General features: G+C 37.7%; 1 protein-coding gene across 1 annotated transcript; it reads right to left on the bottom strand.

The window, feature by feature from the left end:
- Window positions 1–23,819: 23,819 nt before the first annotated feature.
- LOC127646986 (RING1 and YY1-binding protein B-like) lies at window positions 23,820–63,234 on the bottom strand. The gene is made up of 5 exons (XM_052131013.1): window positions 63,052–63,234; window positions 62,327–62,452; window positions 29,988–30,251; window positions 28,429–28,524; window positions 23,820–27,020 (listed from the first exon to the last, which is right to left on the bottom strand). The coding sequence occupies exons 1-5, from the start codon at window positions 63,075–63,077 to the stop codon at window positions 26,771–26,773; spliced, it is 762 nt and encodes a 253-aa protein (XP_051986973.1). The 5' UTR covers window positions 63,078–63,234; the 3' UTR covers window positions 23,820–26,770.
- Window positions 63,235–72,089: the final 8,855 nt, after the last annotated feature.

Genomic DNA, 72,089 nt, shown 5'->3' with positions numbered 1-72,089 from the left:
TAAGCTAAGATGACATGTAAAATGTTACATTTAACCAACATTAACATTTTTAATGCTACTGTCATCACAATGGTGAATGGTGACTGAGACTGTCAGACTCTAACATTCTGCCTAACAGCTACTTTTGTATTCCACAGAAGAAACTAAGATAAATAAATGATGACAGAATTTTCATTTCATTTCAGTTTCAACTCGGTCAATACAAGTTTTTAATATATGTCTGTATGAGCCATTACTGAAACTGCCCATTATTTTTGGAAAGGATAGAGAACTGAATTGTGTGTGCATACCATACATTTATAAAGCTTTACATATCCCTGCTCTCCATTATTACCAAATCAATTATTGTATGGTTTTATTGAACATCAATTTACTTCCGCTGCCAATTCTAGGCTTTTCATCAAACTTAAAAATATGCTATATTTTTTATTCTCATCTTTTATTAATATATATATTACATCTTGAATGGAACTCAATGAGCTGACTCTGTAGGCATATAATTTGAAAATCTAAGCTCGCACTTAAATCAAATGAAATCCTGCTGTTCCAGCAGGTTAATATTTATATTTGATTCTCCTTCCACCATCAGGGCATTAAGGTAGTGAACCTGTTACCATATTGGAATTTTTTCCATTTACACTGTAGAGCTAGACATGCCAGCTGGCATGGGCACGCTGCAGGTTGGCATAATACATTGCACTTGTAGGTACTGCTATTTCAAAAAGCCATTTTACATGGCAACAGTTCCTGCGAATGCTCATGCACACTTTATTGAGCAGCCCCGCAGACCTCAACAGAGCTCCAAATGAACCCGTCGATCTGCATGTCATTTCTAACCAACCCTGTAAAGGCCCCTCACAGCTTGGAGAGCAATAAAGCAGTGGAAATAGAATTCTCTTTCTCTCACACAACTGGCTTCTTTGGAGCAGATGCCATTTCAAGAGCACAACAAGAACAAGAGGAGGAGGGGAGAGAGTGAATTCAATGCAAAACATTCATTCATTGTGAAGTGATCTGCATGCGTGTTGTATATATAGTTCAGAGGGTAAAACTGACCATAAATGAATGGGTAACACTTTACAGTAAGGTTCCATTTGTTAACATTAGTTCATGCATTATGTATCATGAACTAACAATGAATAATATACTCTCACAGGCCATTATTATTAGTTACACCTGCACATCTACTTATTTATGCGATTATAATTAACCAATTGTGTGGCAGCAGTGTAATGTATCAAATCATGCAGATATGGAGCTCCATCGAACCATCAGAATGGGGAAAAATGTGATCTCAGTGATTTTGACCATGGCTTTGCTGGTGCCAAATGGGCTGGTTTGAGTATTTCTGTAACTGCTTATCTTCTGGGATTTTCACACACAACGAGTGTAAAAGAATGGTGTGAAAAACAAAAGAAACTTAATGAAATTTAATGATAGAGGTCAGAGGAGAATGGTCAGATTGGTCCAAGCTGACAGGATGGCATCAGTCCATATTTTCAGAAGTGATTAGGTAGTTGTGGGTTAGAAACAGATCAATATTTTATTCCTTTTTTATTATCAATCTCCAATTCTTCTTTTATTTTTGGCGCTTCGCATTCTTCATGCATATCGCCACCTACCTGGCAGGGAGAATTTATAGTAAAAAAGGACTTCAATATTGATCTATTTCTCACCGACACCTATCATATCACCTCTGAAAATATAGATTTAACCACTGGAGTCATATGGATTATTTTTATGATGCCTTTATGTGCTTTTTGGACCTTCAAAGTTCTGGCCAATATTCACTAACATTTTATGGACCTACAAAGCTGAGACATTCTTCTAAAAATCTTCATATTCAGCAGAAGAAAAACACACATCTGGTATAGCATGAGGGTGAGTAAAGATTAGATAATTAAAATTTTTGGGTAAACTATACCTTTAAATGGTAAATGGTCTGCACTTAAGGTGCGTACACACTGCCAGCGACATCGCGCGCGACAGCGACTCAATACCATTCATTTTCAATGCGAGCACAGCGACTTCCGGCGACACGAGCTGTCGCGACCGTTGGCGCTAGATGTGGGTGTGTCCAGCGACGCAACAAAGTTGAGAAAAGTTCAACTTTGGAGCGACTAACGGAAGCGACAGCCAATAGGAGAGAAGACGGGAGAGCTCACGTGATCCTTCTCTCTCTCTCTCTCAGCTCCTGCAGTAACGGAAAGATGGATGAAAGGCTAATTCTTGCTGTTAGCAATTTTCCAGTGCTCTATGATATGTCAATTCCCACGTACAAGGACATTTTTAAGAAAAATACTGTGTGGAAAGGTGTATCTGAGATCGCGGGGATTTTATGGACTCAGACAGACCGGCATTTGCATTTTCGCCGCAGATAAACAGCCGCTATGGCAAACAGCACGCCTGGTTTCTCATTCATCTTTGATATAAAGTATTTTATGTACTGATTCCATTTATATTTAGTCTTTTCCCTCCAAAATCTTTGTTTTTAGTGGCAAGAAAAGAGATTTGCTGTCAACAGCAATGGAATGGCATCCGTGAATGTCATTTATTGCTGCCTGCTTGAGGGTGTCAGCTTGAGTACGTAAGTGTTTTTTATTGTCTCCAAAACACGAGGATTTTGAATTCTTTGACATATTGTCCTCCTAGAACAGTTATGGAACAGAGTGTATCGAATCTCACCGATTTATGTCATTAAAAGTTTTAAAACTAGCAAAGTGTGCAGAGCTGGCCGTTCACACTTCCGATCCTCGCATTGCGTCACGTGACTCCCCTCTATATGTCGAAATGAACATTAACCAGGATTAATAAATGCTGTAAAATAATTGGTCATTGTTCATGTTAACTAAAGTTGTTACCTAATGTTCAATTAGTTACCCGTGAATGCAATTGTAGTTCTGGTACCACCAAGGTAAATCACAAACTTAGTTGGAGGAAACTTGTTGCTCTATCAACAGCTCATCTGCTATAAATTTCTACTTGCTCCTCAGTTTGTAACAAAAAATAAAAGCAAGGAATTTCTGAGGGTAAAAATGTAGAAATATGCAGCTCATATTTTGGGGAAAGTGCTTACTGTATATGAATTCTTCTGCACAAAAATGTGCGTTATTGAGTTGCAAAGTTTACTACTGTTCCCACTATTGGTCAAGGTGCATGAACTTCTGGTAACCAACATAATTCCTGTGGGTGGAAGGGATTCTTCTTTTAAACAATATCTAAACTTCAAAAGTGTTTACCCTGTTATTTGAACACAATAAAAGTATATTCCAAAGTATGAAATAAAGTCTGAGAGTTATTCTCCAAGCCTAGATAGAAGAATAGACAAAATCTGTAATGTAAAAGATATGTGACTCAAAGAGCCAACATACAAAGCAGAGCTATAATTCTCCAGCCATATAGTAAGCAAAACTGTCTCCTAAAGCTCTCCCTCTCCTGGAGAGCAGATGATTGGTATGCCTGTGAAATCCTAAAGACTCCCGAGAGAGGTGGTGCCTGGAGATGATAAGATCCATTCACATCAAAGGTCAGAGCTGGCCAAAGAATAATATGGTCAGCGTAGAGTGAAATCACATCACATGCCTTATTAGCATAATTTCTGAGTGTCAGTCAGCAGACCAGGGACTTTTAGATTGTATTGTCAAAGAAAATAGCACAATTTATGGGAGAGAGATAGAGACAGGTCTAACAGGTGAAGACCACCTAATTTACAACAGTGTTTGTAGGAATCAACGAAAATGTTTATTTTTGTGGCTTTTAGTCCATGTCTATTCATTTTGAGGCTACTGAGCACTTTATTAGGAACACCTACTGTATTCATGTGATTATCTAATCAGCCAATCGTGTGGCAAAAGTGCAATGAATAAAATCATGCAGATACGGGTCAGGAGCTTCAGTAAATGTTCACATCAACCAGCATGGGGGAAAAACTTTTATCTCAGTGATTTCGACCATGTTAGTGCCAGATTGGCTGGTTTGAGTATTTCTGTAACTGCTGATCTTCTGGGATTTTAACACACATTAGTTTCTAGAGTTTACTCCAGATGGTGCCAAAACATCCAGTGAGTGGCAGTTCTGCGGACGGAAATGCGTTGTTGATGAGAGAGGTCAACAGAGAATGGCCCAACTGGTTTGATCTGACAGAAAGGCTACAGTAACTCAGATAACTGCTCTGTACAATTGTAATGAGCAGAAATGCACCTCAGAATGTACAATACATGGAACCTTGAGACGGATGGGCTACAACAGCAGAAGGCCATGTCTCGCACTTTATTAGGACCATAGTGTTACTAATAAAGTGCTAAGTGAGTGTAAATGGTACTGTCCTTCTAAACATTGCAGATGTATGCCTAAAATGTATTTGCAGATGCATAAAATTTACATTAAATCATACATTTTCTTGAAAATGGACCAAAAAGTTTGATGGCTCATTTTATCTGCAGAGGCATGTGTAGCTGACGCATAACATGTCCATTACCTTTTTTTTTTAATCAACATAAAGAAGTTGGATTAAAATGTATACAAATTTATAAGGGAAAGATCACTGTGTATTTTAGTTACTGTGACTGGTCACCATTACTTTAAATTTTTTCATAGTTTTAATACCATTTAAAAAAAAAAATAAATAAATAAATAAATAAATAAACATGAAAAAGAACAAATATTCCATGTAGTCTCTCAATTAATATGATGCCATAATATTTTTTATACGCAACCACTATAAGAGAATTAGCAAAATGCTGTTTAAAAAAAAATTAGGTGGAGTATAGCATGTTAGCTTTTTTATGTGTATGGGTGGTTGATGTTAAAACATTTTTAAATATGAGTGGCAAAACATTCAGAACCAACTCGCAAATTTCCCTGTGAAACCCTGAGTTATGCTTCACTCTTTAAAAAAGCCTTATCTTCTCCTCCGTCATATAAACATAGCTTTAAAATGATAACATCTCTAATGACAACATCAAGATGACAGAATAAGTCCTGGGCCACCCTCACAGAATTCAACTGCTGCACAAACAACCCTCATATCCACAGAGGAATGAATAAATGAGTTTATGTTGCCTTACCTAGTCCTTTCTCTCTCCTGGTCTCCCACCTCCCTCCTTAACTCATGAGGCCTTCTTGACTGAGGTTCGTAGAAGTTTAGTTTGGACAGGACTCACATGGACATAGAAACTCATATGCAGTGAGCTGCCAGGCTGATTTGCATGTTTCTGTTGCCTGTGATATATAGTGTAGGGCCAGTAGGTCCATATACATGATTTAGCCACTGCACTGCCTTTTCCTACTGAGTGTGATGTTAATGATGCAGCGACAGAGACAATGAGCGGGAAGGTCTTCTCCACAAGAATAAAGTGTGATGATGCTTGCCATGCTGTATAAATGATATTATGTGTTAGGTTCAGATCGATCATGTTAACACAAATATAAAAATACTGTCATCATTTACTCACCCAAGTGATGTTCCAAAACACTGTGAACCCTAAAGTTGCTATTACTGGAAATATCATGTTCATTGAACTTATTTATTTTAAAAATTCATACTTAAAGGTGCTGTAAGTGATTTGTTTCATGGAAAGGTATGCAAAAGATGTTCCTTTTCCCTGAAAGATATTAATGAAATAAATGTCCTGAGATATCTCACCGGTCTCTGTGACAGCTGTAGACTTTGTAAACAGAAAAACAAAAATGTGTCCACGGATATGACTGCAGATATTGACGCTTTTCACCTGTCAATCATTTTGCTCGTTCTCATAGTGTTGTAGTTGCAGCCAGGGCTGGTTTTAGACATTAAATGGTCTTTTATTTTTATTTATGATGGAGTCCCCCCTCGATCCCCTCACAAAACATATTTCTAATTTGGAAACTAAAATAATAGTTCACACTGTTAACTGATGTTACAATATGTGTATTCAACTTAATGCAGGCCTGCACAGACTTATCGGTGCTTAACTCTAATTAATACATACTACATACTAAATACCTGGTTAGAGGTATTTTTTGGGGGGTTTTTTTTTTAGAATGGTCGATTTTATCTTTATTAATTATTATTGTGGTATGTCATGAAACAAAGTGGTAGCTCATTGAAATAATCACTTAGCAGATTAAACACATAATCTGCTTCAAACAGTAACATTTCTTTTGAAGATTCAATGCCATAAACCATGTTTTTAATAACATTCATTATACTGGTTTAAGTATAGACCATAGAAAATCCCTTATCTGTCAACCTCTAACATGAATAGCTTATGAGAGGAATGCACTGCATGGTGTTTCTCTAAACATTCTGAATTCAGAATTCAAAGCTCTCCAATCTTTAAACTAATTTTCTATAAGTCAAGCATCTACAGCAGATACTCACAGAATTGCAGGAAAACAGAATAATATCTTGCTTTTTATTTGATTGCCTCTCAGTTTCTGCTGCTCTTTTTTTTTTTGCATGCAGCACAAATTAATGTGTTTCGCAGCTCTTGAGCGCCGCACATGCAGCGCAGAGGGAACATTACAGTACCTCAACCCTGAAAATGCATCCATGACCATGCGCTAAAGTTTGAGCCCTCGAGATTTCGTGATAACTGGAGGCCCAAGGCAATTGCGTAGTCTGCCTATAGTTAGTGCGGCTCTGGTTGCAACTAATTATTGAGGCTTACTGCCACTTTTAGCCCATGTTGTTCATAAAAGTTGTCTGTTGAGGGCGCTATTTTGCTGCTGTTGTTTTAAACAACCATTTCTGCACAATGTCAGTCTCAATAAAGCTCACTTGTTATCTTTGGAGTGCAGGGTTTTGGAAAGAGGGTGTGTGGCTAATTCAACGGCTCAGTCTTGTGGAAGTAGAACAGCTGAAATCGCTTACAGCACCTTTAAGATTGTAATTGTTAATAACTTAAATAGAGACTATGGGGAATACCCATAATGATTTGCGATTTAATTATTTAATTATGTTTCCTTGATCAAAGGGAAGTTATGGGGTCATTTAAATAGTTGTAATTTAAAATTTATAGAGGTTTTTGCTCTTTTGTGGCATTATTTATGTTGTTCCCCTTCAGTCACTCACTCGACGTTGTGTCCCCTGCATAATTCCTTCTTCCCATGGGATTGAGGACGACCCAGCTGGCGATGAAGGCGATTTGGGGATGACGACGGGCTCGGTTTCGCCGGGTAAATCCCCACGAACCACCCGCCCCCCCGGCACACTTGCTTGCTTCCGTCCAAGCTCGGGATGAGTGCAGCTCGCCAGCCGACATTCTCCCTTGAGCCCCCGTAATTGGATGACGATATCGGCACTGCATCATAGACCATCACAGCGGAAACTTTGGGTCTGCTCGCCTAGTCTGAGGCTGACGCGCAGATGTCAGCTATGCTTTCCCGGGCCGCCCTGAGCGCAATGGCTGGAGTGGAATCCTCTGTCCCCCACCTAACGGCTACTCGATCTGTTCCTCGGGTCAGGGTGCCGTTCATAGCCACTGGACGCTCTTCTGCCTCCCGACGCACTATTACCTGCTCCCCCCGCTGCAAAGCCCCGCCAGGTATGCCAAAAGCGATCATCCCATCAGTGCCCCTCGAGTTTGGATTCGTGGTTTCACTTCCCAATCTGTAGCGCTGACTGGCCAGGACCATCCGACTCATGATTTAGTTCGCCCGGCTCCCGCCTCGTTTCAGCGGTGTTCGCTCCACTTCCGTGCACGGCGAGAAAGCCAGAGCCATACGAGCAGAGATCACGACCCTGCTCCTCAAGGATGCGATAGAGCCTGCCCCTCCAGCTGAGAGGGAGAAGGGTTTCTACAGCCCTTACTTCATCGTACCCAAAAAAAACGTCGGGTTGCGACCAATCTTGGACCTGCGAGTTCTCAACCGGGCCATACACAAACTCCCGTTCAAAATGCAGCGGTTCCTCTAAAACAATTAAAGAGGCTCCTGGGCATATGGCATCCTCAGCCGTGGGTTGATGCAAATGCTATTTCTAGTCATTTTACATGCACATGTTACCAAGCACGATCATATTTTTTTATCAAGAAAATTCACGTTGGATCATAATGTGTTTTTTTCTAGTAAGACCTTTGATATAAGAGCAAAAATCATCATATTCTTGTTAATAATTTTTGTATTGTTTTTCTGTAAACATATTTAAAAATCCTTAAAACAAGATCAATTTGATTAATCTTGTTTAGAAACATCTTATTCTAAAATAAGATATTTATGTTTTTCAGAGAGTGTATTTTGTCTTACTGTACTGGCAGAGCTTTTAGAGACAAAACAGTTGAAAAAAATCTATCAGTGCTGAAGATCTAATCCAAAGTATTTAGAATATGTTACTGACCTTGAGTAATCTAACGGAATACGTTACAAATGACATTTTACAGCATGTAATCTGTAGTGGAACACATTTCAAAGTAACCCTCCCAACCCTTTATATACACCAAGTTAATTTAACTTAATTACATACGTTTTGGAGATGGCGTTACTCAATTAAATTGAGGGAACGAGTTTACGCAATCAACTGAGTAGAGTCAACTTATTACTGTATGACTTTTCTTTCTTTCTGTCATGGAACACAAGAATAGATTATGAAGAATGGTGACACTGCTATTTACATACAATTATAAAGGATAAAATGACAGGTATGTTATTTAAAAGTTCATGACTAATTCGTTTTCTAAAATTGTATTTAGATTACTTTACTGATTACTTCATTGAAAAAGTTCTGTGTTGTACTATTTGCTCATTTCTGAAACACTTTTACCGAAAAGTTTTTGTTCTTCAGCTTCAAAATAATGTCTATATTTCTACCTTGTTAATTGTCACACAAGTCATGCACTCAACACCACACGTTTCCACCTTATAATAACTTGTAGTGATTCTTCAGCTGTCACAGATACACAAACTGATGTAAATATTAACATAAATCATGCGTTAAATGTATTCAAAATTAATATTATTTTAGAAACATAAGTAATGTACTTAAAGTAATTAACGTGATTAAAATAAAAGTCAAAAACGAATCTGATTGCACGAATGTAAAATGTAATGTGCTACACTACTTTATGACTAAAAAGTAATTTTATTACAACAACTATTTACTTTGTAATCAGATTACGCCCAACACTGCTGACCAGAGAATGTCAAGCTTCAAAAAAGATGAAAAAAACACCATAAAAGAAGTTCATATGACTCATACACTATATTGCATATCTTTTAAGGCCATATAGCTTTGTGAGTCATTATTCACTGAAAATCTGCTCTCCGCCACAGCTGTCAAATCTTTTGCGTTTGCATGAATTCAAACTGGTTGAGCCAAGATGTGTCACGCCAGGGTTGAAGTCAATGATGCCAAACTCCATTCTGTCTTGTGTGATTTATTACTGATTGCAGATGCTCAGTTTTTCACAATTCTGACTGGGTTTCATTGGTAAAATGGGAAAAATGTGTGCTTCTGTTAAATAATAAATGTAAATATATTTTGACCTGTCGCTCCTTTTCTTTAAAAATGTTAATCAGGCTTACAGTGAGGCACTTACAATGGAAGATAATGGGGCCAATCCGTAAACGTTAAAATTCTGACTGTTTCAATAGAATAGCCACAAGACAACAATATGCATGTTAACATGATTTTAGTGCAATAAAATCGCTTACTAACCTTTTCTGTGTAAATTTATAACCAATTTTACCTAAAAACCTAAAATGACTGTAACATTTTTTATTTAAACAACTTTACAGCTCAAATAATACATGAGTTTTAACCGAATAATTAATGTAAGTGCTTTTATAAAATTATAAGGTTCACATTCACATTGCTCTGCGATGGACTGGCGACCTGTCCAGGGTGTCCCCCGCCTTTCGCCCAATGTTAGCTGGGATAGGCTCCAGCCCCCCGCGACCCTGTACACAGGATAAGCGGTTGACGATGGATGGATGGATGGACATTCACATTGCTGCCTTTAAACCCTCCAAAAAATGTTTCCATTCGCTTCCATTGTAAGTGCCTCACTGTAACCTCAATGTTTGCCTTTTTTTTTTTAAGAAAAAAAGGGACAAGTCAAAATTATTTTTGTGGTAATAAACATTATGCCACAAATGGTGTTGTTTGAGCTTAACTTGCATTGAACACAGAACATTCCTTTAAATATCTGCTTATTTTCAATAATCTATCATTTACAAATACATGAAGTCACAAGTGGTTAATGAGGACAAACTGGTCATTACAAGGGCATTATGCTATAAATGTGGTTTATGTGGACATTTCTAGTGTCCCCATTATTGGAATGGCTTAAAAAACATACTTGAAAACATAGTTGAAAATGTAAAAATGCAGAACGTTTTTTGTGAGATTAGATTTAGGGGTAGGGTTTCATACATTATAAAAATCATTATGTCTATGGAGAGTCCTCATAAGGATAGCCGCACCAAATCTAAGTTATTAGCACTCAGACAAATGGAGGTTACATTCGGTGCAATTTATTCTCATTAATTATTTAACGGCCGGGGCCTCACATTATGCAGTTCAGATACTTAATAAGAGCAGATCATAGAGAGGGTCAGGCATGATTACACATTGCACTAGCTGCCTATGAGAAAGCATTTGATCATTGGTAAAAACTTCAGACGATAATGCGCTTGTACTAAATGTCATTGCAGAATTAAGATAATTAACATCAATTTATCAATTAGCCTGCCAGTCATGCAAGAGGTTTCTATTATTGAGGCTAAATCAGACTATGATATGCTTTTGTTGCATTAATTAATCAATTGACCAGAGTGGACGTTTCTATGGTTGTTTCAGAAAAACTGTTTTCTTTTTCTTTGATTTGTCTTTTTATCAAGCATATCATTAATCTTCCAAGAATGTTCTTGAACAAACTGCCAAATTGGATACAGAAACAGTTCAGAATATTAAAATGGAGTAATGAGAACTAAAAAAAAATCATAGGACACAACCACTAAATCTTCATTTACATGTTGTGACAGGCAGGGATTTTAATATACACATCCACATCACTTTTAATGCAGATCATTTCAGTAGAAAGGCTGTAAAAATAGCTTTTTGGTTTCTAAGCCTCCAGAGGTTCTTGTCTGGAGTGCAGATAGTCAAGCAGAATGTCTTCCTTTGAAGAGAACACAAAGACAAGCCCACAGGAGCTGTAGCAAAGTGAGACAAATGAAGATATGACCAGCAGTCAGGTTATTACTCTAGACCTGCAGATATGTCTGTCTCGCACGACACAAAGGCACCTGGGTTATCAATTATTAACGGCTCGGGTGTGAGTTCAGTAGTCACGCATGTTCTTGCTAATTATGTGTTTTAATTCATGCTATGTTTCCTCTTTCTGTCTGCGAATTCCATTGTTTGTCACTATCTTGTTCATACATAATAACTTGGTCATGCAAATTTAGTCACTCCAAGATCTCTTTTCTTTCAGTCTCTCACACACATTCTCATCATACATGTTGTTTTCCATCACTGTGTAGTGAAGCACTAAATCATAAAGGCTAACAAAGATCAAGAAATTATTATTATAATAATTATTTTTAGAAAACACACTTGACTGCTCAGAATGATAACAATGACTAGTGAGACGCCTAACTAGACAGCATTTTTTTTACATTATAAGCAGGTTTAAACCTAGTCAAAATCTAGTGTGCTGCCTACCTAGACAGAATTTTTGGGCCTTATAGTCACATCCGAACCTAGTAAATGCTTTTTGGGCATCATAAACACTTTCAAACCTAGTCAACACATATGAAGTTACCTACCTAGACAGCATTTCTGGGTATCATAGATACATTTGAATCTAGTCAACTACTAATGAGCCGCCTACCTGAACAGCATTTCAGGCATCATAGGCACATTCAAACCTAGTCATACCTTGTGAGTCACCTTGCTAGACAGCATTTTTGGGCATCATAGTGAGCCGCCTACCTAGAGACCATTTTCGGTCATCATAGGCACATTAAAACTTACAGTAGTCAACACCTAGTGAGCTGCCTTCGTAGACAGAATTTTTGGGCATCATGGACAGATTCGAAACTGAACACCTAGTGAGCTGCCTACCAAGACAATATTTCGAGCATCATAGGCACATTGGAAGCTAGTCAATATCTATTGAGTCGCCTTGCTAGACAGCATTTTTGGGCATCATGCTGAGCCACCTACTAAGACAGCCTTTTTGGGAATCATAGGCACATTCAAACCTCGTAACACCCAGTGAGCCACCTACCTAGACAGCATTTTTGCACATCATAGTTATTTTCAAATCTATAGTAGTTAACACCTAGTGAACTGCCTACCTAGACAGCATTTTTGGGCATCATAGGCACATTTGAACCTAGTCAAAACCTACTGAGCTGACTTCCTCAACAGCATTTTTTTGGGCATTATAGGAACATTCGGACCTAGTCAACACCTAGTGAGCCGCCTACCTAGACAGCATTTTTGGGCATCATAGGCACATTCGACCTTAGTCAAAACCCAGTGAGCTGACTATCTAGACAACATTTTTGGGCATCATAATCACATTCTAACCTAATCAACACCTAGTGAGCCACCTAGCCAGACAGCATTTTTGGTGCATTCGAACCTAGTCAACACCTAGTGAGCTCCCTGCCTAGACAGCATGTTCAAACTTTGTCAACGTGAATTTACAACCTAGACAGTAGTTTATCAAATATGCAAATTATGTTTAGTTAGGCACACAGACAGCATTTTTGGACATCATAGGTACATTCACACCTAGTCAAACCTAGCGACCGAAGCTTCTAAGAAGAAGACTGAGTTTCTTCTGTAAACACATCTTCACTGCTACTCTATCATTTCCAAGCTTTGCAAAACAGTTTTCTTTAAATCTATCAAACCATGTAAACTACCTTGAACAAAGAGAGGCTCAAATTCTAAGCAGGCAGGAATTCCTTTCCGCAAAATAGCGATCAATGCTGTATTGACTCACTATCATCGGAGTAAATGATTTTGCTTATTGATTCTCCTTAAAGACTGACATGTGGAAGCTGAACAACAGTGTTGTTTAACAGTTAGCCCTGTAAGAGCATTTCTCTGGATGTAAACAATCAAATATCATTGGTCATAGGTTACAAATCTAAAAACATCACGTTTTAGAAAGGTACTCCTCAACAAGCATGAATCAAGGCAGCATGTACTGTATCTTCTTATGTTTTATGTTGATTTTGGAATATATTAGGAAGAACATTATTAGAGATGCTCAAAATCAAATGGTTGAAACTGGTCTAATCTAGTGTGTGCTGGTGAATTGTAAGTGGTCGACTGGTAAAGCCCAGTGGGTCTGCCTTACTGCACATCTCCTTGGTAAAAATAAATTAAAATAAATAAATAAATCTTAAAGGAATCCAAATGGAATTTTTTACATAATTTGTTAGAAACCACAACCAATCCTAAGGTGATTGAACAAGAATTCTCTTAGAGTCGAGTAACATCCTACTGGATGATGCATTCCATTCTCATGGCAAGTGGAAACAATACTACAAAATCATATGAGCTGGCTCGAACAAAATCATATGACATTTTCTCCCATAGAGAAAAATAAACAAACCAACGATGGATGTTGATTACTATTTTTAGACAAATCTAAACTTAACCATAAAGTCTAATCTTTACCCAAACCTAAACATAACCATGAAACATGGTTTTGAACGAGACAGGTTACATCACAATAGGTAATTTTTATTGCCTAAATGAGTAGCTACAAGAGCCATACCTTCAAACCCCTTACCTGTAGTAAAATTATTGCAATGTATGGCTTCTAGTGACTTACTGCTTAATTTTAAACATTGCTTTTTAAACATTTTAAAAACAGAACTGTAAATGGCACCCTACCGTCTACACTTCTCAAAGCAAGCACATATACATTTTGTCTCCATTGACTCTCTGTTAAACACACACGCTAACCTTTTGGAAAACTGGGCCTGTTTATTTCCTCGTATAATTAGCTTGTCCCTTATCTGCAGATGTTCTCCCCTTTTCGATCATATGGAATTCCTCACTCTGTGGTCTGGAGGGAGGGAATGCTGCGGGAGAGACCCATCTGGATTGGAACAAGGTGGGGAATGGAAGAGATGAGGCCCCCTACCCATTTGGCTCTCTGGACAACCCCAGGGCTTGTCTGGAAACACATCAGTCAGGACAAAACACAGCGGGGCAAACCAGAGCCTGTCACCGGATATCCCAGGGAGAGGAGTTAAAACTACAGTTGGTTCTTCCATTTAATGATAAAGGCAGTACACTGGAAGGCATATTCTAACCAGGTCAGAACCTTGTGAGCTGGTTGCTTAGACCAGGGGTTCCCAAACTTTTCCATGACAAGGCCCCCCAAATACCACTAGGTTCTGGCCAAGGCCCCCCTTTCCCATGATGTGTTATTAAACCCATCGACAATACTACGGCAAATGTAGAAATAAATAAATAAAACATTTAGGTGAACATCCATTAACCTTTATTGGTGTTGTAATAATAACATTTGTATGTCAGATCTTCATATATGGTAAAGTAATTTCAACATGTTCAAATCTGGTACAGTAATTTCAACATTCAACATTGTATCTTTGTGTGTCAGTGAACGGAAAAAGAGAGAGATCTTAACGAGAGGGTGTGTGTGTGTGTGTGTGTGTGTGTGTGTGTGTGAGAGAGAGAGAGAGAAAAGAAGAAGAGAGAGCATATAAATGGGAAGGCTGGGCCTGGTGGCAACATTCAACAACATTGTGTGTGTGTGTGTGTGTGTGTGTGTGTGTGTGTGTGTGTGTGTGTGTGTGTGTGTGTGTGTGTGTGTGTGAGAGAGAGAGAGCATATTAATGGGATGGGTGGGCCTGGTGGCTCCTACACAGTTTGTCAAGCCTGGGCTTTATGTCTGTCAGTGCAACACGCATTTCACTCTCCACATTTAGATGTGCTCTGTGTTTTGTTTCAATTACTTTTAAAGTTGAAAAACCAGACTCACACAAATAAGTGGTTGCAAAAGGAAGAAGGCATTTCAGAGCACTCTCAGCTAGGATGGGAAAGTCATTTCTTACATACATCCAGTAGTTAGAGAGCGAAAGAGCCTCAAATTTCATTTTTAAATCCCATGAAGTAGTCATCTCAATCAGCTCCTCCTGTGATTTTAAGTCCAGACAAGATCCTACATCAGGGGCAAATGGGTTCCTTACCCAGTTTAGATGGGTGCTGTCAAGGTCAGGGAAATAGTCTCTGAAATATCCCTGGAGGTGCTCCAGGTGGGATTGTATCAGTGGAGAAATGGTGTCCAACTCGCCACCAGATGACAGCAGGTCTTGGTGTAATAGTGGGAACATTTCTGTAATTCCCTCCATGAGCTTGTTTGACCACAGCGTAATTTTCAGGGAAAAAGCACACACTTTGTCTTGCATATGCACTATGTATGTGTCACGCCCTTGCATACTTTGGTTAAGCACATTCAGATGACAAAAAATGTCAGCCATATATGCAAGTTTGAGAATCCAGGCTGCATTTGTAAAACGGTCAGCCAGCTGATGTTTCTCAGACAAGAGAAACTCTGCAACCTCCCTCCGCAACTCATACACACGGTTCAAAACTGCCCCCGTGATAGCCAGCGTACGTTTGAGTGAAGCAGCAATCCATCAAAACGGACTCCCATTTCTTTACACAGAAGAGCAAACAGTCTGTGTTTCAAGGGGCGGGCTTTAATGAAGTTTACTACTTGTATTATGTCCTGTAGTACCTGATTAAGCTCATCATCCAACCGTTTAGCCACCAGTGCTTCTCGATGGAGCATACAGTGCGTGAACGCAGCATTCGGGGCCTTCTGTTTGATGAGAGCCGTCACCCCCTGTTCTTCCCAGTCATAGCCGCGGCCCGTCAGAACACACACCCACGCATCGAGACCAGTCAAGTCCATTTGAATTAATATATTCGTCCAGCACTTGAAAAATCTCTTTCCCAGTAGTTCTACTTTCAAGTGCCTTACAAAATAAAATTTCCTCAACGAACATTTCTTGGAAAATGAATCTGATGTACACAAGCAACTCGGCAGCGTTAGCCACATCCGTACTCTCATCTAGCTGCAGTACAAAATATTTGCTAGCTCTCACCTGTTCCAACAGTTGAGCAGACACATCCTCAGCCATGTCTCCAATACGTCTGCTCACAGTGTTATCAGAGAGTGGTACAGCGTCAATTTTCTTGGCAGCATCCTCACCCAGTAGCTCTTTAACAATGTCTTTGGTAGCTGGTAGTATCAAATCCTCCCCAATTGTGTGCAACCTTTTAGCTCGCGCAATGTGAAAGGAAGCCAAAAACTATGCCCTCAATGCTCTCTCAGGGACAGTAGCTTGCCGCACGAATGTTGCTGACTGCCTGGTCAAATGTTCTTCCTTTCTTTTAAAAAAGTCGACTGGTTTTCCGGCCTCTGCTGGATGCTTCTGGTTCAGGTGACGTTGAAGTTTAGATGGTTTTAAGCATTCGTTGGAGAGGATCTCGAAGCAGAGAACGCATTTGGGGCACTCATGTCCATTCTTCTGCATGACACAGGTAAATCCATACTTTATGTATGCTGCCTCATACCTACGAGTCTTACTCGGCCAGGAGTTCGTTTTCGTATTTTTTTTATCTGAGTTTTCGATAGCTGGTTCGTCAGGTTTTTTCCTTTTTAAAAATCTATCCATTTTGATAGAGCTAGCCAGCTAACTAAATAAATAGCTGAATAGCTGAGCACTGGCGGTTGTTACCAAGGTTACATTGACAGATTACATGTGGTCTACTAGCCATTCAGAAAGATTAGCATTAAAAGTTTAATGTTTAGATATGTGACAAATTATTATAATGCTATTTCATAACAATACTCATAATAATATAAATATTTTTATATATATTTTTAATATTTTTAATAAATTTGTTTTTTTCCTTCCAACTTGCTGCGGCCCCCACTTTGAAAACCACTGGCTTAGACAGCATTCTGTTGGTAGATTCCACAACTATACCTTCAAATGGGCAAAAAACATGTTTTATGGCCTTTCAAAAGTAACAGACTGATCACACTGGGAATTCGATGACAGTGGGTCGAAAGTTCTTCAGTTAAAATCAGTCTGTGCTTGCGAAAATTCAAACCGCTGATGGTATTTTTGAAAATATCGGCACAAGTGAGCTCTGGTTTTTGGGTGAAATGTCCACAGAGGAGTGCCTAAAGCGAGTTCTAAATTATGCTATACAGTGAAGAGGAATACATATTTTATTAAGTCTACCCCCAAATCCAAACCCTAAACCTAACCATCAGTGGATTAAAAGTGTAACCTCAGAGGGAAAAATGGAACCTCCTAATTGCACTCCTCATTGAATATGTAAACATGATTACTTCCTGGTTTCAAATGGAACAAGAACTCATTTATTATAATAACCCTCCGGGTTCTTTTCAATGTTTTTAAATGCTTTTGTTTTAGTGGCCTTTTGTATGAGCGACCTCAAGAAATTGAGTTTTATACATCTCTTTTCTGGACAATCTTATGGACTAGTTACTTTTGAGTTGTTTGAAATCTACGCTACACCTCACGTCTGACTGGATTACTTCAAGGAAATTAACAACTCTGCACTCACCAATGGTCTTCGCCGGGACTGCTAAGACCAGTCTTACTTGGGCTGCTTGATTCCCTGTCCATCGTCAACGTCCATTGGGGCTGGAGCATGTGGACTTTGAATTCGAGTTGTGTTGGTGGATGCATTGAGGATGTTCTGCCTTCTGTTGCCCATCTTGGCCTACTGGAGTTTTACTGTTTGTCCTAGCCAGTTTCAGCGGAGAGCTCCATGCTTGTTTGCAAGTCCATGCACTCATATTTCTTCCAACTGGTGGAAGTGATATGAAGCGGGGTGTCAATTTTGATAATCTCACATCTTTTATTTCACCGCAAAACACAGATGTCGCCACTATTAAGATGACCGTCATTAACACACAGTCAATATTGAACAAGTCTTTTATACTGAATTACTTTTTTATATCACGATCATTGGACTTTTTATTCATCACTGAGACCTGGCTGAATCCTGGCGAACAAATGGCCCTGGGGGATCTAACACCACCAGGTTGTGACTTTTTAAATTCCCCACGGACTTCAGGACAAGGAGGTGGCGTTGCCACTGTTTTTAAAAACACTTTTAAATGCAGAATGCAGCCTATTGTCATGTATTCCAGCTGGACTGTCTCATGGTGACAGCCTCTGATTCTTGGGGATTTTAATATTCATGTATGCTGTCCATCGAAACCTCTGTGTAAATTAATTTATCTCCCTCACTGAGTCTTTAAATTTTGTACTACATGTCACTGGTCCTACTCACAATATGGGGTCATACATTAGATCTGGTGTTATCATATGGTCTTTCTGTGTCTAACTTAGAGATCTTAGATATTGGCATTATTCAATAATATTTGAGTCTGTGTCTGCTTGTTCACTCCTTACTTTTTCTCAGTCCTTACGTCACTCCCGGTCCATTCACTCATCTACTGCCAATATTTTTTCAGAATTGTATCTAACCCATTTCACAGATGATGTCTTAGCTGGACTTTACACTGAATCATTGCTTAAAGCTCTTAATAAATCTTGTTCTTTTACATTTGATATTGTCGCTCCGCTCAAGCCAAGGACAATTAAGGTTGTTTCACAGCCTTGGTTAAATGACGTCACCCGCACTCTCAGACAAGAGTGCAGAAAAGCTGAGCGCAAGTGGAAACGAGACAAGCTTCAGGTCTCTTCTGATATTTTAAAAGAGTGTTTAACAAACTATCAGAGAGCTGTAAAGGAAGATAAAGCCAAGTTTTTCTCTACATGAATCTCTGATAACGCTATATCGACCAAAAGTTTTGTTCTGTTTAAACCCAACTAAAAAATGCTTTTCTGGACACCCACCAAGAGAACTGTGAAAAATATTTAAACTTCTTTACTGACAAAATTGAGCAGATTAAAGGTGCGATTGCACCTTCACAATTTGATTAACCACTAAATCCTTTCCTGTCCAGCTCCCTGACTCACTTTGAACCAGTTACATCAGAACAGTTTGCATATGTAGTCTCCAAGGTGAAGTGTTCCAGATACAAGCTGGATATTCTTTCTCATTTATTCATTTCTCCACGCCTTCTTAAAGAAGTTTTCATGACTATCAGTTTCAGTGTGACAGCTATAATTAACAGCTCATTAGCAAGTGGAGTTGTTGCAAGTAGTTTTAAACATGCAATTCTACATTCTTTGTTTAATAAAGCTTTTTTGGATCTGGCAATACACAACTATTACAGACCAATCTCCAAACTGCCTTTTGTTTCCAAGATTTTGGAGAGAGTTGTTTATTCGTAGCTCTACTCCTATCTAAATACATTTAACATTTTAGATACATTTCAGTCTGGTTTCAGACACTTTCACAGCACTGAATCTGCATTGTTGAAGGTCACTAATGATATTTTACTCTCCATGGATTCAGGTTCACCTGTCGTTTTAGTTTTATTAGATCTCAGTGTCACATTCGACACCATCGACCATAATATTCAACTCAATCATCTAGAATGTATGGTTGGCATCCAGGTGATGACCCTCCAGTGATTTTCCTCCTATCTAAAAGAAAGGCTGTTCTCTTTTAAAAATATATTTTTTTCTTCTACTTTGGCTCAATTAGAGATTGGTGTCCCTCAAGGTTTAATCTTAGGACCCTTGTTATTTTCACTACATACTGTATGCTTCCTCTGAGCTCTATTTTTAATAAGTACAGCATATCTTATCACTGTTATGCTGACAATTCCCAATTTTATTTTCCAGAGAGTGTAGACAAGAATTGTTCATCTGAGAATGCCAAAAATTGCTTCAAAGATATTGTAGCGAATCAGCTCTATGAAATATTAATAATCTATCATAACTTGTTATAATCGATTATTGATACTTGGATCAGTTAATCGGGTTAACTTGATGTAGCTACATTAACATTACAACCAAATACTCGGTTCATCCCGTGAACACTCAATATTGGTTATTAATTAATTAATTAATAGAAAGGTACATTTCCGGGGCATGGGAAATGTCTTTCTTACTAAGTATTAAGAGCAAGTAGTCAAAATCTATGATTAGTGACTTTAGATATAAGCTTGAGACACAGACAACTTTACATGTGACATGAACAAGACTTTATTAACTAGACTAAACATTTAAACTACTCTAACATACATATACATACATGCATACAGTTTACCAAGGGAAAGAGGGCTGAAGCAGAATACAGGAAGGCAAGATGTTATAGCATTGTTTGAAATTCAGCAGATCAACAGCCTGAGCAAACCATCATATTAGTTCTGACACGCCCTTTTTGGAAAGGGGTAAGGATACTTAATGTATCAAATAATGAGACTAAGTTTGATACTTGCATGTCCCATTTGAATTAAACTGTCCGATGCAATTTGTTGAGGCTCCAGTTGATCCTTGATGATGTTGTCTTGATGAGAGAGAACCAGTGGGAGTCTTTGGTGAATGGAAAGACAAGGCCGTAGCCTGGCGCATGCTTGGGAGTCCTTGGGGCCTTCTAGTTCAGCATCATTCAGCAAGAGAGTGAGAGAGCACAAGGCTCAGAGGGCAAGAGAGGCAGGAAGCAAGAGGAGCATAAGAGAGCGAAGAGAGGGCTAAGAGAGGACTAAGAAAATAAGAGATAAGAGAGAGCGAGAAATAAGAGCTAAGAGCATTTATAACCTTAGAAAACATGTCCCACCTCTCATTGGCTCGACCAATGAGAAGGGTTTGGGTTCCAGGTGGGAATTTGGTTTATTGCTCTTTGTTCTCACATTTCTCATTGCATGAGCAAGAAAGAAACTAGGAAATATACTTGTAATACTAATATGTTGTTGTTATCGACATATCATGTACACAGTCATTTTGATCTTCAAAATACCAAGTTATAGAGACCAAATATGCCACACATATGATTTCGGTTAACCATAGTATGCAAAGTCTGAAACATTAACCCATTAGAGTTTGCAAGAAACATAGATCAAGCAACATTTAAGGAAATTGTGAGATGGCACATTAGATACATGTCAATATTTTTATCACATGGATTATATATATATATAGCATATATAGGATTAAAAGGTGTCATTTCTCCTTCTCAGTAAGAAAGCAGTGAGCTTCAGCAGTCTGAGCATTCCTTTGGGGGGTCAGTAAAGTCCCCTTTCTTTGGGCAGGAGAATGATTCCTTTGTTCCGTCACAGCTCATTTGCATGTTTCTTATGACCGGGTCTGGCTTTGGTTTGAATAACTCAAAAGATGGTAATACCTAGCAGAACACCATTCTAAGGTAATCTTATATTTATATTCAACTAGGACAAGTCGTAAGGTTTAATTTGATACCAAGGAACGTGTATTTAGTACACTTAGAAAGGAATATACACTCTTCGGCTATTAAATATGAGGCCTCAGAGTTTAAAACACACAACGAAACAGTTCTAACGAGTTTGATATACCTCAGAAATACACAACATACAGGGATTACACGTATTTCATTAGCAATATGCAGTTCTGTGTTTAACTGAAAAACACACACACACACATTTTTACGTTCAAAGTTTCCCCTTCCTGTCCACCACGATAAGCACGTGGTGAGCATGCGGATGTCACATGCGGTTCTCTGTCAATAGTTCATTGTCTCTTTGTCAATACATTTATTGTGCTTGTGGAGACTAGTTGGCGCTATTTCAGTAATTAGGGGAGTTTCAACAGTAAGTTCTTGTTTGTTCGGAACCTGCCGAGTTAATGATTCCTTCATTGATTCCCCCAGTCGCTACAATATGAAACATTGGCTGGCAAACAATTTCTTACAATTAAATGAAAGCAAAACTTAAGTTCTGATTTTAGGTTCCTTTATGTCCTACTTACCTGGCCTGGTTGCCCAGTTAGGTCCTCTGTCGTCAAATGTACAAGATCATGTGAGGAGTCTTGGAGTGATTTTAGACTCATCATTGCTTTTCAAAAAGCAGATCAGTGCTGTTGTCAAGGATATCTTTTTCCACCTCAGATCTATCGCTAAAATGAAAAATTTTCTTTCCCATAAAGACTTGGAAATTGTGATCACTTAATCATTATCCTGCCTACAGCTTGTTCAAAACGCAGAAGCTAGGCTTTTAACAGGGTCAAGAAAAGGATCACATATCCCGGTTTTAGCATCTCTACACTGGCTTCCTGTGAAATTCAGAGTTGATTTTAAAATTCAGATTTTTGTCTACAAGGCACTATCTGGTCTCATGCCACAATATATCATTGACCTTCTGCACCCTTGCTCCCAACCAGAGCTCTCAGGTCTTCTGATCAACTTTTATTGAAGTTTCCTCGTTGCCACTATAGATCTGAGGGTGATCATGCCTTTTCTGTGATTGGTCCTAATCTATGGAATATGCTCCCTTTCCATGTGAGGTCAGCTTCATCATTAGCATTTTTAAATCTTCTTTAAAAACATATTTTTATTCTGTGGCTTTTGAATAGATCATTGAATAGGTTGAAGTGGATTAATACATGATGATGTATTTAAATGTTTTTATTTATTATATGTTCTATATTTAACTTTAAATCAATCTGTTTTTATATATTTTGTTTGTTTGATCTGTAAAGCACTTTGGGTCAATTCTGTTGTTTTTAAATGTGCTCTATATATAAAGATTGACTTGACTAATGTACAGATCTCTCCAGGTCATTAAGATTTGTTTGAAATACACTTGACCTGCATGCAATATCACACCATGGATAGCACTGTAGCTTGACAAAGCCTTTACAGGGTTCACTGCATAGGGGATTGTTGATGAGAGTCATTTAACTAGAGGGAGAAATTAGTTGAATCCGTCTTAGTAGGGCTACAGCTCTTGGTCTCCCCTGGGTCTCATGTCAGTGTTATACACAAGTGGTGAGAGGCCTGCTCTGACATCTCCATCCATGCCTAAACAGGTCTGTTTTCCTCAGGTTACCAGGACAACACACATCATTCGGCAGCTGCGGACAAAGCCTTTATTCTGCGTACCAAATTGTGTCCATCAAGAGTTTGTAAAGGTCATCAGAAACAAGAACATAAACAGAAGTGTGATTATACCATGGCCCAAAAAAGTATCTAGATACTTAAATGTATGCATGTCAATGCATTATATACATTAACAAAAAAATCTAACCAAGTGGCATTTATTATTAAAAGAAATATAGCACAACCATTTTTATAAGGCCAAACATTTCACAAAAGGAAATTTGTTGGGTTTTAAATGCAATATATATATATATATATATATATATATATATATATATATATATATATATATATATTCTGTTCAATATTAAGACAAGAAGTATTTGGACACTTTCAAACCTAGTGTGATGAACTAAACCTATTGTTACTTTTTCAAGTGGTTCATATAAACATTAAATAACATGGAGACCTGTGGTTGAAAGTAATTGCAAAAATGGGAAGTTATTTCTGAGAAAAGGTCTGTAAAAATGACAGGTTAGGGTCAAACTTCCACCCCCTCCAACCCTCTTGGCCATCCCAATGAAAGTGCACCTCCCTATGCTTGAAGTGGTATCTGAAGACCATGAAGGATGTCAAAAAGCTGATTTGTTTCAGATTCCACTTGGTTTGATAATTTGTTATATATTGCAATTGCATTCAGACATTAAGTGTGGCTTAATTGTGAAAATACTTTGTGTTATTTGAGATATTTTAGCTGTAGATGTGTTGACGTGGAAATGCGTGGGTAAAAACAACAACCAATGAACATTAGATAAATTGAACATTTTATTTGTGGAAAAAAAAAAACACAAGTAAAACGCATCAATAGACATTTCTACCAGAAGCCAGGGAAATGATAAAGAAGCTTCTAAAAGCAAAGTCGTGCACATGCCAGAAGTCGTGTCGAATGTTAGCATTGTCTAAAGACAAGGAGCAGTTACCAATTAAAAAATAAAACGTGAAAGGTAAGAAAAACCTCAAAATTTACATTTACAAGTAAAATTAACATGAGTGCCACACAAAATCACCAATAGCACTGTAACTAGCAAGAAATAAAATGGTAAAACAAAACATTTGATTCTTACTAACAGACTGAAAAGTTACTATGGAAAACAAAACTGCAAAACCTTTTGTACAATGCACTGACAAAACTAAAGGAGCCAGGACTATACAGATACACTGCAATTTTAGGTTTAACGCAATATCATATGTAAACAAGCATTCTATATTTGGGTTTCTGACAGACAAAGCTAAAAAATGTAACCATCTTTACACAGTAAATTAAGGTTACTGGTCATACACAAGAACAGAACTGCTTGCGCGTGAAAGGAACAAAAAAAGTTTCAGCTCCATTGTCATTCATAGCCTATTAGGTTGGCTTTTGCACCATTTTGAGTTACACATAAAACTTACGTTTAAATTCAGCAAATGTTTTTGTCTCTTCAAATTTAAATAAATTAATTTACAATACATTGTTTGTTCTCGTTTCTACAGGTTTACAAAATTTAGATAACCGTTTATGACAGCAGGTAAGGCAAGAGAAAAGATGGCTATATTCATACATTTTAAGAAATGTAGGCTATACATTGCTTTGCAAATTCTGATGAATCCATAGGGGTTAAAATGTGGTAAAATCTCAATCACTGGAATAATGCTGAAAAATGAACCCCCTGTTGATATGTCAGACATCTCCAATACCAGTTTGCGTACTAGTGGGGGGTATTAGTCATGTTTACAGCTACTAATCTGAAAACAAAATCCAAATCAATACAACTTAAACATTTTGTATCCTACAATCAATACCGGTAACATCACAGATACCTTCTCAAAATAACTGCCAATAATGCTTACAGTTTATCTACTACTGCTAATAAAACACATGAAATGTAAAATATTGTCATTAACAATAATAGCATATTCGATGCATCATATTCCTCTTCAAAGTTGACCATGGACCAAAACTTTGACAGCTGCCCGTCTCAATTTCAAAACTTAAAGATTAACACAAATTCAGGGAGGGAAAATCAGTACTAACACAAACTACAACGACAGAAGTCAGCGTTGTAGTTCTTACAATTTTGACTCGAAGGTCTAAGAATAAACAAGTGTACAAATATTCTGCATATATAGATTGGACAAGAATTACACAATTGAAATGGATTATATTAGACTTTATTAAAATGTTATATCACACATATGGTAATTTCATTTTTAATTATTCATTTGCCTAGCATGTTATCAATATCAAATTCCTTTGGTCCTTCAATAAATAAAACTCATATCATATACACATACTTTGTACAAGTTTAATACAGTTCAAAAGGGAAGATATGCTGATCTTTATTTTTTGAGGGACTGCCAGCTAGACATCTTATTTGGAGTATTTTGAATTGATATGGAGGGGGATTATTGTCTGAAATCATGCTTTTCGCTCTTTTGTGCGAAACTGAAGTAAACAAATATGGAGCGCATTATTGGTGAGAATTCCCTTGCCTTTCTCATGTTTACCACAAGCCATTGACAAGTCTCATAAATTTCTTCAATGTCCCCTATTTCTAGCAGTTATAATATTTTGAAAATTACACATGGCCCATCAACTGAATTTGAGTAGTGGAAAAATTACAAATTTGTGTGCAGATTAAAACAAGGCTGAGTAAGGCCATAACATTAAAATCGGTTTCTTTTAAATAAAAAAAAAAAAAAATCAAAATCTACAGAATGCAAAAATGTAGTTGATCAACTATAAAGGCCTTTGGACTCGAGATGTCAAACCCTTTTAGTGTTTTTACAATACATCACATGTATATGCCATAACAGACAACAAAAGTTGTCATATAAAAAAAGTTCTGAATACGTTTGTAAAACCAGCTGTTAATGCATCAAAGAAGTTCTGTTATTGACGTTTTTGAGAACAACTTCTCTGCATTTTCAAATCCAAAATGTCTTGTAGTTTGTAAATCCCAGTTGTCTTCTCTATACAGAACGGATGCAAAACACCATTCCATTTAGTTAGTCGGGGAAAAAGTATCCGCAGACGAAAACTGGATCATGGACCCCAGTGCACAAATGTTCAAATTAGTCTTGCAAAATGGAAAAATCCCTTAAACAAAGCAAAGGAAGAATGCAGACTTGAAAACCAGAGCATAAATATTTCCATTTAATTCATGAGCAGATTTAGGAGGGACTGTTTTCCATGGTGTGAACGCCAGTCTGAAGACTGAAACCATTTCACAGTTTTTGTAGTACCATTGCGGGAAGTTTCTCAGGAGTTTGGGGCAAAATCATTGACACTAAGAAGAGCCGTTGGCTTGAGCTACTTTTGCGGAGCAAAGCTTCAAAAAAACATAAAAGTAGAACAATGCAACATAATAAATAAAAGCAATAAAAGTCCAGAATCGTTAAAATGTTGGTGGTTATTGTGCACAGTGGACATTTACATATACATATGTATATTTTAAAAATAAAAAAAAAATAATAATTATTCAGCTGCACATCCACTTACAAATATAAAACAATACATACAAGAGCAGGATGTCTCCAGAAAGGGTAGGGAGCAAAACTTTGCCCAAAGGGCCAAATCTGTGGTCCAGTAATGTGTGTTTGCACCATTTACACAAATGCATTTGTATCCATGTATCTGAGTGTGTGTGTGTGTGAGTGTACAGGGGAACGTCCATCCATTTTTCAGTAACAGAAATGAAGATGAGTCGGCTCAGGGTAAAATGCAGGAGAACAGAGGAAAAGTACATCCTTGGGGTTAGACAGTGTTCGGGGTGCTCAGAATGACTCAACGTGCCTAACCGGGAGGTCTCCCTTTGGGGTTGAAGCACGGGATGAGACCTTATCCACGCTCTCGGAACCGGAGCTCTGATGCTGCTGTTCAGAGCCGGCGCTGGAGGTGACCGTAGACGAGGAGGTGGAGGAGGTGCGGGTCTTCTCCTTAAAGTCTGTTATAATCACTGTGACGTTCCCCACAGTGATAGCCAGCTGCTGGGCTGTGCTCCTGTCAATGTTCTTCAGTTTAGGCCTGAGGACATGGAAAGGAGATGTTCAGTATCAATGTTGGGTGGGTAAAACTTTGAGACAGTTCAGGAGGACACAAAAACAGGTCCTAATGCATTACATGCAATGGGCATAACATAACTAGACTGACATTCAAGGAGCTAAGGAGTAAAGCATGTGTTATTTTTTTGACCTGCTTTACATTGTCAAAAATGTAGCATATGCTTCTTTTCTATTTAATTTATGTACTGATAAACACAATTGAAAATCTCTTCCTTCCCAATAATGAGGCACACACAGAATCTGTTCACCCCAAATCTGCACAAACAAAGTGGAAAAAGTCTGCAAATTGCATCTAGTCCTGCCCATAACAAATTGGCCTACGCGGAACACGTGAGCTTCTTCCGATTACATATGGTGGGTCAAATTCATGTCTTTCACTGTTGGAAGTATTTGCATTTTTTTAATTAACTGAAGAAAAGGAAGGGCTTACAGTCAGTACATGCAAATTATTTCAGGAGGACAAACAACTTGTATACAACATCGAACAGCCTACCCACACACCTTTAAATAAAAAAAACCACAAATGTAGCTTAAGTGTTACTTGCCTTTAAAATTAATTATTTAATTTTAATAAGACAATACAGTAATGAATACTACTTTTAAAACAAATATTCCCCAAACACTTTAATAGTATGTTAAGTATGCAGTCTTTTGATATAATGAGTTAAAAAGAATGATTTGAGAAAAAATAAGGCCAGATTTCCAAACTATAAACATCCTTTTCTAAATCAAAAAGCAAGAAACCCTCAAGATTAAGATCAGCACAGATAATCAAGATTAATATTGAACAGCATAAACATCAAAGTTAGGCCTAAATCATTACAAAACTGAAATGTACACAAAAAGCTCTCCACAAATCTTTCCGAAAAAAAAAAAAAAAAAAAAAAGAGCCGCATAATTCCAGTGTTTTCTGCATGGCCCATACATAAAGCTTAATCTCATTGATTGTCATTAGCCTCAGTTATTATGCTTTCAAGACAATGTGACACAATGAGCTCTGCTGGCAGTGGCAGACAGAAACAGAATGGTGGGAAGGCAGCCAACACGGCGTATGTGTGGGAGTAAAATTGAGCTGCTCATTTGAGATCAGCCCACAACTCACTCATTCAGAGAGATAGAGATGAGACAGACAGGGAGGCATTTGTGAATCAGAGCAGCTTTTACAGAGACTTTCACTGCAGTCTGACAGCTTTTTTCACTGTCAGAGTGACTATCAACAGATTCTCAAGCTGAAAAGTCAGAACTTCAACTGTAGTTATTATTATAGTGCCATTATTCTGGCTTTTATATAGTGGCATTAAGTATCTTTATGAGAAAACACTTCCTATAGCACTAAGCACTGGCATATAATCTTGTAAAAGGTGAGATACCTGTAGATACGAGAGTTCTTGATCTTGGTTGTGGATTTGCTGGATTGAACGCTATTTCTTTCACTGAGTGGGCTTTGATGGATGTCTGACTTGGGTCTAGAAAGAGATCAGAAGCCATTTTTAGGTTATGTGATTAAAAGCAGTGCTTCTCAACTGGTTTTGCTTCAGGGCAAAGATTTTACATTGGACATGAAGTGGTGAACCAACACAATGTTAGAAAAATGTATAATTAAAGTAATAATAGTCTTCCAGCCAATAAATCACCATATAAAACATATTGTGGTCGGCACAAACTATGTTTATCCTCATATTATTTTTGTGTAGTCTGGGTTGTATTTTCTTTTACGTTGCATAGTTTTAATCATGTTTTTCTAGGAAAAGGACATGTTACACAACCTGTACATGTTGGCATCTGCTTAATTTGCCTCGCTTCTATCAAGTGACAGATGAATTTGAACTAAAATAGAAAATGGGAAAATTTTATTCCTCCCTTTATAAAAGTTGATAAGCCCCAAAATTCCCACCACAGTGACATTTCCACCACATCTTAAATCCTGTATTCATTTAAAGGAAATTCTGTGATGGAAATTAAAAGAAATGTGTTAACTCCTATCTCTTGCTTAGGCAAATTTCATAGTCACTTTTTTATGTATCCTAAATACACACAATCAAATATTTTCACATTTTTGCATCATTTGTAAAAAAATTACAGCTTGATTATAAATGACACCCAATATAAATACTCACAAAAAATACTCTGCTCTCTGCTTTGGATTGTCTTCAAACATCACTTCTCATATTTCATCACTTTTCATATACACATATATACACATATATATATATACACACACTCTATATATACACATATATATTTTAATTCATAACTTTTGAACAATTTTATTAGGGTCAAAATTGTTTGGTGAAAATGACACCACAATTGTGGGACAGATGTTGTTTAGAAAAAAAAACTATTTAGAAATAATTTTCATACAAATATTGAAATGGTGCATTTAATTTTTTCTTTGTTTAAATTATCATGTAGGCTAATATATTATAATTTTTTAATAATGTATTTTATAGTTTAATATCGAAAGGCTGGGTCTGAGACCAATCTTGACATGAGAGGCATTTGAAAAAGTACCAAAAATGTATGATAAAAGCCTACTTAAAATGTACATGTTAATTTTAATATGACCACACACACACACACACACACACACACACACACACACACACACACACACACACACACACACACTATTTATAATGTTGAATTATTTTTGTTTTAATAAAAATAAGTCCCTGGGACATGAGTACCCAAATTTTCTTCAAACACCCAATTGTAATGTATGATGGGTTTCTTCAAACACCTGACTGTAGTGTATAATGGTAAGTTGCATTTAATTATTGAAATTTTTATTTGTTTTTTCCCTGCTGTCACTGACTTTTTCAGAATAGATCTGAGACCCATTTTTGGGTCATGACCCAACAGTTGAGAACGACTGTTATAAAGCAGAAAATCTAAAAGATTAACACACTTTTATTTATGACAAACAGACCTGTTCTTTTTGCAGTTGGGTTTCTTGGTGATGGCTGGGGTTATCTCTTTCTCTCTGTCCTTCTCTTTGTCGGGCTGCTCCTTCTCGCTCTTGTCCTTGTCTGTGGGCTCACTGTCAGGTGGTTTTATGTCAGGACCCTCCCCCTCAGCCTGATCCTTCTCAGGCCTCTCTGGCTTTTCCTTCTTCTCCTTCTTTGGGGGAGGAGGGGTGGCGTACTGCTGGGCCACCTGCTGAGCTACCAGCTGGGAGTTTATCCGGGGCTTCCTGTGGGACCAACCAGAGTTGATAGTCTGTATGAGTGTGAGTGACACTAGATCTGTTCCAAGCAAAAGAATGAACTCTATACTCATCTGCTGAGCCTGGACAATACAGACAATTACAAGTTCAATATCTTAAGCTTAAAGTAATTTACTGCCCTTTAATAATGTAATTAAAACAGATTTTTAAAAGACAAAGCTTTTGAATATGCTAAAATATTCATGTGGGACAATAAATCAATCCAAACTTAAAAAATAATAATAAAAAAACAACTCAGAAGGTCAATGTGTCTGCATAAAAGGAATATACAAATATAGTTAAAACTTGAACATCCAAGTCTTCATGACATTCTGATCCTTAGATAGAGATTTTTTTTTCATATTACATATTAACATCCACCATGAAAAAATAAAAGTAATAGCACACCTCTCTTCAACAAGCCTAGCACCACTAGCTAGTATATTGTAAAGTACCTCTCCATTGCAAGTGAATGTGTAATCAACCTCCACCAATGTTTACACAAAACCAATTTAAGGCAGAGATTCTGTGGATTGTATTGAGGACATTAAGACATACCTAACCAGATAATGCCCTCCATAGGCATTTCAGTGACTAAAATCCTTTCACTGGTCCCCCAGTGATGACGGCCCACCACCAGCTGTGTGGGTCTGCTGAATGCGTAATCTCATTACTCTACTCCTTTAACAAATGACTGTGAGGATCACTGGGTAGGACATTTGCAGCATGTCATTTTCATAATGACTAATCAGATTAACTGAAAGGTTTGGCCCCATTTGTCACAAACAGGACTGAAAGCAGTGCTCAATCTGCTGGTTTGCAAAAACAAACCAGCACCGTTTCAAAACAGACTATAGCCTACACATTCAAGTGGCACTAGAAAGAAATTGTTTTCTCAAAACTGAAAATTCTGTAATTCACTTATCCTCATGTCACTAAGTAAAATGTTATTGCCCAAGGAACACAAGACATTAGCAGAACATCCAGCCTATTTTCCATACAATGAAATGTATAATAACGGTCAAATTTGTACCATAAAAGTATCATAAAATAATAAATATTTGTTCAGTCTTCAAGGGTGTCTTTGTAGTTATGTTTTAATGTGTTTTAGTTTGACAAATAAATAAATTGCTAATAATTTTTGTAGAGGTCACTTAATTGTAAAGTTTGCAAAATGTATGTGTCTTTGCATTTGATCGCTCTAGGGGTCTCGTTCATGAAACTTTTATAAATTAGTAACTTGGGGAGTAATTATTCACGTAAAACGGTCCTTCCCGAAAACTTTCCTCTGGATTAAAAAAAAACGATGTACACCCCAGATTTGTTCATTAATTGAATGTTAGTGAATTCCAAATATTTGTAAATGGGGGAGTGTGCATGTTCATTCACGTTTATCATATTCCACGCCCATGAACACGCCATTTAAGGCACCAGACTCGCAAGTAAATGCTTTTTACATCTATGCGGATTGCCACATAAATCGTTTTAATTAATAAAGTGCACGTACATCATAACTGTTTGTTTAAGCAAACACAATAGCATCAGATCAGTCAGAAAAATCAGACTTTCAGATTTGGAAGTGAAACTAAGCAAGCATCACATGTGACTAAGATGTGAATGTTTACATATAGAGTAAAACAATCACTTAAATATGTATCTGTTTCTCACCCACACCTATGTTATGTTGCCTCTGAAGACTTGGATTTAACCACTGGAGTCTTATGGACTATTTTTGTGCTGCCTTTATGCGGTTTTTGTAGCTTTAATGTTCCAACCAAAATTTAATTGCATTGTATGGACCTACAAAGCTGAGATATTCTTAAAAAAAAAATTTATAATAATTCTGTTCAGTAGAAGAATGTCGTAAACATCTGGGATGTCATTATTAAATTATGTGATTAAATGATGATCGAATTTAAATTTTTGGATGAACTAACCCATTTATATGTTTTGTGTGTTGTCTCAGAACAGCATTACTCAGACACTTCACTGTTTGTATCACTTTGTATTTTGTTTACTGACCAAATCATATGCATATAATGCATGGCAAGTGTTCATTTTGGACCCTACCATGCACGTTCAGGCTAAACAAGAGAACTTCTTTCTTCGCATGGGGCCAGAAGTGCATTTAACACCATACACTGAAGTAAAGAAGCTGGGCACAAAATATATTTGTTCTCACACACATCATGCACATATCAGGTTTGAAAGTTGACAGTATAAGTGATTTATAAAATTCATATCACATTGCAAGTTTCTTTTTTCAATGCATAGCAGGCTGTGACAAAATTAGGGTTAGAGAATCTATTGCAAACCCCCTTTCTCTTTTCTGCTTCTGTGCGCACACACGCACGCACGCACACACACACACTAACAGTGTAAAGACAGGCTGCAGCTACGCAATGGAGGATCTCTCTCTTTGGCACGGTGTTGGGTCAATTAAAAGCAGAGGGGATGTCTAAGATCTGAGGCAAAGCACCATGCAGCCTGGGCCAGCTCACGTTCCTCAAGCATCATGGCCAACATCTGGCAGCAGCTGGGGGTAACAAAGGATTCAACTGAGGGGGAGGAGAAATACAGCCCACAAGCATTTTTGGCTTTGTCTAAACATTTTGTTATGGGAGTCCTCACCTCAATATTTCAGATCAGTTGTGGTTGTGCGTGAGTGCAACTTCAAAGTAAAAGCACTTCATGTGCACTATAAGTAAATGTCATATCTACGGTGCACTGTATGTACAATTGATTTGATAATTTTTTTGAAAATGCAATTGCTAACATAAACATGCCATCCATGGATGCTGGACTATGGTGTGTACTGTTATTTCCTTCTTCCTAATATTTTAACAATTTCTTCATGTGCAAATAAATGTAAAAAATTTGATGACTAAACAGAAATCAGAAGAAACTGCCATCTACCATTTAAAATACAATATTGTTTTTACATTCTTTTTTTATGAAGTTAAAGTTTAGTGAATATAGTGCTAAATAAGATTTTATAAATTGTTAGCAATTTTATGTTTATGTTATTTACTATATTAAATTGTGTGATATATCGGCATTGTATACTGGCCACCCTGCTTTCTGGATTTCGGCATCAGCCATTAAAAAAAACATGTTGGTCAATCACTATTTGTGGTTGTTTACCTCTCTAGTTTGTAGTTAGAATTCTAAAGCCCACAAATGAAAACTTTAGCCAAAATGTACCTCAAGAATGCAAACATGAATGCTTCGATGATGCATTGCGAATGTGCAGTCCCGATGAACATCATTTACATGCATTCTTGTTGCTCTATTGTGGCGTTAACAAACATCAGTACTTAAGGGCTTGATAGATTTACTTTCAAATGTCTGTGTATCAAACCAGGTCAACAGTTTAGCCAACTTGCTCTGCAGATTTTTTACCACACTAGGGATGCACTGATCCGATCCAAATCCGATTGTAGGATTATCCACAAACAAAGCCATCAAATGAACATCACATTCCACAGATAAGAGAGATCCTCCACCAAACCATTAAAAGGTCATAAAACTCATCCATGGCGTCTAAACTACGATTAAGATCATCTCTGCAAAGAGGCACCTGGGTGCAGGGGTCACAAGCAATAAAAGACAGAGAACACACACCCTGGAATACCCAAAAAATACTCAGAACACACCATGTTTTGTACTCCGATGTAAACCAATTTGCTACACTTAGACTAATCAGATCAAGAGACATCGTGATTATTATCCAGCAAACAGCAGCTAAAAAAGGAATCTACGAACATTGTACTTCGCTGATTTAACCCTCTTAATATGTACAGAATGCATTTGAACCCACAATGTACACAATACCTAGCCTTGCTAGATAATTCAGAACATGACTTTGACCTGTGATCACTGTTATAACAAATTAATGATTAGCGCCTGATGTACCTTTTAAAATATGTGTAATGATTTGTAATCAGGGTTTTCTCAAGTTTTGTTACTTACAAGTATAATATTCATGAAAGAATGTCATATTTAATATGCAAATACTTGTTTGTTTACGTAGAGAATGTTGATGACAATGAATGCAGTCTCTTGTACATTTGACAAGATATAAAAGTTAATGATTAAACATGCACTTTTGAGCAGGAGTTTGTAAGAATCCTCCACAAAGGATCATAAATCAACTCTGAAAAGGAACAGACCAGTTGACCATGTGACTCTGGAAAGTCACTTCTAATTGGCCAGGACACCTTTGGGGTGCAGCCAATTTCAGTTAAAAACATTCCTACCCAAGGAAGAACTCTTTCTTTTCTCTTGATCTTCCTCTTCTGCTGAACTTGGCTCTTGAAATGCCCTTTTTGGAAGCATCTCTTGCTTCTTCCAGATCCTCCATCTCATATAGAGTCTAAGGAAATCTCTGGACACCAAACATCCAGAGGAAGCCTCTCACTCTCTGCTCTACGGTTCACACACCCAACAGGAGTCGCAAGTCCTCCTTGCAGAAGGCCTAGCTTCATCCAGACAATAGCTATCCGCGATCATAACAATAGCTATCTGCGATCATAACGGAGTCCAAATCATCGTTTTCTACAAACGCCAAAGAACCAAGCAACACACAGAACACAACACAAGGAAATGCAAAGACACGCAAGTACAAGACATTAGCTCAAAGTGCTGGTGTATTAGTTAAAGGGGTCATGACATGAGAAACCAAATTTGCCTTGATCTTTTGGTATATAAGAGGTCTTTGTATCATTAAAACGTCCTGCAAGTTTAATATTTTAAGACGTCCTCCCCATTCTAAACGAATCATTTATTTAATCAAGCTCAAAATACAGCTCGTTCTGGATTCATGGTTAGAAGTGACGTGTCGGTTAGAAGTGACGTAACAGCGTTTGCATATGACCGCCTCCAGCACAACATAACTACGCTATAAGCGCAAGACAACTACGCTCATTTCAGTATCGCCGTGCGCCTCACAAGTGTTCAGTCGATGGACAGCGAGCTCTGACAGAGACTACTTGTGCACAGGAAAATTACGATGCCACACAGATGTGCTGTTCCTGGCTGTGGTCAAAAAACCTCTGAATAAGCTGCCGAAAGATCCAGACGTCAGGGAAAAATGGATGCAGTTTATTTTTTGCGGACTGACCCAGTCACGGCAGTGTTAACTTAAGCGTTTGTTCTGTACATTTTAAGGATGACTGTTTTGAGAACAAATCTCAATATGATGCTGGCTTTGCCAGAAAACTGTTGCTCAAAGATAAGTCCGTGCCGACTATTCTGGGAACAACGACGACGCAAACTGTAAGTAATCTATTTTAAACTTTAAACTACTTTTTAAAGCGCAATTTCATTCATTATGAATAATCACAGTGTTTTTACTTAGTTTACTTGCATATTGTTCTGGCTGGGGCGTCAATAATTGATACATAGGCACTGACGTTAGCCAATCATAACAGTGGGCGTTAACACTGAAGTCTTAAATGGAAAACGCCCCCAAAACAGACTGTTTGAATCAGAGGATGAGAAACAGGGTGGGAAAAGGTCATAAATCACTAGATTTTAAAAGTTTTTCTTAAAAAAAAAAACATTAATACTATAATTGCACCTAAGGGAACATAATAATACAATAAAAAAAACCATGTCATGACCCCTTTAAATACTATCGGTAATCCGATTGTAAATCGATAAAGGATAAATGGTTAAGGCAGTCAACAGACTCAAAGCTAATTTTCTATGTTTTGATAATTTTCTTCACATTCTGTCACTACTCACCAACCTATTTCATGCTGTAGGTGTAATATTATTTTCAATAAGCCATAAGAATAGCATTATTCCAATAAGTTAATTAATCATAATTCCCTTATTAAAGCTAATTCCTTAAAATAGAAATTGTGAGCGGATACAACGAGATGTATTATGATTTTAATGGTGGAGCATTTTATTCAGACAAATAATCTAGTTATTTGTCATTTAACTAAAATGGTTGTCGAACACAACTGATCCCATTATAAATTTCTTTACATAATAATGTAGAATAAGGACAGTTTAAATGTAATTCATAGCTCACACATACTGTTCCTACATATCATGGTGGAGAATTTTGGCACTTTAATCCATACAGTGTACATTTACATCAACCAAATTTCCTACATATACTGTGTGTTAGTCATATGTTACCGTCAAGATCAGAAAATACCATAAAAGAACCATTAAGACACAATTAAAGTAGTTCATATGACTCAAGCATTTTATTCATGGCCACTTGCAATTGCTTTGTGAATCACAAAAGGCAGTGTTTAATAAGTAAATATATAAAATGCACACGCAGCTCCAGAGCGTTATTGAATGGCACTGCTCGGTTTACTCACACTCACAGCAATTTTTAGACTTCACTCAGTGTGCAATATTTGAGCGCTACTCACAAACAACATCTCAGATGCAGATGCTCAATAGTTCAGTTCACTTATAATATGCATTTAGAATGGCATTGGAGGTACCAGGGTAATGCAGGTTTACCAGAATTCGAATAAGAAGTAAATTAAAACAAACAGACATACAGGACTTCCTGGATAGTTTAGAATGTCAAAATAAAAGTGTGAGGGTTTAAAGGTTATAGGTATCACGGAGAAACTCACAGAGGCAGCGATATGAACTCCGTAGCAGGGTTCCCCTGTTAATGCATACTGATACTTGCGTGATGGCAAATGGAGCCGGTAAATGTTTGGATTTGGGGAGGTGGTTATATATAAGATTTTTTTTATCACTTTATTTATATTGCTTTTTGTTTTGTTTAAAGTGCAATTTGAATTTAGAAATGTCTTTTGTTCAAGTTTTTCATGTTTCAATAAATTAATTTAATTTTAAAGCAAAATCAATAAAGCAAAAATATTCACCGACCTTGAGGATTGACCATATACTCGGATATTGGTATTTTAAATGCAAATTATCAGTAAAATGTTTTTTTTACATATCGCCCAGCCCAAAAGGGAAGTAAAATTAAGTAAGTTCATGGAGACCCGCACAAACACGTGTACTCAATTCTATATTGCAACATGTTACCTGTAAATATTTGCAGATTTGTTTGATTTTGAGTAGTCTATGGGCAATATAAACATTGTATTTGATTGAAAAACTTAGTAAAATAGTAAATAATTAGTTTGTGGTTTGGCCCTTTCGAAAAATGCATCAACCAAAAATAAAAAAAATTGGCTCCTTAGTGAAAAAAGGTTCCCGACCCGTTATAGTTCAAAAGGGCAAACAGTGGAAGTTATCTTATTATGCAAGATACAAAAAAACTGCAAAGTCGCATTTGTCATCCACCACAGTGTCTGCAATTGGACTTTTGAAACTAAAATAATGAGTGGATTTATGCATGCCCTTTCAATTAGCAAGAGAGGAACAACATGGATGTTATTATGCCATCTTTCTTGGCAAGGAGGATGGATTGTATGCATCACGGTCAGGTACAGGAGAGAAGGCTACTAACGTTACATTAGGTAAGACACAAAGGTTTATTTTCACAACTTGTAAATTAACTTGTTAATAGCAATTAGCTGTGGGATCTGTACAGATTGGGTTCAATCGGGTCTGCGTGGGTATATATGCAGTCCTCAATTATATGCAGGTGCATATCAGAACTCCGGGGTGAGTTAGTGCTTTTGAGCCAATTAGTTCCACACAATAAAGATATTTTAAACTGATTATGCAAAAAACAACACTGGTATCAGTTCGGCCGATACTGAGGTATCGGTGCATCCCTAGTTGAGTCCAGTCCGCGAATTACCGCACTTGCTCTGCGCTTGTGCTGCTTTACCAATGATTGAGCAGTGTTTATAACTGATCCATGTAGCATGGTTTCATTCCAATTTTGAATTGAGCAAAATGCACTTCAAAACTTACAGATGAGAGGGTCTCGGTATACAGATGATCAGCTCATTAATATTCATGAGGAAAGCGCTAACTGATTGTTCAGTGAAACATTGCGATACCCTGCCATACTACGTTTCAGAAATGAGCTCGTGGGCCACTTGAACTGAACACGTGTTTGACACGTGTTATGCAGTGACGTCACGTGTGTGCATGTATTTGTGTGTTTAGAAAGTGCACAGCTGCCTGGGGCTGGCAAGCGTTATGTTGCATCAAGAATATTAAATTAACCATGTGAAATCCTAAGAGCGCCACTCATAATTTAGCAGCGGTGCATTTTTTTAAAGTGCCATCTATCTTAATATAGAGAATATTTTGTTAGCCTATATTTTTTTTTAAAGTCTTAATAAAAAGCTTTTTAATAATCCTTTTAAACTTTGCATTGTACTTTGCTGCGCATCTGGGGTCAATTGACATAAATTCGTTTCAATAATGTGACAAGGTTTTCTGAACACTGCTTGAAAAGGTGGTCTGGGGTATGGTTCATGTGAACTCCAGTACGGTTCTCTGCTGATTATTATGGTATAATGCATTTCTCCTACCTGTTTGTGTCCAAATAAATCACCTTCAGAGAGCAGCTCACATTCTTCACGTCTCTTGCAATCCATCCGTGGGCTCGAGGCAGACAAACGCTAACATTCATCACAGCACTGCACATTCAATGCATCCACGGGAGACAAATAAGTGTCGTTCTGTGCATGTAAAGTTTTGGTAGCAAAACCAAAGAGAAAAACTTTAATACTTCACTTAACACTGTGAAGCTGATGTCTTCTTAATTTGTTACCTAGTTACAGTAGTAAACAGCTGCCACTTGTACTCACGATGTTGATGTAATCGGACTGCGGTTCGGACCCAAATAATATTATTAATACGAGCTAAGCGTGAAAGCACCCAGAATGTACTGGTTGGAAAAACACTAGTGATCACAGGACCTCCATGTCCTGTCCTTAAACTCAAACCCTTTACCAACAGAAATCCCAGAATAAATTAACAATAGTTTCTGTTTTAAATAAAACCTGTAGAACTTCGATAGCAGCAATGTCTCTTCCACTGCCTAGGAGTGATACGATATGCCACCTTTCCTCGCAGAGACTAGCCAATGAGAAGGCAATCAATCCCTCATAATGGAGAATCATGTTCAAGAGGTCAGCACAACACCAATCAATACAACAACCACAAGGAATCTAGATGAGCTTCAGTGCCCTCTGGCAAAGATACCGGAGAGCATATTTTAAATCATGTGGGAATGCACTTGGTCTGCACTGGTCAAGGCAAAAAAGAAAAACATCAGGACCTATCACACTGCATAATAAATGAAGACATGCATATCCTTCCTTAACAAAAATAAAAAAAAGCTGAAAACATTAAGCGGCACTAACACTGACACACAGGAAACACTGATTAATATAGATAGACTTGTCACATTTATATACAGTTAGAGGTGTGAATCTTCACTGGCCCTTACAATTCCAAGGGTAACGATTCAATTACAAATTGATTCTTGATGTATCTTGTCACATCTAATCCTCATTTTTATTTTTATCAATACACAATCAGTATTTAATAGTATTCAATTATTAATTTAGAATGAATCAATACCTAGCCTATAACTACAACTATCGGTTGCTGATCCAGGATGGCTATCTGCTTCTGTGAAAATGCAAATGTCAGCTTCTCATTTCCACACCACAGGTGTAGTAAATTGACACAAATGCTGCTTAAGAAATAAATCAAGAATCTCGTTTGTGCACTGTTCTGCACAATGAGCAGATGATGAGCAGAAGACCGGCAGTAAGCAACAGCCAAATAAATATAGAGCACAAGAGGAGAGAAAGGCATTGCAGGGCTCCAGACACAAAAATAGTAATAATAAATAAATAAAAAAATTATTAAAAAAAAAAAAAAAAAAAATCACGTTATTTTATTCCTAAAAGAACAAAAATAGGCCCCAAATTTTTAAGTGCCAAATAATATTGCACTAAAATATTAAGCTTTCAGACACTTTTTGTCTTACTATCATCTGCCTTCCTTTTTCAGCATCAGATTCTTTACGATGTCTAGGGAACTGATTTTCATCAATCATCAATGTTTACCACCAACAGTGGGAACCAAATCGCTTTTCCAACTTGACTATATGCAGTCATAAAGAAGTGTTCTTTACTCAGACTCTGAGCAGGTGTCACTGACCACTACCATCCAGTGTGGTTTAGCCAGTGTGGTCCTTTTCCTCTTTTTTTTTTGCAGTAAGCCAGCATTTCACAAATGGTTCAGGATCAAACTGTTCAAGTGATGGGCCCTTTGTGCTGATCCTGATTAATCTCCAAGCTTAAGACATGGAATGAATTGTGGATTTTATTCTGTTTTGGGCTCAAAAGCCACGTTAACACTGAGTCACTGACATTGGTAGAAGGTAATTCCAGCATTATGGATGTGACATTTGAACTCATAATGACAGGTGAAATGTATCAGAAAAAAAAAAACTTCTTACAATATTTAAATTGGAAATGCATATTCTCAGAGCACCCAATCTGGGGAATTGACAGGCAAAATATGTTTTTCTAAAATATATTTAAGCACCCCCAAAAAAGGAAAATATGCATGCGTTATGGATGTGACGGGAAATGACAGAGTTTTTGGTATACTGTTCGATTTCCTTTAAAGTCTGTGAACTTTTAAATCCAATGTATAAATATTGCTATCCACATGATGAAGGGGTCTTAGCTGAACATAAAAATATCAATGTTTAAAATATATATATTTTTATGAAGTGTATTATGAGGAAAAACCAACGTTATGGATGTGACAAAAACCCTGTTATGGATGTGACGCGTCTGAAATACATAGAATCTGTTTGGAAAATCAACAATCACACCATCATGGCACTTTTGTTGACGCATAATGGCTGTGTTTTCACATTAAGAAGACTGTCTGAAATGATTCTGAAGATCCCCCCAATTATGAATTAGTTATTTTTTTAGCTTGGATCTTACTGTACATCTTAATTCAATATGTAAAATAATTGACAATAAGAGAAGATGAGGGTGAAGGTATTTATTTGATTTATATATTTCATTCGTTCATGCTTAACACTTTCATCTTTATAATTATAATTCATGAAAATTATTTTAGCTTTAGGCGTTTAGCTTTAAGATAACGCTATCTTCCAGCTGTCAAAACCTGAGCTTGAATGACAGGAAGCGCGAGCGAATTAGAGGGCGCCTGTTTCGCGCTTAAACCAATCAGGTTCCTCGCGCAATTGCAGGACGCCTCTCGACTAGGACGTGAATAGGCTACTATAAACACACAGACGGAACATTAAAGCAGAGACTATTACGGAAGACAGTCAAAATTAAAATACATTAACAATTAATGTTTGTCATATAGGAGTTCAAATCACAGGTTTCCTCCACAGTCAGGTGAACTGATGGACATTATTGTCCGTAGATGTGAGTCACTAGCAATCATGTAACGCCTACGTTTTTTGTGTCTAAATGATCGCACGGTTTTCGGCCAGTTTATGGATTTTAATGCACAGTCGCGAGTCAAAATCATCACATTTTATTTCGTATAAAAATGATTTGACAAAATAATTGACACGCAATATTATTAGCCTATTATTATTATTTTGTCAGCGTGATCATACCGAGCCTCTAAAGGGACGTGGCACATACAGATTACACAATCAGAGAGTTGGCTATTCTTTTCGTTTTGATCTTTGCAATCTTTCTATAGATTGGCTATATTTCTGAGAGGCATACGTTGAGTTTCTGTTCAGTTATGAGACGCGCTCAAGTTTACGTGTTGCAAGTGATCGCACCTCCATGCTATATTTGCTTATTAAATCCAGGCAATTGGTTGATGAAACTTTGATTTAAAATTAAGATACAATTTATACAAAACGAAATTCACTTTAAATAAAGTCTTTCTACAAAACAAAACTTGAAATGAAGTGGCCAAAATCATTTCTGTCTTGAAACACAATCACAATAGTCATATGCATGATTTAATATGAAGCGTCCGTAACGGTCACGTCCGTAACACATTATTATGGTTGTTCAGAGCAAAGTAGTGAGATGAATTGTCTATCCTAATAAGCATAAACATAATTTAGCTTTGTAAATATGGTTTCAAGTTATTTGCATTTATAATTGTCATATTAAATAAACTAAACCTTTAAAACGTTATGGACGTGACAGTGCACTGAAGCGTCAAGACCTCTTTATTATAGCCCTTATAAATTCAACAGGCAGTGCTGTTATGACCAAATTAGTATATTTATTTCTCAGGCATGCCTCCATCTTTCTGCAAAATGCTTACTGTTAAAATAAAGTTAAAAAAGGGGGGTCTTTGATACCTTTTTTTGAAAGCATGAAATATGGCTGGTTGAAAATGTAATTTAAGCATTGTTGCTCACCTCATATCTGGTGGATAAACAAGGCAATTTTCTTAAAATTTTTGTTAAAGCACATTAATACAGTATATTACAGACCTAAATGGACAACTTAAAAAGGGTTTTGTTCTTTTGGTTAAAACTTTATTTTTTCATGGTAAAGATGACCTTTGCATGGAATTGCCCTAGAACAAGCATCATCTCAACTAGATGCAAACATTCTAGAAATATGAGCAGTAGGGCTACTTTGTCAATACGACTTCCCATAAACTGTTATAGGTCTTGTCTGCAAACTGTTCTTTAATCAGTTTTCAGCAATCTCCATTCTGTCTGTACAGCATTCACGTCACACTCATTCTTCAGCAAGATGTCTTGATACTATTTTAACAGTGTCTCAATCTCATTTTCAACTTCTGACCATGAATCATGACGAAAGACTGATCAAATAATTTATTTCCCCTGTATAACTTTTTGTTGTGTTTTCTCAATTTCAAATCGTGTTGAAACCCTAACCTAACCCTAACTTACCTAACCATAACCTAACCCTAACCTGGTGTTGTAGTTCATATTTGAAGCTTGAAAGACTAGAGCCCTTAAGTTGAATGTTTTGAAATGTTATGCCCTTTTTCTGTCTTAGTTAATTGTCTCTGTCCATATATCTCTGTGCTTTCTCCTGCTGAAACACATTCAAGCTGGAAGAGACTTTTGAATGTCCAACATGGCTAATTCCAGTCTGTGTGGCAAACAGTGAAATGAGAGAATATGTTCTCCTATGTCTCCTCTAAGAAGCGCACCTGCTCCACCTGAGGCACCCATGTTTACACTGGCCCAATCTGCTCCAAAGCCTGTAAGCTTATCCTCTCACAATTTTTGATTAATTTGGTTAACATTACCAAATAAATCTTTTATTTTCCCTAGTATTCCATGTATTGCAATGCAATGTTCAAGCTCAGCTAAGCCAACAAACCGGTTCACTGGTACACCTGCAGAAATAGGCCTGCAGTATGCAATGACATTGTTCCTGCCAGACACATCTGTGCCACAGTCAGTGATGACAGATAAGTAAATAGCTTTCTGGGCATCTTGAAGTGTCTGCTCTTTGATTTAATCTGAAATGCATCCCATGAACTCCAGTACATGATGCAACTTTGTCATGTTTTAGACACATCCCATCCCTTTTTTTTTTTTTTTGTTAGGCTGAGTTAATTTTATTTTAAGCTCCTTTCTCTCAACATTTATGTTGCATGCACGAGTCACTGCACGGGCTAACAGCATTTCTCGGGGACCACTTTTGGCAATGGCATGGTCACGAGCATTTTTCTGCTTTTGACTATTGCTGTCTTTTCTCACCATCTCTTTCTTGAAATGGTTACTGTGTTACCGGCTATTTCTTTGCCCGCTTTAGAGCAGAAGTCCTTATAACATTTTCAGGGTCAAGCAAACTCCTAAATCCACAAAGTTTTAAAATGTCTTTCCACATTTTTACTGGCCGTACAATGTTTGATGTGGGCAGGTGTGCTTTCGTCATTCTCTTCATTCACGCCAGCTAAAGCAGAGTCAGAGTTTAGATTAACAGAAGATCCACCAGTGTTGGGAGTTGACAGCGATGAGGAATGTTTGTGGAAAAAGTCTGATCTTTATCGTTTCGCCATGTTCTTGCTTATGGTTCGCGATATCCACTTTCTGCACAAACACTTAACCGCTCTGGATGAATTTGAATTCACCGACTTGGTTCAAGTGCAGCGGGCTTGTTTTATAACGTCAACATGCAGAATAATGTGATTGTCTTCTTTTCATAATACAAGCAACCAATCAAGGGCAAAATGCATTTAATTACTATATGTAAAAACAATCTAGTCGTCAGTGTTCTCTGCAAAAACATCACTTGCAAATTAATATTTTTAGTCGCAAATGCGACCGTTTTGGTTCAAGTCTAGAGCCCTGCCTTGTGAAGCGGGAGACAAAAAATTATTTGAAAATAAAAATATTACCCATGTCTCCCGAAGTGCTGTCTCATTATTTTAAGCCATTTGTCCCTTTCTGTGCAACTCACTAGAATAACGGATGCAAGCTTGCCTTTCATTTTGTTTGTTGACATGTTGTTACAAATAAACTCTCCCCTTGCTATGTGCTGAGTTTGTGATAGATTTTGGGATCGTAGTTTCAGTCAGGGACGATGTTTTGTAGTTCATACATCTAGTCTGCAATTAGTTCTTTAGTGTGTGCTTGGCTTTAAGATATGTGAATCTGACTATTTGTTTCCAGCATCTCACTTATAAACAATTAATTTGATATGCAGTCAAATGTGTGCATAGGCCCATCAACAATTTTTACAGGCAGCAAAATTTACTGCTAAGCATGTTCTTACAATGCGGATGCTACAAGCTTCCGGTTAGCAGCTTATTCCCATTATCAAGCAGTGACATATAATTATCAATAGTCAAAAATTTCAGAACAGTCTGTGTTCACTAAACGTAAATCTTTCTCACTAAAGGCTGCGTATTGACATAGGGTTTCGACGGGAATCCCTGAATGGATACGTAAACAAACACACATTTACATGGTAAAGTTACTCCACTAGGCTCTAGCGCTCTCTGCACACACCCTGTATGTGTGTGTGTGTGTGTGTGTGTGTGTGTGTGTGTGTGTGTGTGTGTGTGTTGTGTGAGAGAGAAAGAGAGAGAAAGAGAGACACAGACATACAGCACACAGAGAGAAAATAAATGTATATAATGTGCTAGATTTGATCAGGTTTCTGGTTAAGCACTTCAATATGAAAACAGCCAAATCCCAGACATAGAAATCCCGACTGGATGCTTAACCTGTTGATGTGCGCCCCCTTTTTGAGCACAAACCATAAAAATGACATACCTGAACTTAAATGGTTGTATTTACTGGACCCTTTGGAGTATGGACACAGTTGTAGTATCTTTTGAAAGAAGACACTTTGGGCTTTAGTTTTCCAAAGTATCAGAATTATTATTTTTTTTTTTAAAGTTAGAGAACTATGAAGTTTATAGTAATGGAAATATTTTGTGCTGAACATGTTTTTAAAATAAAAACAACAATAATAAAAGTGCCAAGACAACCCAGAAATACAATGTTCTCAAAGCCACAAGTCTAAAGAAGTTATGTTTAAAATTTGAAGATGATCTAACAAAAAAATTAGGCTCCTGTGAGCTTTTATCTCTGTAAAATCGCTGGAAGCATACAGAGTAAAATTAAGGCTCCGCCTCTCAAACTCAACAAATTTTCTGATGGCACTGCTTTGCTTATGAATAAAACTACGAACCCTTGTCATGGACAATTGACCCAAGTGTGGCGAATTGAATTCATCTGTCGATCGTGATTTCATAATAAATGTATGAAGTCCTGTTTTGATATTGTATGTTTTCATTTGTACTCCTGGCACAAATAACTAAATTGCTGTTTCTGGAGAATTGCTATCATGAAACAGAGATTGGATATCAATGTTGAACCCTTAGACCTTTGAAAAGATGTATAATTTGTTAACATTAATTACATATATAGACAGTAAATTATATATTAAATGTAAGCAGAGTGACGTCACTCCCAACAAATGCGTATCAACAAGTTAAGGTTTGAAAAAGAGGACATGTCCGTGAAAAGAGGATTTATGGTCATTTATGGTTCCATTAAGGTGACATATCTTTGCATTAACAAGTGCCGCCTTCTCACACAGACTGCTGAGAAAACGCTGTCACATACACTCACAGTGCGACATGATACAAACCTCGTAAAGATATTTAAAATAAAAAATTAATAGCTTGTTATCTGCCAAAATTATGGACAGCATTTGGAATTATCCATCAGTTTTAAAAAAATAGGCAAGTGACGGAGAATTCAGTTAATGCACTTTCTGCTTATTACATCTGGTGCGAAGCAAAATGTTTCGGACACTGGCTGCATTTGGGAGTGCTTATTATTGTAACATGTAGTTATTAAACCCTCTAACAGCACATATTCCTCAAAAGCCTCTGCTGCTCACCATCACCAGTAACGTTTGTCTAGCTGATAACAGTACCTAAGCGGAAGAGTGGAGTATCCAGTATGAAGTCTCTCGCTGTAATGCGCCACCCATGGAGAAGTCTGGAAAAAGGTGGATATCTTACAAATATTCACATATCTAATCAGTTTTTACAGCTGAAACCTTTTCATTTTTAGACATGATTGATAATCGCTGATCTGCCATCTGCCAAGATGTATAATTTGCATGAATTAAGTATTGTGGCACTATAGTTTCAGGAAAGCGTTAACAACAGTATAGCCAAGACATACTGAAGTGTTTGGTGGGTTATGGTTGAGTCATGGTTTCTTTACATTTTGTGTACCCAGAACACTGGGGAATTTACTCTAATCCAGGCCAGAGATTTGTAAAAAAGTGCACGATCCTCCGCTTAGCAGGTACTTGGCTAAGTTTGCCCCCCTGAGGGGATTCAGATATCCCTTCCAAACTGAGGTCAGTGTGGGAGTCTAGTGCTGCACAGGCTCGAGATTGATTTGATTAACCTCCCCTCAGTGGATCTCCTGTCATGCGGGGAGATTTGTATCAAGGCAGATCAGCGAGACAGAAACAGGCCATGTGTTAGAGCCATGAATCAGTGCCAGCTGTAACTCAGCCATGAGTGCTCACTGGCATTTCGGGACTGCCGTCAACACTCCCACAACATGACAAAACTACACAATGCGTTATTTACTGATGGACACATGACTGCCTCATCAACACCTTGTCCTGTTGACTGTCATTTGTATAAGAACCTAGAAATGTTCCAACTATCCAGGGGAAAGTTTGGAAGGGAAAACTGTTTAAGATGGACATTCACCAAACTCGCATTAGCCAATTACATTAATGTTGCTTATGGTCTACAGCTAGCATGCAAAAAAATAAGGCGTAAAGTAAAGTAAAACAAAGTCAAGGCAATCTTGGATGGTGTTGGATGAGAGGTCATTGTGGTAGTGGGGAAAGGCTATGTTTGGAATAAACCTCTTATACTTTTTGCAGGATATATGCAAATTTTCTGTATACTTGGAAGACACAGATGACCTAAAAACATTTGCCAATATACTGTATTCTACAAATGCAACAAACATGACTTGACCTTCCATTTAAAGTGTGACCGAAACATTTATTAAACTGAATATCAAAAATGTATAACATTTCATTGACTCCTTGTTTCTCATTATTTGGGCAGACTGCCAAAATAAATGTTTACACCAAACAGGCCTGAAAATCAGGGCTCTAGACTGCGACTAAAATAATTGTGACAATAATTTAAAATATACTTTGTTCATATGTGGTTTTGTCAGATATAATTTTGAGTTACCAGTATGTCTTACGCAGCTTTTAGGGAGGCTCAAAACTACCAATAGTCGACTGGTTGTTTAAACTACTAATCAACTAGTTGGTATTAAGGATAATGTATATTTATGACTACCACCAAGAAATATGATAATTTTATAATCATTAATTTTGCTACCTGATAAATTTCTGATTATTTTAAAAATTCTACATAATTACGTTAACTACACACAAAGATTTGAATGGTCTAGCTCCACAGTCCTTAAGTGACCTTCTTACACGCTATATTCAATCAAGTTCATTACGATAACAATTCTAGGTACGCCGCCTCTACTGCCGTGATATCATCTTACATTGACCAAAACAATAACACAACCGCTAGATGTTAGCTACTAGCTCACTGTGCTGCATAAAGCAGTTGTTGCATGGTGATCTTACACAAGTGAAACAGTAAAATTGGCCTAGTTGTTTTAGAAGCAAGCTTTTCAGTACCTGGTCAACTAAAAGTGAAGCTTTCAAGCAGAATATCGAGTTAATATAACAAAACATACCATCCTCCATCGTGGATCAGTCCAGGGCACTCTCCCTACCATTGCTCGCCTAACTTCCATTTTTCCTTGATGGTTCTGTAGTTAATTTTAGGTTTTTTTTTTTTTTTACTTTTCCCTACACTGTTGGTAGGTCCAGTGATAGCAGTGTGCAAACAACAGCTAATACACTTCCTGAAAGACTTTAGTTTTACGTAGTTTCTTTCTTCGCTAACAAGTGGACAGTCTGCAACTCGTTTATTGACCACGGCGTGGTTTTGCGCACAGCCATTTCTTTTTTTCTCAATTTGAAAGGCGCGTGAACAAATGATAATGTTATCGCTATTGCTAACTTTAAAACTAGCGCGTTGATGACCCGTGTCGGAAATCCAGTGACGCTGGTAGTGACTATTCTCTCTGACCAGTGAGTGATCTGCGGGATTTTGACATCACATTTAGTATCCGCTCGGCTCGCTTGGAACCTCGACCAAGGTGGTACTTAAAAAGTATCAGGTACCAGGTACTATCCACAGTGGAAAACCCCCAAAAAGCAAGCAGAGTCGAGTTGAACCGTGCAGTGGAAACGCCCCATTAGGTCTGCCGGAAACAGAAACATCAATTATGATCAATAAATTCGATAACATCTAATGGCATCTACGCTAATATTATTCTATTTGATTCCATGTCTCAACCACGGGATTCATATCCTGTAATTACCAGAGCATGTCAGATCCAGCTCCGTTCCTGCTTGGTGTTGGACTCCACTGCTACGTGTCCCTGAGAAATGGCGTTCAAACTACAGCCAAAGCTAACCAGACATCACTTCAGTCTTTTGAATTCAGAGGATGAACTGATGCCAACTGCAACTGTAAGACATTGGATACTACATATGCCACTGCCTGAACCTTGGAATGGACCCCACAGAACCTCACCAAAATGACCTGCATGTTGAACAGAGATGCACCTCATTAATCTCTGCCTGCATCACATGTATCTATTGATGGACTACATTCTTTAAATAGAATACATAGACTATCATTTAATTGCCAACAAAAGCCTTCATCAGCCAAATAACAAAGGATAATGCATCTATGTAAACGTCTGCAGTTAATCCAGGATGGATTTAAGACATTAGTCATTAATCTTAAAGTTCATAAAAAAATATATATATTTTTAAAACACTGGGCCTTAATGCTTATTTCATTTAGAAATGTAAAACCATCACTTGCACTGCACACAAATAACTAATATTGGCATTATATTCATGTTGCTTAGCCAGATGGGAACTGGCCCCCACAGTGAGCCTGGTTTCTCCCAAGGTTATTTTTCCAACATTTTATGGAGTTCTGAATTTCTTGCCACAGTCGCCTTCAGCTTGCTCACAGGGGTTCTGAATACAATAATTTCTTTATTAATTTCACATTTTACAATCATATTTAATCAAACTACACAATGATCACTGTAAGACATTATAGATAGGCCTATTACATATAAATTTTTGTATTTGTTAATGCATGATTTCCTATAAAAGTGCTTTGAATGATGTGTTGTTAAAAGCACTATACAAATAAAAATGACTTGACGTGACTCTCCATTTCAAGTGCAGCATAACCCTTCAATCATGGCCATTGACTCCTGCATGCACTGGAGGCACAAAGCACCCAGGAGAGTGGACAGTTAGGTCAATAGGATGCAGCTCTCAAAGACAACGGTTGATAACCTATTTATGCACTGCGCTGGACTGCAAGGCAGTACCTTTATAGAAAACTTGTGATCTAAAAAGCAATCTGATGGCATTTAAAGGATAAGCCTTGTTAAGCTAAACCCAGACTTCTCTTTTGAGCCGATTCACAAAGAAAAATCTTTCTGCTGAGCATGAGGACTTAATTGATCTGAATGTAAAAAACTAAGAATTTCTCAACTGTGAATTCCTTTCATATAGCAGAATGCTGTCCAAAACTACTCTTAATGTAATCAGGCATGAATCTCACCGATTCCGGGTCATTGTGTTGTTAGATATTCATGACAAAAAATGGGTAACTTAGATGTCATGAAAATGTCACAAAGCAACAAAATCTTAAATATCCTAACAACAGGCTTAATTTTCTTAAATAGAAAATATAATGTCTTATTCTTTTCTTTTGGGGTGAAATATAACCTGAACATTTCTGGGCTTCAGAACATTGAGGCATACTCCCCTAGATTTAACATCATTCTGCATCAATATTTTCTCTCCTCAAAGAAGTCTCTTGCATCACTTCCACAGCAAACACGACAGTTACATGCAGTGACAGTTCCCGGAGTGCCTTGATCCTCTGGCATAGCAGCATTAATCTTTTGGCTGGCAGGGGATGATGAAGCTGCCATGTGTGCGCATGTTGAACAAGCTCTGGGACTGGGCTCCCATAAGCCATTATACTAAGCGTTTAGTGGCTCTGTGCCTGCTGTAGAGAACTGAGATTGAGAGATGAGAGCATCTTGAGAACAGGCCCTGGGTTCCTGTGCTGTCGCTCTTGACTGGGTGGAGGACATTAAACATTCATCTCCACCTTCTGGAAGGATTCTGCCCTTCTACCCCGAGGAAATTGCTCCCTGGGGTGGAGATATAAGCGGTGTGTGAAATCTGTGAAAACAGGGCAGTTAGCTGATAGCGTGGGGGGTGGGGGGTCTTTGGCGCAACAGGCTCAGACCTAAATGAAATGCTGTAATTGACACATTTCACACTTATTAATATTACTATTAATAACCTCAATAAAAATAATAAACTGTGCAGCTTACTAACAAACAAAAAAAGGTATCTAAACATCTCTTTCTGAACCATTCAAGAGATAGGTTTCCCTGATTTTTCAGACCTTTCAACACAGGAAACAAACCACTCAATTCCCCTCATCACTCTGACTGCAAACAAGGTATAGTGTTTGTGTTTAGCACAAATAGGGATCCATCAACCAGAAGAGGCTTGTCAAGTTCCTTATCATATCAATCATTCAAGGCTGTCATCCCTTTTCAAATAGATTCGCTCAACATTTAGTCACGGCTTTTCCTTTGATTATAGGTCATGTTTCAAATTAGAAAAAACAGGCTAAATGCTGTCTAATATGCACCTATTCCAGACAATAATGTACTGAATATTTATGTCTAGACTGGCCAGCTCTGTTAAACTAATAAGGAGAAATGCAACAAAGACGCTCTTTTAATTCAGCGCTCAAATAGAAAACCATGTCTTTTCGCTCAACTACGCCTATGTGATTCACTTTTGTACATAGAAACTTGTTTCAATAATTGGTTGTACTCCCACACTTAAATTAAACTTGTGGAGGCAGAGGCCCAAGGAAGTATTTGGACACTAAAGCCACAAAAATAGCAAGGCAAACTTTGCAAGCTAAATAAATTCCAAAAAATGATTATGTTTTTAAATTATAAAACAATAGGCATACTGTTCAAACCAAAGGTAAATTACTTTATACAAAAATTATCTTGCGACAGTTAGATAAAGCAAGGCTTGACGTTGCCACACAAAATTGGGCATTCACTTGAACCTAGTTGTACGGAGGTGAAAAAGGATATATTTTCAAATTCTAAACAAATTTGAGGAAGCAAAGTTTGTTAAGCGAAATAGATCGGGTTGAAATGAACTGAATATTTTGGAAAGTAAATATTTATTCTTTAAATTTGAATAATTAAATTAGTTGTCAAATGTTTCCAAATGAAATATTCAATGCTTAAAAATACAACAATGTTAAATTTCAACCTCCCAAAATGCAAGCACTGTAAATGTAACGCATCTAAATGCAAGCACTTATAATTCAATGCATTTATTTTTTTGATTAGAGCAATTCAACATGCTTTTGTGCTTCAAAGAAATTAGTCATGAATTTACCTCCATAGTAATGGCTTTATACCTCCTCCAGCAAAAACAAATTATTCCGGCTCATTTCAAGAGTAGTTGTCAGTCAAGTCGGCTCACTTTGTCTGGTTTACCATCTTTATCAACACTCCACTCTGCAGACCTGAGTGGTAGCATCCCTCAATGTGAACAGCTTCAGTTCCTTCTCGGTTAGTTGATTAAGTGTGGTCACAGAATGTCACTGACTGTGGTTGTGATATATGCGTGAGTCAGACAAACGGCAGTCTCCCCTGTTCCATTGAATGAATGACATGTGGGCGAGGAGGACAGGGAGAGTTGAAGGAGGGTGAGCACAGTGCTTCCCTGCGCTGTGTAATGATGTGCTTTATTCTGCCTTCCCTCTGAGAGCCTCTTGGCTGAGCGAGCACATCCCAACAGTGCCGTCCATCAAACTCGGTGTGCAGATCCCCACAACCCAGACGTATCTAGATGAACTACCCGTTGCCAGAAGCGACAATCCCCTTGACTACGGTCGCATAAACAAAGACCGCTTTCCTTTGCTTGCGCGGATTGTGCACAAAAAAGAAAGCACCAAAAAAACAGAGAATAAATACACTAAAGTATGGCGAATCTTTAACATCTCCAGAAGCCATGACCAGGCTAGCTGAGAAGGAAAAAAAAAACAACAACACACAACTCGAAAGATGGAAAGAAGGGAAAAAAGACAAAGAAACCACAATCAAAGAAAAAACAGACAGCACAGAATAAGAAAACAGAGGCAGGCACAGAAAAGGCTCAAACCTCAACTGATCCACCCTTAACAATACAAACAGATGTATACTATGCAGTCATGTTCACCACACCTCCAGCCTATTATATAGGAAGACCCCTTAATGTGTCCAGACCCCCTGACGGAGAACACTACGTGATGAAATTTCTGAGCAGAGGTCCTGCTAACACGTATGCCCTGCCAGTGCTAGACAAAATTGAGGATGTTGAGAAAAAATTCATTCTGTGTAAGGCACAACTAGAGGGTGCAGGACCCTTCTACTTGAAGAACCACCAAGAGATAGACGATCTCTACAAAAAGAAGAGAATAAAAATAAGTTGACATTATGAAGAGGCTTCATAATGTGGCTAGTTTCTGTGTTCATCCCCATGAATTAAATGTTTTATTGGTTTGTTTTGTTATTTAATTGTTCAATATGTGTTACTTTGCTGAAGGTGGACTAGTCTAGATGTTGCAATGAGTTTGAATGACACGTCACTATGAATAGGATAAGCTTCCTGATCAAATTGAATGCCTTGTTGCTTGATTTTAGTGTTCTGTTTTTTTGTGATTGACTCTATACCTTCAAAAAAAACTTTTTTCAATCATTCCTTAAAAAGGTTGTTTAAAATAAACAAGATTTTATAATAAAACTTGTTGTGAGCTTATTGGGAACAGGAGTGTGCTTAAAGGGTACACAAACGTACCCATTAAGGAAGTACATTTAATGAAGTACATTTTAATTTTATTGCTTTTGTCATTTAAAATAAATAAAATATTGTTGTTTAAGAGATTAATATTTTATTTTAACATAACTTTTTTTACTAAAACTAATATCCTGTGCCCTAAAAATGTCTCAATGTAGATTTTGGTGAGCTTAATAGGTACGTTTACCCTACACAATTTTTTTTTTTTTTAAATGGGTAAATATTTCGGTTTCGGTTTTCGGCCAAGTGCATCCAGGATTTTCGGTTTCAGTCCAGAATTTTCATTTCAGTGCATCCCTAATTACAATACGACTAAAAGATTACTTTTCCTTTTATGTATTCATGTCTCTAGTAAGAGATGAATATTGTGCTCATTTGCCTAAATGTCTTCAATCTCATTAAGAACTTTTAAACCGCCCAATTAACATATTGGTGCAGATTAAAAGCTTATGCCTGTAGTTCAGAGTAGGTCTAAATGCTGATAACAGTGGATCAGCAAAAGTGTGTCGGAGTGTGTGTACAGGCATGGGGGAATTTGACACAAAATTATACCATGCTAGCACAGACTGATTATGTAATTCCATTATCCTCAACAATTTGCACTCAAGCGAAGGCAAAGAAAATGACTGGATTGTAAATCTCTGCTCCATCAATTACACACACACAGAATCCAAGCCATCCTTGTTGATTTCACGAGTCAATAGTGTCAAGACAATATTATCTTATTCCAAGCGGAACAAGGCACTTAAATCCTCAATTTCCCTGCGAATCATGAATGAGTCCACATCGACTGAACAGCCTGCTTCAAATTAATATTCCATCTGCTACATCTTTTTAATTTTAAAGCAATTTCAGTCATTATTTTCTTGTATTATATGACAACACCATTATTGTATGGGGATAAAATGCAATGAAAGTGAGTGGAGACTTAGGCTAACATTCTGCCTAAAATCTCTTTTTGTGTTCCATGGTAGTAATACGGGTTTGGAACAACATAAGTAATTCAGAATTTTTATTTTTGGGTGATCTTTCCCCTTTAAACAACCAGTTCAGAGTGTGGGACTGGAAGTCCTCACAAGAGGAACTGAGAGGACCAAACATATAGGAAACTATTTACATTCATTGTGTGCTTTGCTTTAAAAGCAAATTCACTTCACACAATTTGGAAGGTTTATTCATACTGCTTTATTTTGCCCCTCTGTCTTTTGGTTTTCTTTTGACCCCACCAAACACTTCTGATAAATCTATGTTGTTACTGAAAAAAAAAAAAAAACCTACTTGGAAAACTCTTTAAAAACAGGGGCTGGGAAAAAACTTTGGCTGGACAGGGACCTTCAGGGGAAGTAAAAGTAATGTACACCCACACTGAAGATCACACAAAGCCCAAATGGCACTTCCTCATGATCCCCTAATGGATTCTTCCTTCTAACCTGTGGGAGACTGATATGCATCTTGAAACAAAGAAACCACAGAATCTGATACCTGAAACAAGGTGTTGCATTCTTCAATGATGTTCTCAGGATTCCAATGCAATGTTAAAACATGATGCTTTGAGGTCTGAGAGGAGTACTGTGTGAGGAAATTTGATTTTGATAATGTTCGGAGGCAAGGAGGTCATTTTGAAACTTTCCTTGAAGCTCGACACTCTAGTTTTTGATCAGATTATTGACAAAATATAATGTTAAAAGTCTGTTGTGTAAGGCGGCTTGAAATAAACAGGGCTATAGCATAAAGAATATTCAGTCCACACCACATCTCACACATCATTCAAGAAATCCACAGTGATTTAGTATGGATTTTCACCTGGTTGACAGTAGCGTGACCCAATATAACCTCTACTGCCATGGAAACACAAGGTGACTGAGTCTATGGAGAGAACAGCTGATGTGTGGGAAAAACAGTAAGAGACGTGCTCTCCGGCAAAGCTGTCATCCAACTCATACAATTCTCCAAGTTGTGTACACAAGTATACCCTATTTAAAAGCCATATCTAGCCTATATGAATGGATTAAAAGGAATATTCCTGGTTCAATACAAGTTAAGCTCAACTGACAGCATTTGATTACAACATTGATTACAACAAAAAAATTCACCACTCCTTTTCATAAAGGGGTCATGAAATGCTCTTTATATATATATATATATATATATATATATATATATATATATATATATATATATATATATATATATATATATATATATATAGAGAGAGTTTTACTATCTTCCCTGAGGTCTACTGAAAATGTTAGTAAAGTTTTTTTTTCTTTTTGCATTAAAATCACAATTTAGTAATACATTATAATTTTCAACCCGGTTTTTGGCCCTCTGTCTGAAATGCTTGGTTTTGACATAAGCGCCTTCTTAAAACTTAAATGCCCACTGTTATGATTGCCGTAACGTCTTTAAGACAATTTCCCCAAAACTTTTGTTACATTTATAATTTACTAGACATTGTGTAGCCCCTCGAATACAGCCATTTTGTTTTTAAACTCAATTGGGAGAATGAACCAGCTCAACAACATTATAAAACTGAATGAAAGGGTTTTCACATAAAAGCACATCCAACAAATTGCATCAGAATATTAAACTGTTAACACTCACAACCTGTCTACACCTGACACAAGAGTCGCACCGCATCAAAAGCAATAGAAACCATTATAATCAATGATGCCATTTACCATGGAAGCATTGCACCTACAGATGTCCCAGTCCATTTTGTGCTGCAAGTGGTGGTGCTACAACTGCCAACAACACAAATAAATGGTTTCGAAAGTTTGTGTCGATGCGCCCGGTGTAGACAGCCTCAAGCGGTTGCATTGCGTTGCGTAAACTGATGTGCCCAGTTTAAACAGGATGTCAGCACTATAAACCATTACACAGTTATGACATACAAAATATTAATGAATTAAACCACTTACTCACATTTTTTTGCGTTCGCGTCAAAGTGTTGTGTAAATTTCTTTTGCAAAGCTTAAATTGACTGGTATGTTTTGAGCCTAACATTCAACCCATTCTAAAATACGCTGAAGACACGTCCACATCCTGTTTCCAGCATCATTCCTGCATGTTTTTCAAACACCAACAACTATAAATAGCGCAGATGAGCAAAAAAAAACACGTCCATGACGCGTTTGTGCTCAGCTGAATGACAGAGAGCTTCTCCTCTTCATGTTGTAACTTGACACCGCATCTTTTAAAAGCTGCACAAGATATGCATCAAGCGGTCAAAGACGCCTGGTCTGTGCATGTTTATGTACAAAAAGTTTAAATCCAGACAGGCACATAAAGATGTCCCGTGTCCATTTAGGATGACTCTCCCCTGACAGGACCCATCTTTCGGTCACGTCACATGTTTGACTGAATCGGAGCACCAGTGGGCAGGGCCAAGGGTGCAACGATGGAAAAATAGGCATTGCGTATGCAGATGTATTTGGTCCTTGTGACCATTTTTGCAGTTTGATTGAAATAAATGCTCTTTTTATATGAGGAAGTTTTCAGTTAGGTTACAGTGTGGCACTTACAAAGGAATTGAAGGGTTAGAGGCAGAAACATGAAGCTTACAATTTTATAAATAAAATTACATGAATTCTTGTGTAAAAACTTGTGAATTATTTGAGCTGTAAAGTTGTTTAAGACACAGTATTCACTTTGTTTTAGGGTTTACTACGTTACATCACCAATGAAGTTGTAAAATTGGAAAGAACACAATAGTTTAGTAAAGCAATTTTAAAAACTGAAATCATGTTAACACCCATATTGTTTACGTCTTCTTTTGGATATACATTTGAAACAGAGCAGGGCTCAACGCTAAGGATTTTTTCTATTAATGGCAATTTCCCCCAAAATTGTGTTACATTTATAATTTACAAAGCATTATTTATGCCTTATGTACCCTCATACAAGCGCTTTACATATATAAATTCATAAATACATCATATTAATTTCAGCCGTCGCACCATTTACATGTATTTAAGCAAAGAGTTCTGTGGAGCATAGGATGTGTTTTCGGTCATTCGTTTAGTCGTGATGTCATGACTTTTTGGCCTTGTGTAGTGTTTTCACAACCAGGATCAAAGATTTAGGCCTAGCGACTGAGTACAAGATTTGATTATTGGCTGAATTAACGTGAGAATCCCTGAGAGAGGAAACCTTGCTAATACATCAGTGGTGATGTGTTAAATACAGTAGGTAATAATTAGGCCTAATCTGTGAATTAAGAATGTGGATATAAACATAAAATTAGACAACCCAATCAATACCAACACTAACACATACACAAAGCACAGAAAGAAAATACCTGTACAGTCCAGAAATGTAACAGGTGTGTTATGAGATTGATATGAAGTAGACAGATTTAAATGTCGTCCTCGAGCTGAACAACTCTTCTATTACTAATAGCCAAAGTGATTTTGCTTCTTTTCATAAACACCTTTATCATTTCAAATTAATCTTTACACTTTGAAAAAAAGATCACTGAATTACATGTTTAGGATAAAATTTTGGATACGGAGCAGCTCATAATTTCCAGCCACGTGGATAACCGGTTTAACAGTTTGTTACGTTTCATGCAGCGCTTCATCTCTAAAAGCGAACTAATGAGAAAATGTGCTTATTTTGACTGTGAGAACATAACTATTGCTCTGTAACTTTACGAAGAGAGAGATGCACGGAGATAGAATGGTTTACAGTCCAACAGAAAGAACCTGTTGATTTATTGTGTTCCAGTGTGTGGATCGCTAATTTTCACCAACATGTTCAAAGGAAAATCTTTTGGAATATTATGCAATATGAACACGGAATGTGAGCAGGAATACTTAAAATGTTGTGCAAAACGTGCAATCCCGCTCCAAAATTCACGAAGTCAGATTTTTTTCTACACATTGGTAATTGCTGCTGCAAAGACACTTGGAATAGGGTGAGGACAGTTCTAGGAGAGAGTGCTTAGTGTCTGCATAATCGTGTGCGCTCGTGCAACAGTGCCTCACCGTGTCCAGTACATTGTGTGCTCACGCCTGCGTCTTTGCAAGCTAAAATATAAATCATGCTCACTCATCTCTGAGAGCTCAGTTATGGAAGACTTTGTTCACTCAGTGTAATTTTTTTGCTCTCTTGCACTAACGTTATAAATACTGCACTGGCCTGATCGAGCAAGTGACAGTTCTAGTAACTGGCCTGAATCGCTCTCACACTGGCCAAAGCAGCGTTGCCTTTAACATACACTGTAAAAGCGGCGTACTATTTACTTGTGTACATGCAGCTCCTCCTGTAAGCGGCTTTCTCCACAGCAATGTAATTGACCGGTTTTATTCCCTGTTGCTTTGCTTAAATTCCAGATATTCCAGAGTATTTGCTGTGTTTGTTTCCTTAACTTACTACCGCAACCTGTAGAGGAATTGCGCTGCAATTATGGAATTTCCCTTCTTACATAAAATTCCAGGGATCCCCCAATGTAGAAGCACATATACGCGAATATGAGAGCATCTGAAACTTTCTGAGGTTTAACTTGTTTTTTCGCAAAGCCATGGGCAGCCTTGTTTTCAATTGTTACATTCTGCTCATGTGTATAGTATCACTTTATTTAGTAACCTGGTCAAACAATGCACCATTTAGAAGATTAAGGCTGCAGATTCCTTCCAATGAAAGGATTGATCAATCTAAGTGACTTCCAGCCGATGATTTCTTCTTATGTATAAAGAGTGCACAATAGACAACACAACAGCAAACCAGTAAGTCCTTACCTTGTTTTTGTTATGGCAATGTAGAATTTGTGACAAAATTGATGACATCCATCGGTTTTGACTGCAATAGTCCATTACATGATATATATATAGTAAATCTTTGCCCAAAAACACGCAAACTTGTATAAAAATCCATAGAACTTCCATTGTTTACATCATGAAATCTGGTAAACAAGATGACATCATCCTTTTTATTCGAAAAGCTATGCACGTCTAACGAGCTCTTCGGTAAAACAAACCGTATAAATGCGGTTTATAGTGTCTAGAACAGAAGTATCACACCCCTGATGTTTTTTGAAGAAAACGGAGTTAAAGTTTTAGACCTATATGATGTCTGTTCATGCATAGGCAAATTTGTTCAGTTAAACAAAATAAAATCTACTAATAGCACTCTAGAGGGTTGTAATTTATGAGGACATGTAACCAATTAAATTACGAATACAGTAACATGTGGGTGTTGATAGTTTGCATAAATTATCGTGTCATTTCATAAGTGAAAAACACTTCTCATTGACAACGCTGGCCTTTTCAGAAAGGCACCCAGACAAGCACTTAGATAAAGGCTTAAAGAAAGCATATTTTTGCTAGCATCACCTTCAAATTTGATACATAGCTTGGCAAGACTTCGGGCTTTAGCCTGTTGTCTTTTTAGATGCCTATACCACAGCATTGTGTACTTATTTCATAATAAGTGTGAAATATGTTTTTATCTTTTGTGTTTGCACTTCTTTATCTCTGAGTTAGTAACAGATTGAGTAATTTTGAAGATTTAATTTCAAAGATTTCAAAAGTTAGCTTTCTAAAGATACCTTGATGTGTGTAGTTAGAGGGACTCATGAGCAGTAAACCTTTCATTTTGTGTATGTCATTTACCCCGTTCTTCACCAAAGTGGGGGTGCCAGGAAAGTTTAATGCAGTTAGTGAATATAAATAAGGGAGTAAAAACGTTTGCTTCTATTGTGCTCAATTAAATTATTTCTGTAAAAAGCTGCCTTTAATTATCATCTTGGTATACTGATGCTGTGCAAGAAAATAATCGATGTACCCGAATCCAATGTGTGCACTGCAATCACATCAAGCTACGCAACAATCCTTAGACTTTACGTAGCCCTTTTCAACATGACAAAAACTTTGGTAATCTAGAGCATCCTTACACCCATGGGCTGTGGTAGCATTCTTTGAACTCCAAAGACCAACAAAGATCAAATAACTGGCAGGTGGAATGCGTTATCACACCACAAAAGCCCATTCATTGAGAGAAGCGGAGATAAAAGGTGCAGAGATGGAAGCATAAACCACTGAACACTTGTAAGAGAGTGGATCATTTCCCTGCGAGCACCCCGCCGCTCACTCCTGTGCACTACTGGAATACATCAAACATGGACAGGATGGCTAATTAGTCCTCATTACAAAAGGAGCCAGGCTTCTTACATCAGCAAACAATTGCATCCATCAAAGGTTGACAGCATAGTTCAAACACAGGCAGAGCAGCTCTCATCAGCAATATTGTATCATTCTATTTAGCAGACTGATAGGTGCTGGGCAGCTGCCAGGGAGAGATGTACAAGGGGTTTCCGACATGCATGGCATCATTTCCTGTCATGAACGTAATGCACTTGCATTGTGTAAACAGATACACGAGTTCTGCTTGGTTTAGAAGGAAATAAATAGACTAATTGTTGACAATTACACTGCTTTGGAGTGTCTGAATTCTCCCAACACCTCTTCTTTCCCTTAAATGTCAGAAAAGCAGTGTAAAAGAGCACATGAAAAGGTTAGATCATGTGGATCACTATATTACTCATAGCTGTAGACACCACATCAATCAGCTGATGAGAAATGTTGGCGGTTTACACATCATAACAAACAAAGCGGAGCCCAGAAAGACGTAGAACATACGTAAGTTAGGACACACTACTATCTTCACTTACAGGAACAAGACCTGGATGGTATTTCAGGCAAACCCGACACATTCATACTAATACATGGGTTTTTTATGAGTGGCCTTGCACCACTAGATCTGTTAATGACGAGCATTCCTACGGAATTTCACAGAAATTAGCGCAATGAAATAAAATTTATCAAAAATATCATGTCAGTGTATTCTAACAAATAGACATTGCCTCACTTGTGGAGCTCAAACAGAGATCTTCAGCAGCCATTTCAGAATCACTGCTAATGATGTTTGGCTGTGAGAAGCATTTTAAAAGGTAGAACAAGAATTTCTGACAGCTGATTGACCTTTGTACATTTCCAGGCACTTTAAAAAGACTTTCCGGTGTTGGATCTGAACAGCAAATATCTTTATAGGAGTCAAAGGGAGAGGCAAGCATGCACAATATAGGATTTATGTACACTCCCACATATTAAATCCCTTTTATCAAACCCAATATTCAGCAACAAATACTAGTCATGTATTTCGACCAAAAATCTAACTCGATTCTGGAGCCACACAAGATCACTATGCAAACACTACAGCATTGCAATGCCAGGTATCCATCTGCAAGTGTGCATGATCGTGGAGCTGCAATTAAAGGAATGTATCTGGAGGCATATTCTGTCAAAATTAAGCAATAAACTGCATTCTACATATTGCAGGGCAAAATTAAAATGAAAAAAAAAAAAATGAAGAAAACAAAGTTTCAATTTGCCTACCACTGCAATGGATGAGCAAGCTGGCTACCACAATCAATCTAGAACCAGTCATCACACACACTCAATAAATGACATTTAACTTGCATGAGAGCTGGATCTCCATGAATCTTAATGAGCAAATCAACAAGTAAACATCCAAATCAGCAGCATCAGTAATGAGATGTGGATTATGTAGCTGCAGAAATTCAAATGTAAATGCCCATACCTGGTAGACGTGCCCTTCCGTACATCACAGATGCTGCATTTGAACGCTTCTGCACTGTTTTTGAAAGTGCACACGCTACAGTCCCAAAAGCCGTCATCCGCCGTGGGTTTGGCTTGTCTTTTTGGCCTTGAACAACAAAAAGACCAACACATTAAGGTCAAGTTCCATGTATGGCAAATAACACGACTTAAACTGGCTCACACTGGCACAAAGTGACAGAAAATCCGACCCGTGACGCCTGCTGGCGGTTTTTTAAAACCGGAAAATACTGGAAATACTCGCTAACCAGCTAACTGTCAAGTGTTATTCTCTGCGACTCATAGTCAGCGGGTTTAAGAGACATAAAATACTTAAAGGGCTAGATCGGTGTCCGTTGGCACGGCAGCTAACGTTAGCCATAGAGCTAAATTGATCGCCTTGGTGAACGGCGTGAAATTGAAACTCAAACCCGTCCATTTCAGCGAGAACTTAGACTAAAAAGCCCGTCCGAAGAGGCCAGGCGTATCCCTTGAGGGAAGAAAAATCCTCTTTGTCTGAGCAGGACTGAGCCGTGTTAGAGTCCCTCATGAGACAGAGAAAGCCGCCATAGCTGCGCTTGTATCTCAGTCGAGCTACACAAACTGAGAGAAAGGAGAAACACTCCTCGAGACAAGCATCCGAAAATCCACCGAGCGCGCGGACACCGAAATCACCTCAAAAACGAAGGACCGTTGAAGCGTTCTTACCTGGTCGGGCTCTTTTTGTCGCCCATTGTGGAAAGGTAGGCTCTTAAAAGACCGAGAAGGGTTAAGTAATTAACAATAATTGTGTGCGAAGGTCCGTGTGCGCGTGTATGCGTGTGTACGGTGAATCCACACAGAGAGAACCGCTTGCAGGCAGACTCGCATTCCCCCGACTGACTGACTAGCTGACTCTAGGCAGGGCGAAGCGACTGCGGACCGCGTGACTCTGCCGGCCAATCACTGCTGACTTCGTTTTAAATGTCTCGCCAGAAATATTCGGCATGGATAGAGCGATAGTTCTACACTGCTCTCCGATTGACAAACGTAATTAGAGTGTGTGCCTGTCGAGGCAAAAGAAAGCAGCAGAGAGAGCTGGTCTTGACGACTGACTGAATGACTGGTCACTAAATGAGCTCTGTCACCAGCAGCACTAGGGAGTGTGTGCAATATATGTGTGCATACGTGTCAAAGTGGGATTGCGCTATAGGGGCAGGGTATATGGGGAGAAAAGATAAGTTCATCTAGGGACACTGCAATACTGTACAGCATCCAGGCTTCTTCTTGTGGCTGACTGCTAAGGCAAGCTAAGCAATGTTAAAGTAATAATATAAGCTATGGAAATGCAAGGGTTTTAACATGATCACATACAATATGACCACATTTCTCAACTCATGAATTCAGTATCCAACCCAAAATACCATAGTTGCTTCAGTTATTGTTACTGCTCCAAACCGTAATCTAATATTGGATCTCATTCATGAAGCTTGAATTTCTTTTATAATGACATTGCTGGCTAATACCAAGTTACGTGGCTTTATTATAGCAACAATAATTAGAGTAACTGTGGTATTCTGGTGGAAACTTTCACTAGGGGTCATTATGTATGTCACGCCTCTTAATATGCTTTGACAACTGTGTCCAGAAACGAAATTGTGGATGATACAATTTCTATTGTCACAATTTATGTCACCTGTTTCTCTTGATTTGACAAAACCCACCACCACCACAAAACTGAAGATAACACACAAATAATAAGTAACAGATGATAATATATAAAATTTGTATATTCCATCATATAAATTTCTCAAGTGGCTGACCCTCCTCTGCGGCTCCCGCTCATTTTGGAGTGCACAGTGAAAATATACCCTCAAAGAGGCCCCTCGTGGCAGAGACAAGAGTCCCTGTGTGGGGGATATGAAATGTGAATCATTAGTTTCTCTCTGGGGTTCCAGCCCCCTCTGTGCCCCCCCTCCCCCATAGAGAATCTTTGCTTTGGGGTTCATTAGAACTTTTGGGACTGATCCTCATAAGCATGCCCAAGTAATCGATGGCACACACAATGGCACTTAACAGCCAAGAAAACAATATAGGAATCACACAACTGCAAAAACACAAAATACAACACTGAGACTCAAGTTCACACTTTTCCATTCAAAATAGTTAAAAAAAAAAGACAAAACTTGAAGAAAAGTTTTAAATACCTGTCAGAGCCTTAATTTAGATGAACTTGCCTATGATGTGTCAAAATTAGAACAGTACATTTGGCTGTCACCTTTCTGCTACCAGATTGATGTCACAGATTTCTAACTGTTTTGTGCTGTCTCTGGAATGATGAGCTGTGATGTGGGAGTAGGTGAACGCAGCAATCAGAACTGAGACTCCATCAAACAGATCAAACAGATAGAAACCGAGAACAGGGTTTCTGTCTGTGCTCAATGTGGCTGGTCAACCTTTATTTGATGATGCAAAAACAGCCCACAGTGTTTGGCTGTGTTTTTGAACAAAGAAAACAAATTTAACAGAAGAAATACAACTTTTATAAGTTAATCCTAAATGTATAAACAGAGTAGAAATATTGAGGTTGTGGTCAAAAAGACTTTGATGATGTCACTCCCTTTTTTTGTAATGGAAATGTCTTCTAAAAAGGTTGAAATCTAGTGAGACAAATTCTGCAGTTTCTCAGAAAATGCACAAAGCATCTTGGGAGAAAAATGTGTATAATGTGTGCTACAAATGTAGAAGACAGAGTTCTTTATAAATTGGCCTTCCACATAAAGTAACAGAGTGGCATTTAAAATCAATACAGTAATAAAGGAAAATCACAGACTTGCAGTTACAGTTTTTTCTAGTGGCATTGACCTGATCCCTTTAGCTAGGGCATGTTAATGCATTAAAAATGATTGTTTTAAGGGTTAATAAAACCCTTTCATTATGAACCAGTTCAATCAAACGGGACCAATTTATTCCAAAAATGAAAGGACATTATACACCTGACTCAAGGACAAAACAGGGCTGACCTCTACATATTTATCATTTTGTTTGTGTTTGTTTCATGTCTCCTGACTAGCTTCAAACCAGTAATTCAAACATTTTAATATCCCTGATTTTTGCTGCCATTTTTGTACCAGTCTATTCTATAAATCAATAACCCACCTTCATGTCATTTTAAACCTGCATGACTTCCTTTCATATGTGGAAAGGAGATGTTAGGCAGAACGTTGTTGTTCTTTTACATGCAATTACAATGAATGGCGGTTGGAGCTATGCAAGCTTAAAAATTGATCAAAGGCACCATATAATTATCATAAAATATGTCATACAATAGCTTTAGGTGAGAAACGGATCAAAATCTGTCACCGGATTAGGTTGAACCGAACAGATTTAAATATTCTTTCCCCTCACAGAAACCTGTCGTACGGCTTCAGAAGATTTGGAATACAGTCCTATTTACCAATTTTATAAAACTTGTATGGTGCTTTTGCATAATTTTTTAAGCTTAAAAACTCCATTTCCCAATCATTATAACCAGGGGTGGATTGGGAAGAGAAATTGGCCAAGGATTTTCCATGGAAACTGGCCCAAAATTTGTTGAGCCATAAAATGTCATCTATTGCAGGACTCCCTGTTCTTCTATTCTATTCTATTTGCAAAAGGAATGTTTCAAATTGAACAAATTTACACACTAAAGCTGAAAATATAAATAGCCATCTTCAGACAAATATTTTTGTGAAACATCTTTTGCACAATACCGTATATATTTTGGTTAAACTATTCCTTTATTAAGGCAATATTTTCCTTTTCTTTTGGTATGAGCTAAAAGGAAGAGTTAAAGAAGCAAAGTGGAGTATGTCTGAACAGTATTTAATGCTGTTTAAGCCAGAAGAAACAATCACTGTAGCCCTGTGGATAGTTGTTCTGCTACTGTGAATGAGTTTATGCAATTTGTTCAACTTGACCTATAACCTTACAGATAAAACACATCTGGCTGTCGCCCTTAGGGCAGCTTCTTGTTGGCTAAAGCCTCTGTGGGTGTGTGCGCAAGTATTGGACTTCAAACATGTTTTCACTGATCAGTAAACACAGTGTTTGTTGAAATCTTTAAACTACGGACAACTATTTTTTTTCCATTTACCTCAACAATGAGACAGATGTGTTTGACTATATTTATTCATGTTTGGCTCTGGCACTTGAAATTTTATGCTGTTTTTTTTTCCAGAGCACTGACTGATTCAAAACAAAATTAAAATCTGGCCAGCATTCATAGCTGGCATCCTACCAAATGAAGACTTTCATCAAAACCAGTTTGAAATGCACATTGTTTCTGTACCCCCACACTTTCTCCCAAGGACTAGATCTTACTGAGCATGGCAAGAGATTAAAGTAACAAGATCTTTGTGATATGCATAAAGCATATATGTGTATGTTTGTGGATTTGGGGGAGTGGAAGAAAGGCAGAAAGAGAGAATTATACTCTGGTTTGGAATTACTAGTGTTTAGCTGTGTGAAAAGGGATTTACATTAGGATTGAAAGGTGTGCTGTAAGTCTATTTTGCAGTTTTCTAATTTAATACAGTTTCCTGTCAAGTCAGTCACTTCGACGATGCGTTAGTAGCTGACGCTATGTTACAAATTATATTATCAGCACAACAATTTGCTAAATTAATATTTCAGAATGTCTTAGTATGTATCTCCCCCTTTAACTTTAATGACAGCATGCACTCAAGTTAGCATGGATTCCAAAAGTTTGTGAAAAACCTGTAAATTCATGTTTTCCCAGCATGATTTGAGAATGTTCCAAAGAGCATTTTGTGTGTATCAATGGAAGAAAGGAAATATGACCTGTTGTACAAATTAGCTAATATGGTTAATGTCACAAATTTGATTAGTGACCTAGAAAATAGCACAGCATTTTAAATAATTCTTCATTTTACATCATAGCATTTCTTTAAAAAATTTCATAATCCTTAAAATGAAAAGATTTTGATTCCCAGATTTTTAATGTGTTTGTGTGTTGGGATTTGGGGATTCTGTATTTGGATCCTCAATGGTGAGACAGAGCAATTTTTGTTTATGTGTGTGTACATGTGCTCTGGGCAAGGGGGAGGGAGGCAATGGAGGACATAATTTCCTTTTCCACACAAGGAATGTCTCCATGAGTGTTCCTGTTTGAAAAGCAGCTCTCTCTCTCTCTCTCTCTCTTTCTCTCTCTGGTAGAAAGCCAAGAGCTGCTTATCCTCTGATGAGCCCATAGTGATAAGGAGAAGCAATGGAAGCTCAGCCAAATCTTTAGGATGGGAGATTATCCCACCAAATGCTTGCAAACACTCAGACAGCATGAGTGTTCGTTTGTTAGTAAGCGAAAGAAAGAGGCAAACTGCTAAAGTCAGGTGAAGAGACGGAGAAAAAAAAATACAAAGAGCCAGACTGCGTGGTTGAGGTGGAGTGAACGAGAGACAGAGAGAGAGAGACTCCTTTAGTCTCACTCAACGACACAGAGCTTTGCTGAATCCAGGGTGAACTTCACAAAAGGTTGCAGAACAAAGGCCTGCAAGCTAAGTGTGTGTGCAGGAGAGTATGCATATGCACACAGTCAGTGTAGTGGGAAGGCTCAATCCCATGGTTTGTTAACTCAGAAACACACTGTAACTTTAAAGAAAACGAGACGCTTTGTGTCTGCTGCCAGCTCTCTCTCACTCTCACTTTCAGATGTCGTTTGGCTCTTTGAAAGAGAGAGAGCGCTTGCTTATCTTTTAAATTGTCACTCTTCACAGTTAAATGGCTTCCTAAATGGTTTATCAAAACTAGTCACTTGAAAACAACAGAGCAATACAGACCAATATCTGAGCCACACTGAAATCAATGATACAACGGTAATAGACTTGGAAAATGTCTCATATAAATTCATATGGAGAATACCGAAGAAAGAGATTTTGTTATTAGAATTTTTTCTCCTTCCAAAAGTAAATAAGTTAAGTATGTTTCTGGCCTTAGGACACTTCAGATTAGTGTGGATGATGTTTTGACTCAACAATCCAGCAATCAAAACACACTAGGTGGCTGTTTCCAGTTCAATGTTACTGATTTGCACATTGACGGGTGCAATACAATCAACTGAGCAATCAATCCCCTGTGTGCTCCATTCCTTTAACAGCGATGGAAGCTTAGAGGACCCTTTCTAGGACAGCCTCTCTTTATTCGCTCTCCCCCTCGCCTTCTTTTTCTTTTTTTATTTCTTGTGACTCAGCTGGTTGTGAGGCAAAAAACCCTACGTGAACCTATTGAACAAAACAATTCTGAAGTTCTAGATCTTTTTTCTACCTGCCCATACACCCATTCTGTTCTATTCGCAGTTGAATTAAAGAACTAGTTCAATCAAAAAAGAAAATGCTGTCAAAAAACCATATGGAACACAAAAGTTAGTATGTTAGCCATAGTCAACATTTGAGTAAAGGATGACAGAATTTTTATTATTGGGTAAACAATCCCTTTAAATGATCAGGAACATACCCATCTGACCATCATGAAGCAGAAGTACAAGATGCATTATGTCTTAATCATCTACTTCCGCATCCCTGGGCTTCATTATTATGTGTCTGCAGCAGTTTGAGTGGGCAAGATATTGCCACATTAGACTCATATTATTCCATGTGATAAGTCTGAGATTTAGAAACGCATTGGAGGGTGGGTAGATAGATAGAGAGGAGAGGTGTGGGTGGGAAAATGCATTAAAAGCCAGAGACAGAGGCTGAGAAAGGCAGAGAATGGGGGACAATAGGTTAAGTGGGACTGGATAATGGAGAGAGCATTTCATCAAAGAGGAGGAGAACATAAAGCTAGAGACAGAAACAGGAAAGATAGCAGGTCGTTGCTGAGGTGAGAGAAGGCCAAGGCTTTTTTTTTGGTTTCAATAACAAGCAGGGTGACATTTTATCGCATATAGAAACCTTTCTTGACGGTATTAAAGCTATTGTGTTTAAAAGACTTATCATGTGGACAATGTCAGGTGTAATTCCCAAATGTTAAAAGGCACACACCGGCTTTCCAGGACAGGCGCTTCTAAAGTACATATGAAAGCAACTTGATGACCAGAAATGCTTTTGCTTTAATGAACCCAAGGAATGATTCCTATGATATTGAGTTTGAGAGTGTCATTTTAAGATACAATATTTTTTTCTCTTTGTATCTCACTGAAGTTACTCAGTGATTTAATTATTAGTGGCAAAACAAGCTTTCCATTCCTCTTAATGAAGTGATTGCTGAAGTGTTAGAAGGAATGTGGTGATGCAATCAAAAGAAACCTTCATATAAAAATGACTTTAGTTTGCAGCTTAACAGAATGCAGAGTTTGTAAAAGAGGAAAAAAGCTATTGATTGAGATTGATTGATCTCAAGCAGAGTCCGAAGTTAACACATGCCAAGCGTTGATTGGGAGTATGGCTTTGGCAAGTATATTAAATCAACCAGAACATTTTTAGAGATTGCGAATTAAATTGCAATTTAAGGGGCCGTTCACAAGCGTTTATGCATCTGTCTGTACTGTTACTCAGTAGTTTTCCTATGAAAACATGCACTAGACAGACATCTTTGAACATTGCACTTCATCTCGTTGCACTTTTATCATCTCGTGCAGGAGCGGCATGTGTTTTAAACAACTTGACTGATCTCGAGACACCTGCGTTCTGTTCTATTCGTTGTGCTGCGTCTTGCTTTATTTAACGCAAGAACATGTTCAGTCTGAAGAGCTCCTCTTTACTTGTTTACTTATTTAGCAAGATGATAATAACATTTTAAAAAGTAGGAATACACAACAGAAGCAAGCATACAAAAGAGAAACGAGATGACCAGGAGAGGATATAAACCTTTATGGGCTTATTCAAATATTTGAATTCTGTGTGATTAGTCTGACCCTTTCCCAATATTTTCCATTGTAGACGTAATTTTGGCCAAAATATGGGACGTCCTGGTTTAGTACCGAATTGTGACTCCCTAGTGTCCTTATGTTAGGGGCTAGGTGTAGGGATGGGCTTTGGAGGTAGGGACCAATGAGGTTTGGGTTAGGTATAGGTTTGGGCTTTAGGGATAAGGGCCAATCAGATAGCGGGGAGTTCGTATCTGGTCAGACTTTGGCACAACATCGGCTAATAGACCAATCCTATTGTTTACAAAAATTTCAGTGCATGCACAGTACGTGGTGGCAGAAAGCCACCCCGTAATGTTAGATTTGACAGATTAGATGATTAAACGACACAAAACCATGGGGTAATTAACGTATTAATATTTGTGATTAATTTGAAATGATTAACGCAGGAAAAAAAATAATGCAATTGACGTAGTACTTCTTTTTTTTTTGCCTCAATCACAAACACTAAAGCCTCAATTTTAATGACTTTCTGTAGTTTCTGCTATTGTGAGTGTGCCTAGCCAAGTCATCCTGGCATGGTGAGCAATGGCAACTACTTGGGAATCACAGCAGAGTAGCGATTGCATTCGTTTGCCCTTACTGTGAGACAAAGAACCACAGAGCGGCACTTTGCGGAGTCATGCGCTGAACATATTTTGGAAGTCGCCAAAGATCGGAAAGTAGAGCAAAAGTTAACAACACTTGGGATGGACAGTGCTCGGAACATGACGGCAGACTGCTACCATTTGAACACCTGCCCCGCATGCCGCAGAGTGTGCAAAGAACAGTCACGGTTTCTCTTCACGACTGTGGATTCGACAGTGTTCTGGCCAAATGTTGTATAATTGCCATCTTGATTGCACAGGAGCTCGCTAAACTGCATATCAGTTAATATTTCTCTCTCTTGTGTTTGTGATCTCTCAAACTGTGTGTGTGTGTGTGTGTGTGTGTGTGTGTGTGTGTGTGTGTGTGTGTGTGTTCCTCTCTTCCTATGTCTTTGTGTGTGTTCTCCCTTTCTGTGTGTGTCTTCTGTGTGTGTGTGTTTTATCCCCTCTATCTGTCCTCTGTGTTCTCTCTCGCTCTGTGTGTGTGTGTGTGTGTGTGTGTGTGTGCGTGTGTGTGAGCGTGTATTTATCACTTTGTGGGGACCAAATGTCCCCATAAGGATAGTAAAACCCGAAATTTTTGACCTTGTGGGGACATTTTGTCGGTCCCCATGAGGAAAACAGCTTATAAATCATACTAAATTATGTTTTTTGAAAATGTAAAAATGCAGAAGGTTTTCTGTGAGGTTTAGGTTTAGGGTTAGGTTTAGGGGATAGAATATAAAGTTTGTACAGTATAAAAACCATTATGTCTATGGAAAGTCCCCATACAACATGGAAACACAACGTGTGTGTGTGTGTGTATGTGTGTGTGTGTGTGTGTGTGTGTTTCAACATGGTTATTCAATTTCAACTAGCACTTTAACATTTTGTTTTTGTTATTTGGTGGTGTATATGAAGAAACTGCCTTTCTTTTGGCCGATTGCCTTAAGCTGATCCAGTCTTTTTGATAAACTTGATGGTTTTAATATCCAACTTGCAGCAACATTATAAACAACAAAATGTTTAAGTGCATAGAATATATTTGATGGGAATGACTACTCTGTAGTTCTGAGGAGAGTCTGTTTACAGTTAACAAGATGTCATAAATTTTTTTTTATTTAAAATATACTTCCTTTGTGTTGATTAATTTAATTAGGTGATTCTACATTTAAATATTGATGATTACAAGCTTGGGGCAAAAAAAGTAGATTAATTGCAATTAATCACAGCAAATTGTGCGATTAATTAGTAAAAACAAATTGTATCTGTCACGA

The sequence above is a fragment of the Xyrauchen texanus genome, chromosome 7 (assembly GCF_025860055.1).
Source record: "Xyrauchen texanus isolate HMW12.3.18 chromosome 7, RBS_HiC_50CHRs, whole genome shotgun sequence".
NCBI lineage: Eukaryota > Metazoa > Chordata > Actinopteri > Cypriniformes > Catostomidae > Xyrauchen > Xyrauchen texanus.
The sequence above is the reverse complement of the archived record's forward strand: the minus strand, read 5'-3'. Positions and strand labels throughout refer to the sequence as shown.

Excerpts from the sequence above, each read along its gene's own strand:
- LOC127646986 (XM_052131013.1), bottom strand. The coding sequence starts at position 63,077 with ATGGGCGACAAAAAGAGCCCGACCAG. Across the intron at positions 28,525-29,987 it reads CCCAACTGCAAAAAGAACAG|ACCCAAGTCAGACATCCATC; the intron begins GTCTGTTTGTCA and ends ATCTCTTTCTAG. Across the intron at positions 27,021-28,428 it reads AAGAACTCTCGTATCTACAG|GCCTAAACTGAAGAACATTG; the intron begins GTATCTCACCTT and ends CCATGTCCTCAG.